The sequence below is a fragment of the Vitis vinifera genome, chromosome 11 (assembly GCF_030704535.1).
Source record: "Vitis vinifera cultivar Pinot Noir 40024 chromosome 11, ASM3070453v1".
NCBI lineage: Eukaryota > Viridiplantae > Streptophyta > Magnoliopsida > Vitales > Vitaceae > Vitis > Vitis vinifera.
The window spans coordinates 12,498,347-12,570,435 of record NC_081815.1 but is presented as its reverse complement, the minus strand read 5'-3'; the positions used below and the strand labels follow the sequence as shown (position 1 = coordinate 12,570,435).

The 72,089-nt window shown below is 34.0% G+C and overlaps 4 protein-coding genes across 10 annotated transcripts in view; 1 reads left to right on the top strand and 3 right to left on the bottom strand.

Annotated features, from left to right (window-relative positions):
* Positions 1-21,186: 21,186 nt before the first annotated feature.
* LOC100260485 (prefoldin subunit 1) lies at positions 21,187-33,039 on the bottom strand. Of its 3 annotated transcripts, XM_059740737.1 has the most exons (7): positions 32,752-32,951; positions 32,582-32,640; positions 32,408-32,461; positions 22,820-22,925; positions 22,562-22,610; positions 22,340-22,424; positions 21,187-21,494 (listed from the first exon to the last, which is right to left on the bottom strand). In XM_059740737.1, the coding sequence occupies exons 2-7, from the start codon at positions 32,588-32,590 to the stop codon at positions 21,381-21,383; spliced, it is 417 nt and encodes a 138-aa protein (XP_059596720.1). In that variant the 5' UTR covers positions 32,591-32,640; positions 32,752-32,951; the 3' UTR covers positions 21,187-21,380. The 3 variants fall into 3 exon arrangements, with proteins under 3 accessions (XP_059596720.1, XP_059596719.1, XP_002264879.2); XM_059740736.1 differs by lacking the exon at positions 32,582-32,640 and having other exon boundaries at positions 32,752-33,039; XM_002264843.5 differs by lacking the exon at positions 32,582-32,640 and having other exon boundaries at positions 22,562-22,568; positions 32,752-33,039.
* A 5,987-nt stretch (positions 33,040-39,026) lies between these two features.
* LOC100255419 (probable serine/threonine-protein kinase PBL17) lies at positions 39,027-46,451 on the top strand. Its single transcript, XM_010658411.3, has 6 exons — positions 39,027-39,402; positions 40,249-40,604; positions 41,496-41,631; positions 44,743-44,879; positions 45,089-45,212; positions 45,695-46,451. Exons 1-6 carry the CDS (start codon positions 39,348-39,350, stop codon positions 46,255-46,257), a joined length of 1,371 nt encoding a protein of 456 aa, XP_010656713.1. The 5' UTR covers positions 39,027-39,347; the 3' UTR covers positions 46,258-46,451.
* A 120-nt stretch (positions 46,452-46,571) lies between these two features.
* Positions 46,572-56,090, bottom strand: LOC100253606 (TORTIFOLIA1-like protein 2). 3 transcript variants are annotated; one of them, XM_010658408.3, is made up of 8 exons: positions 55,734-56,090; positions 54,308-55,143; positions 52,916-53,110; positions 52,722-52,824; positions 50,975-51,627; positions 49,610-50,320; positions 47,830-47,995; positions 46,572-46,811 (listed from the first exon to the last, which is right to left on the bottom strand). In XM_010658408.3, exons 2-8 carry the CDS (start codon positions 54,956-54,958, stop codon positions 46,795-46,797), a joined length of 2,496 nt encoding a protein of 831 aa, XP_010656710.1. In that variant the 5' UTR covers positions 54,959-55,143; positions 55,734-56,090; the 3' UTR covers positions 46,572-46,794. The 3 variants fall into 3 exon arrangements, with proteins under 3 accessions (XP_010656710.1, XP_010656711.1, XP_010656712.1); XM_010658409.3 differs by having other exon boundaries at positions 55,753-56,090; XM_010658410.3 differs by lacking the exon at positions 55,734-56,090 and adding an exon at positions 55,573-55,701.
* Positions 56,091-61,904: 5,814 nt separating this feature from the next.
* LOC100250036 (26S proteasome regulatory subunit RPN13) overlaps positions 61,905-72,089 on the bottom strand; it is a 26,677-nt gene continuing 16,492 nt past the window's right edge. For all 3 annotated transcript variants that reach the window (XM_002265436.5, XM_059740585.1, XM_019223113.2), the window contains exons 8-14: positions 68,183-68,264; positions 67,841-67,959; positions 67,665-67,688; positions 62,811-62,905; positions 62,616-62,693; positions 62,457-62,511; positions 61,905-62,294 (exon numbers count right to left, since the gene is read on the bottom strand). In XM_002265436.5, coding sequence (XP_002265472.1) covers positions 62,158-62,294; positions 62,457-62,511; positions 62,616-62,693; positions 62,811-62,905; positions 67,665-67,688; positions 67,841-67,959; positions 68,183-68,264 — 590 coding nt within the window. In that variant the 3' untranslated portion in view covers positions 61,905-62,157. The remainder of the gene's footprint in view (positions 62,295-62,456; positions 62,512-62,615; positions 62,694-62,810; positions 62,906-67,664; positions 67,689-67,840; positions 67,960-68,182; positions 68,265-72,089) is intronic.

Sequence of the window (72,089 nt, the reverse complement as noted above, 5' to 3'; positions counted from 1 at the left end):
CACATTTTCTATGTGCGCCCCCCTACTTAATGAGAAGACTTATTTTTTATTATGAAAAAATGATTTTCGAAAAAGTTGGAGTCATACTTATTTTTGTTTATTTTTAAAGGGATAACAAAAGAATAGATAAAACCCTAGAGTGACTCATTTTTTTAAGGAAAAACATCTATAAAAATCGAGTCTAAGTCTAGGAGGTTACTTATTGGGAAGGTATCATAGGATAACACACCTCCAAACCTTTAAAAAGTTTCTACTAAAAAGCGGAAAAAATTAAGACAATTGACTAATAGACTATGAATACCAAGAGAAAATAACAAGAATATGCAACATAGTAATGACAATGAAAAGTAAAAGATAAAAAATACTCATAGCATAGCATGCATATCAAAGAAAACAAATAAATCAAGGTAATAAGAGAGTGAACCTCAAAAATGCCTCAAAATTGGGCAACACACTTACATAGAAAGAAAGAGTCAATTCACAAGCAAAATAAGCAACATCCAATATATGCAACATAAATCCAATCAAAATCAAGAGTTAAAGATAGCTAAACTTACATCAAAGTTGACTAATATACATTAATCATGCAAAGAGATAAGAATAGGACAACTAACATATAGTTACAAAATAAATTTAAATAAAATATCTAAAGGGTGATCATGCTATAAGGAAAAGCTTGTTTAATGTATATAATAAGTGTACAATACAAACCAAGAAACAAAGAAGGTTAAAAGCATGCCAAAAGGGATTGAATTAAAATATTATTCAAAAGGTACAAAAAAACATGGTAACCAACAAATATTTATCAAATAAATGAAAATAAAATGGTAAAAGTGTAAAAACATATCAATGGTTGAGGGATAAAGTGTATTTAGACCATCTTTATATACTAAATTAGTGGTGAATAGAATTTGACCTACTTCAAAGTATTGAGTCTTAAATTATGTTCTTCACAAGTAAAGAGGTGTTTGATAAAAAAATTAATTTTTAAAAAATGAAAACAAAAGGTGGAACTCACTTTTTTTTTTTTTAACTGTGTTTAATAATGTAAAATTTTAATAATTTAAAATTAAAAATCTATTAAAAATCACTTATTTCATTTAGTAATAAATACTTAGCTAATCACTTATAATAAAACATGGTTAGTAAATTATAAATTTTTATAATTTTTTTGTTCCCTTCTTATCATTTTTGTTGAATTATTTTTATTATTAAATTTTACTTCTTTTAAATTAAAATAATTATATATATGATGAAATTAAAATTTAAAAATATCTATTTTTATTGATTTTCACTTCTGATGAATTTATTTTGAAATAGAATCTTTTATTTTTATTTATTTTTAATTTTTAATATAATAAAATGAGAGTTTTAAATAGTCTCTATTAATTTAATTTATAAGAATTACTTTTCATATTATTTATGTTTGTATTATCATTATATATAATAAACTCTATTTTTAATTAAAGTACAATTAAAATTCTAAATATTTTTTTAAAATTTATTTATAAGAATTAAATTTAATGGTTCCAATTTTTTCAATTAGTATAGATATAGTGAGAGAAAAAAACAACAAAAAAAAAAAAATCAATATTAAAAGGTGGATAATAAAAATACCCTTTCATTAAAATGATTTCATTTGTTAGTGGAGTTTCAGGGAACACAAGAAAAAGAAATACATTATACATTGTAGTCTCCGTTCCTTTGGACTCCGATCACTGGGACGCCATCTCATGCAGTGAGTATCGATGTTCAATCCTTTAGTTCTGAGTGGGGGCTTGACCCACTAAGGAGGGCATATTCTTCTATATCTCTCTTGTCAGATCGCCCGTGATGGGATTCCCCGTGTCCGCGTCGTCGAAGAGATGGTCTTTGGATCCTAATTTCTTGTTGTAGGAACCACTCTTCTGAGTCCCAAGATTCGCCGAAGGATGACATTTTGCCTACCTACCGCATGGGTATCATAGAATTCTCCAATCAAGAAATCAAGAAGCGTTCTTCGCCTAATCTTCATTTTTCCTTACTTTGTTTAGTTGGATTGAAATGTGCAAAGCACAAAATTCTGGGTTTGTTTTCTTTTAATAGCCTCAATTTTCATGCCATCGAAGCAAGTGGGGTAAGTTTTTGGTTTGTAGTTTATATTCAGTTTTCTAATCAATGGTGTTTTTTTTTTCTTTTTTCAGTCGACAATTCAGAAAACCCTTAAAGATTCTAGGTTATAAGAAACGGGAAGAAAAATTAACTCAAATTTCTATTTTATTTGTGTATGAGTATCATTTGATCTCTCTGATAGAGACGTTCTCTATGTTGAAGATCAAGATGCATGCATTTGATAGCGTGTATTCGGTGATCAAAAGAGAGTGGTTCTTAACAAAAATGTGCTTGAAGATCCTTCTCTCTACCATAATGCTATCTTTTTCTGATAATGTCCTTGAAGTAACATCTTTGAAATCGACCCCTATGCCTTTGATGCCGATGATGCTTTTGCTGAACGCTGACCCCCTTCATGCGTACCTGGTCGTAGGAGAAATCTTTGTAGGTCGGAGGCCTACGCCTTAGTTTCCGAAGGGCTATGTCACAAGTTTTGGGGCTCAAATGGCATGCATGGGTCAATCCATTAGATATCTGGGTACAAAAATTTTATTCTCTTACTTATCCTATCTTTTTGAATTCTCTTCCTTCTTTTATTTATATAATCTGTTTGACAACTGAGAAACTCAAAGAAGAAAAAAGAAAAAGGATTTTCCACACCCTTTTTATTTTTTCTGGCTAGTCTGATCCAATAAAATGGTAAAAATCACCCTAACTGCATAGTTTAAGTTTATCTGGCCCATTTAGTTCATTGATTGGCTCACTTTCTTGCATGGTTGCATGGTTACATGAACTGCATAGTTTGTATAGTTTGCATATGTCTGATCTATTTATTTATTTATTTATTCACACATTTCTTTATCCTCTCTTGGAAATTTTGCATGGAATTATCTTATTTTAATTATTATTTACTAGTTTTTTTATTTTTTTATTATTTATTTATCTATCCACCATTCTTATTATTTCTAATTTTATGTTTTCATTATTTATTTATTTTTTTTAGAGTTGAAGGAGAAAATAAATTGGCAGAGATTTTTTTTTATATGGAAAAGGAAAGTAGCAGATGGATTGAGGGGCTGGAATTCTTTCTTTATGGAAGAAAAAGGTGGCAGAATTTTGGGGGGGAAAGGAAAGTAGCAGATCTTTTTATATAAAGGCACAAGGGACGGTGGGGAGTAAAGAGGATTCTTTTGGGATCGTTTTTTTGTGAGAGGAATGAGAACGAGGTGGTTCACTGGGTTTTAAGGATTTTGGAGAGGAACCATTGCTGGAAGTCAAGGGATTGGAGTCGAAACTGCCAGGTACATTTTTTGTTATTTTCTATATTCTTACTTACATTCAATTCTCCATTATTCTCTGGCCATTTATGGGCATTCAATCTTTGTCATTTGGTGTGGACGCTAAGGGCCATAATTTGTTCTGTTGAGATTGGTTGCTTGTTTATTTGCTCTGTTTTGGACTTTCATTCTTTTTAATGCCATGGATTTCATCTGCAAATGATTTGGATTTGGGTCTGTCCTTGAATCTGATGATAGAAATCCTGCCCTATTTAGGTCAAAATCTGATTTGAATCGTTCCCTTGTTTTAACCCATGGATTAACACTTGAAATGAGGCTATTCATGTTCACCTTCTGCTTGTTCCCCCTGGATTTTTTTTTTAAATGTTTTTGTCTATGCTTTCTATTCCTTCTCTCACATGGTGTTGGAGTCCTTGTCTATGTGTTTGAGCATGTATTGGAGAATGACAGAGGTTTTGATATGAGAGATAAGCATGTCTAGTTCTAAAAGCTTTTGTGTTAGTGGACTAATGCTCGAATACTGGATGGTTAACTCTGAGATATTATAGCGGGTTGATGAGGAAGGTTGGTTGTTTCTTAAAATGTTTTTCTCTCAGTCAAAGATTTTCTGTTTGGGTGGTGAGCCATTTTCGGTTAAAGATGTGGCCCCATGAAACACCTTGGTTTACTACACTCAAAATGGTCCAGCATTTGTTAATGCTGACAAAGGAATATAAATATAAGAAAATTTTCTTAATTGCTAATGTGGGTGAAAATTTTATTGGACCTGACTTTACAAGGGAGCAGATTTGACAAGGCTTAATGAGAATATGAACCTTTTGATCCCTAAAGGCAACAATAAATTGGGAACCTGCATGCTAGGCAATGGTCAAGACATGATTTGATGTTCAGGAGGATTGTGAAGAACAGAAACTTCCATCTGGCCAGAATCAGATGTGCTCATGCCTTTCTCTCAAAACTTGCAGACTGCACAATAGGATTCACCTTCTTGCATTCAATGTTCAATCTGATGGTGTCTATGATGAGCGGTAGTGCAGCAGTTTCTCTGTTTAAAGAACTGGAGAAGTGCAGAAATTTTAGCAAAGATGATGCATGTAGAAGATTACAAGATTTTGGGTTTAGTTGGAGCAAATGGTAGTTCAATGATCACTAGTGGAAGTTCAAGGTACAGTGACGATCATGTTTACAAAAGAGGCTCATTGGGGTTTTGTTGAAAGAGGCTTGGGTCTGTTACTCAAATTTCTACAGATCCCAAAACTCTCATGCTATGACCGTCGTGATCAAAATTGTCCTTAATGACTTTACTTGTTTTTTCCGTCTTGTATGAATCAGGCCTTCCTGATGTTTTGAAGTTCTAATTTTGCCCAGTTTTCCGAAGTAATGTCTGTTTCTCGACATAATACCCTGGTCTACAAAAGGCTTTACTCAGCATCACCCAGCCCCACTGGTCATTAGTGCTCTATAGAACCAAACATACTCCACTTACAACCAATCTGTGGTAGAAGTAGAGTAAGAGGAAGGAAGATGTTGGCTTGTTTCCTGGACTGTTAAGGAAGTTTTACAAAGTTGGCAATGTGTTTTTATTGGTTATAGTGGCAAAATAGTTAGGAGCTTGATTCCTATGCTTGTTTAGGAGTGTTTGGATGGTGCAAAATGTTACCATTGTTGAAGAGATTGAGAAGTTGATTTTTGGAGCAAAGAACTCTTTTTTTAAGCCTCGTTTTTATGGTATAATGGGGAAGTAGGAAATGTGCTCTCATTTGTTGTTTTTGTAGATAGGCTTTGAGTGGTAGATTAGAATGTTAGGTAGTTTTTTCTTGCTTTTGTTGCATCTTGTATAAATTGTGTTTACTTGGTTTATGCCCTTTAGACTAAGTTTTTTTTTTTATTAATTTATCTTGTTTTTCCTATTAAAGGCATCATCAACAAAAACAATAATAATAAAAGAACATTTGAAAAGAATTGAGTGGATTCCGAAATTGATTGTGAGAAAAACATGTCGAGCATGGATTGTGTTATTAGGCTTTTAAACAACTGCTAAAATGCACTATCTTAATTTGAGCTCTGATGAACCACACCGGAGTTACTTCGTAGATGAATTTGAGGCCCGAGTCCTAGAACCAAAAAAGCCAACTGCACCTTGGAATCTATTTTGACATCAAATTTGGGCATTTCAATTTCAGATTCTAACAAGATGGATGCAACCCTTGTTTCTATGGATGCAAATCTTGATTCTATGGATGCAACTCTAGGTTCTATAGATGCAATTCATGATGCTCATGCTTTTATGGATGGCAATATGGTCTTTAAAGCATCAGGTGTTGTGGCTTCAAGTATAGGTGATAGTTGCACAAGCTAGCTCCAAAGGGATTAACTGTCCAAGTATTAAATGTTCTCATCGGCCTTAGAAGCAGGTCTCCTAGTTTTCGGTCTGGGGTCCAAGTGTAGAAAATAAGATCATCTCATCAATAGTCTGGTTTTGTACTAGATCATATGGCAAGATTCATGTCAATGCCATGAAATCATGAAACCCCACCTGCAAAGATTTCAACATTGTGGCATTGAAAACGGGTTTAATGAAATTCCTTGACTTGTAGGTTTTAACAGAGTAAATGATAGTGATCCTTACCTGGAAACTGTTGGAGTAGTTGGTAGTCACTTGATTTCTTTGTTTGTTTGAAAGCTTGATTTAACGTTGTCCATTGCTCATTTCATTAGTTTCGTATCAGAATAATTTAATTTCCTTTTAATGACATTGTGTCTTAAGAGGTAATTTTCTTATTCTCGTTTTTACATTTGATTTGCTCCTTTCCCTACCTTCTATAAGCGTAAGGGTGGAATTTTCAAGTTTGCCGAGGATAAGACTCTCGCAAGATCGTCCTTTACACTAAAAATGACCATGACCAAAGATCCAAAGTCTATAAAAAAAGTACTCCAATCACATGTCTGGCAATCTTGGGTTGTAATCTCCTCACAACCATCCGTATTTGCTCTCTCTTAGTAGGTCGGTCAATAACCAGAACAAACTTCTCCCTCCAACAGGAGATGAAAGAAGAAACTGACTCATCAAACCCCTGTCTCAATGCGTCTAACTCCCTCCTCAATACACTACAACAGTATTAAAAGTGAATTGTAGTATAAACTCCTAAGCTAAGTCCTCCCAAGTCTTGTGGTGAGAGGAATCTAATGATGCATACCAATGTTGGGTTACGCCACTCAAAGATAATGGGAATAGAACAATCAATTGGCTCTCATCCAATCCATAGGCCCTCATAATGGTGCCATAGAGTCTGATATGAATGCGAGGATAGCCGATGCCAATATATTTATCTATCTCCGACATCCTGAACTCGACTGGTAAACTAGCCACTGGTATCCCATCAGAATCATCCCAAGCAACTAAACTATCTAACATCTTGATATGCCTGATCTGCTGCTTGAGACGATCCATGAGAGCATGTACATCCTTAGAGACTATGGTATGTGCTATAGAGGGTGGAGCAACCTCAGACTGACCATGTAGCATGAAAGGCGAGGCCTATGGCACTAATGGTCCGGAAGATGGGGATGGGTGTATACCCTGCTGATTGTTGAGCTTCTGACTGAGACTATCTATGACCTCTTGAACAGAAGCCACAGTGGTTGTGAACTGATCAACTGTGATGGCTTATTAGAGCCAAAATATGTGCTTTAATGGCACATATTCGATATGATTTGTGCACCAAAGGACATTCAGATCACCCAACTTGACCTAAATCAATGCTAAGGCCCTAGCCATGAGTTTAATTTGTACTTTGGAGACTTATCTCAGGTTCAAGGGAAGAAAATGGTGCAAGTTGAATCACTTTAGATTTTGAAAGATCAAGAAAGGGCTAAATGAGGAAATAAGTGACTCAAGACTCATGGACCATAAGGAAAGGCAAGACAAGGATATCATGAGTTTGGAATATGATAAATGACCATTATGGAGTAAGAAAGAAGGCAAGAAAACATGGGAAATGAGGCATGAAGCAAGATTCAGCTACATGGAAATTTAGAACTCAAAAATTTGATGGCATTATATACTCTGACTTTGAGGACAAATTTAGAGCACTTTCTGGATTCCATTGTATACATAATATATATAATTTTGAATCTTGGGAAGTTAGGAGTCCAACGCTTCAAACGGTGTGCAAATCGGAGCTAAAATGAAGAAGTTATGGCCATTGGAAGACAATTGCACCAAGTTGGAGGGTCATTTCGAAATGATTTCGAAATTCAACTTATGATTACGAAATTCAACTTATGAATTCGAAATCCACTTCGAAATGACACCAATTTCGAATTCACCCACTGCCACTTTGATGTTCCACTTCCTCTACCTCAGGAATTGCAACTATTCAATTTATGAATTCGAAATCCACTTCAAAATGACACCAAATTTGAATTCACCCACTACCATTTTGATGTTTCGCCTCCTCTACCTCGGGAATTGCATCTAGAGCACTTCATCTACCCTAAGTGGACCCCACACAACTAGAAATCACCATTTAATTATTTTTTAATCATTTTTAGGAAATTATTTTGTAATAAGTGGCCAATGAGAGTATGCCACATGTTAGGTAATTGATGATATTATATAAACTCTCTTAATTCTAGGTTTTAGGGATCTTGGATTTTTTTTCCAGAGAGTTTGACATTGAAGGTGGAAGAAGACGAGAACTATGGTTTGTTTTCTTTTTCTTTTTTATTAAATATATTGTTTTTAGTTTCTTTTGATTCAAATTATGGATTTTTACCCTATTATGGATTGTGAATGTGACATCACCCCCATGAGAGGCTAAGAGCCAACTTGGGGCTTGAAGCATGAAAACCTAAGGGCTAGGAAACCTATAGGGACAATGGGTAAATTATTATAACAATGAGATTAATTATTGGTTGGGTGACAATTTATCATTTTTTTATCCTATCCTTGTGAGTTAGCTTAGGGAATTATACGGTAGGTTATTACCTTATACTAGTGATTCTTGGTCATTCTTGATCATTAGTTATCCTCATCTTCCCTATTGTTATTTGCCCCTAAACAAAGCTATAAGGAGTAGGAAGGGTTAAAAAGCCAAATCTTAAATTGGTAATCAATCTCATTCATTTTATGGTTTTAGGAATCTGTTTTAAAAATGAAAAATTAGGTTTCAGATCAATTTTGAGTTATAGAACTTAACTTAATCGCGAGCAACCAAGGATCCCAAAACCCTAAGATCATATTACTTAAAAGACCCTTGTTTTCTCTAATTTCTATACCCTAGGTTGGATTGTGGAAAACCCCAAACTTGAATCAATTGAATTTAAAATCAATATTCATTTTTTTTATTAATTTAATTTCTTTTACTTAGTTTCACATTATTCACATATTGTTTTTCACTTTAGGATTTAAACAAAAGCAATTCATTTATTCTAGTATTGAGAATTTTGATAAGCCAGTCCTTAAGGACGATACTTGGAATACTACAAAAGTCGTAGTAACTCTTTCTCAGTTTTTCTTAACCAGAGTTGCTACGTAAAAAAGGCTAAGTATTTTGGTACAATAAATAAGTTCGGTCTACGGCCTACGGATCCATATCAGTCTAATCAATGATGCAAAATAGCCTATCGCCAACTCTGACTCAAGATGGCAAACTCAAACTGAGACAAAAAGCAAATCCTATAAAGCATGGGGAAACAAGATAAGGCACGACGTGAGAAAAGCATAGAAGATATGCTAGACTAAACTAGAAGAAACAAGTTAACACAATGCAGAAGAGTGGTCCAATTGAAACTCAAGCTCCCACTAATCTCTAAGCACTCTCTACTTGAGATCAAAAGGAGTACTAGATCAGAACTGTAACTAAAGAGGCTCTAAAGGCCCTCAACTACACCCACGTGTAGGAGAGGAAATCCTTATCAAATGATCTAAGTCTCAACCTACAAGGTCAAGGTGGCTCTAAAAAGAATAGGGGTGGACTTTAAAGGATCCCTAGCAAAAGCGATCATACCCTCCGATGGTATGTAACCCTCTGCACGCCTCCGAAGAGACGGGACGCTTCCATGCAAGGTGGTCATCACCTCCACACATACACTACCTCGACATCCTAGGGGGTTTTCTACGGTGAAAGCTCTCACAACTCTCAACACTCAGTAGTTAACTAAAGTGCACAGTGAGTGGTGTGGGTGCATTCGAAAATCCTATGAAGCTAAAGTAGAAAAAGAAATACATTGGTCACACAACTATCCATGAAACCTAGCTCTGGGCTACATAGGTCTTCAAAGATCAGACTCCAATAAGCATCAATGTGTCCACCTCCTTCAGAATGCTCCCAAACATCAATATAGCCTATCGCTAGACCCTACTCCTAACCGTTAGCTCGGTCAAAGGAATAAGTACACACAAGGCCTCACACTTGCAAATGTAAGAACTGAAATAAAGGAAATGACTGAAACCAAAGGGTTGGAGGTAAGGGGATAGAAGTGCGACCCACATAGACAAACAATACATGCATCACACAGAAGAAGAACAATCATGCAAAGAACAGGTATATCACTCATATTTACACACAAGTTAGGTAGAGATAAGATAAACAAGATAGGTATATAGCAGAATGGACAATATGTTGAGACAAACAAAATACTATACAACAAATAGAATCAATCATGTCAAGATGAATGAGATATACAAAAATGAGAATATACATGTCTAGGAAAGCAAGATAATCATACAACAAGAAGTAGGTAAGAGAATCAATCAATGTAATCAACATGTCAACATCTTTAATAAACAATAATAACCAAACATGCATCACAGATAAATATATCAAAGCTCTCAACGTGTAATCAACACCCAATCATACAAAGACATGTAGAGAGGGTTATCCACTGATCGACCAATCAAATGTCACATTTCCCTCAACTTGAGTTCAAGTTTGACTCTCTAAACATTCCCCAATGGAGTTGCCATTTTGTGGACCCCGCATTTTGCTCGATGTGTTCCCACTCGATGGCGTGACTTGCTTTTTTATTTTATTTGGTGAAATTTTGATTTTTTTTAAAAAGACTTGGATTCGTCACTTATTTTTGTTTTATTTTTTTTAAAGGGAAAACAAAATAAGAAAGAAAACCTTGTGTGACTATTTATTTGGAAAAGACATGTCTGCAAAAACCGAATCTGGATTTGGGGGTCAAGTTACCTATTGGGAAGATACGGTTGTGAGTCGTAGCACCCCTCTACGCCTGTATATATACGGTCTCTACTAAACGAATTAAGGAAATTGTGACAATTAATTAATTAATCATGGACACCAAGATTTAAGGAATGAAACAATATATAGAAAGATGATGACAAAATAAAATTACAAGAATGAACAAAAAAAATGATAATAGAATTATGCAAATTGATTTATTGAACTAATTAGAGAAAAAGATATTTGAAAGAATTAGTCTTCAAGAAATTTCAAATGCTTTTATTAAAAACAATTTTGAATCAGTGATTTCGATTTATTTATTTACAAAAAGGAAGTTTCAATTTATTTTCAATTAATGAATTGATTCAATTTCATTTGTATTTAATTTTCAAAAAAAAAATTATTTACAATTATTGTATCAAAAGAATTTATTACAAAATTTCAATTTGGTAACAAAAATTATTTTTAGTTGCTTTTACCATAAATGAATGAATTTTTACGATTTTATTTAAAAAAGTATTTTGATTTATTTTCATTTAAGAAAAGTAACTTATATAAATTATTAAATATATATATATAACTTTATTTGCAAAAGAATTTTTAATTAAAAAAAAAAGACTTTTATAGCTTTATTTACAAAAATGTTAAAATCCAATCCAATCTTCTTAATAATAAAAAACTATTTAATAGAAAAAAAGAATTTTTACAAAATTATTTAGAAAAATGTCTTAATCCCTTTTTTATTTATCAAAAAAAATTATTTATTATTTGGTTTTATTAAAAAAAATTGATTGAAGAAAAGATTTTATCTTTATTTGATTTAAAGGAAAGTTTTTCAATTTTATTAGAACTAAAAATCAATAATAGTAATAATAAATAAATAAAAATAAATAAATGAATAAATAAAAATTTGATTCTATTTGTCTTTAAATATTTGGATTTTATAAATAAATAAATTAGAATTTATCGATTTTATTTAAAGAAAACAAATTTTCATGTTTTATTCACCGAAAGGTGTTTTAAACCTATTTTTTTTTTTTTTTTGAAAAAAATATTCTTTACAATTTTGATTTAGTTATTATTATTTAAAAAGAAAAAAGAAAAATTTTCCTTAACTTTACTAAATAGGGAATTTTATTTACAAAAAGAATGTTTACCTTTCAAAGAGGATTTTTACAAGTTTATCTAAAAAAAAAAATTATTTATCTTTTATTTAAAAAGAAAAAAACCATTTTTACAATTTTATTTACAAAAGAATTCTATTCCGATTATGTTTACTTACAAAAGATATCTTGATCATTTAAATAAATAATTAATTAAAAAAATTCCTAATTTTGTGAAAAATTAAAAAATAAATAAATAAAATAAAGTTTTTGAAAGTAATGATTTCAATTCTTTGTATCATTGTATTAAAAAAAAGGGGGGGTTTGAATTTTATTATTAAAAGAATAATTGAAGTTTGTATATAAAAAGAGTGATTTAAATTTCCTAAAATACAAGATTTCAATTTCGTTAAAAGAAAAAAATAATAGTAAAAGAAGATATTTGTTGAAAGTAAAAAATGCCACTTGTCAAGGAATAGGATTTCAATTTTGAAAAGACAGAAAAAAAAAAAAAAAAAGTTTATTTGATAAGAGTTGCTTCAATTTTATAAATAAATAAAAAGTATTTTATTTTTTTATTAGGAAAATGACTTTAAATTTATTATTAGAAAAATGATATCATATTTTAACCAAATCTCCAGCATTATTATAAAATATTAAAAATGTAATAATAATCTCAAATATAATATAAAAAAATTACGTTAACAGATTTTTATAACAATATAAAAAATAAAATTAAATAAATAAACGAATACAATACCATGCCCACTAATAATAAAATCCATGCTTACCAAATAAACACACAAAAAATAAATCAAAAGAAAAGTAAGATATTTACAGGGATATGTGCACAAATTGATGAATATACATAGTAAAAAAAATCAATATTTGCATTCATGATAAACAAAATAAAAAAATAATAATAAATAATAAAAAAACTGTATTATACAAAAATAAATAAATAAATAGGAGGATATGAATAAACATACAACTTTACAGTGCAGTGCAATCCCATTAGCATTGGCTCTCCATAACTTCCCAAACAAAGCTCAAAAAATACAAACCAAAATCTCTCAACCTCACTACACATAGAAACTCAAAAAAATACCAAGAGATCGAGAGAATTCAGAGCCATCTTCCCCTCTTCTTTTAAAGCTGTCAGTGATCCTTTTATCCCAAATTAGGTTCCACCAACTTTCTGTTCATACCCATACCTTGCTTCAACCACCCCAACAACTCTCATTTTGCTCTTCCCACTCTTAACACAGTGCCAAAACATAAAGATCATGCCATCTAGTTCATGTAGATCTTTAGGGTCTTGCCCCTTATCCATCACTAGCAAGCTTCCACTACTACATTTGCTTTATAGATCATGCCACTAGATACTCTTGGATCTACCTACTTCATGCTAAATTAGAAGCACTACCTTGCTTTATTAAGTTTAAAACAATGGTGGAACTGCAACTTGGGACATCTATCAAACGCTTAGAAACTAATGGTGGTGGTGAATTCAAAGCGTTCCACACCTTCCTTCAATCATGTGGCATTCTCCATCATGCCTCATGTCTTCATATTCATGAACAAAATGGTCTTTCTAAACGTAAGCATCATCATATTATAGAAGTTGGATTCACTCTTCTAGTTCAACCACGTCTTCCTCTCAGTTTTTGGGATCATGCTTTCCTCACTGTTGTCCATACTATTAATCGTTTACCCACTCCTATACTTCATTCCAAATCCTCATTCGAAACCTTCTTCCATAAAATAAAAAAAAAACCATCTTATTCTCATCTTTAAGTATTTAGATCCAGATGTTATCCCATATTCGTCCTTATAACACTCATAAGTTTGCATTTCATTCCACTCCTTCCAATTTTTTTAGGTTACCTTGAAAATCAAAATGGCTTTAAGTGTCTTGCCTTGAATGGAAGAATTTACATCACCCCACATGTATCCTTTGATGAATCTTGTTTACCATCTCTTCTTTTAACAACCTCTTCTCTCCCATCCATTCTCTCTTCCTTCAGCCCACTATCTCATATTCCTTTTCTTGTTTTTAATTCCAATCCTTCATCTTCCTTCTCCCATTTAACTTCTGACAATCCCTCAATTCAACGATCTATGCCTCAACCTTCCTCTCACAACACACATCCCATGCTCACCCGTTCTAAGCATGACATTTTCAAACCAAAAACATTGATGACCACATGTTTATCTTCTACTTCTCTATTAGAACCTCATTTTGTTTTTGAACTCTTGTCTATCCTAGAATGGTGTGTTGCTATGGTGCTAGAATTCCAAGCCTTTTGCTCTAATAACACTTGGTCCTTAGTTCCACCACCATTAAATAATCAAGTTGTAGGATGTAAATGGGTCTTCCAATTCAAACACAACTCTGATGGTTCTGTGAACAAGTATAAGACTAGGCTAGTGGCCAAAGGATTCTACCAAGTTCTGGGTTTTGATTTTCATGATACCTATAGTCCTGTCATCAAACCTACTACCATTTGGGTGGTGCTAGCTCTTACCATCTCTAATCACTAAACCATGAGACAACTTGATTTTAATAATGCATGTCTCAATGATATTCTCAAGGAAAATGTATATATGGCCCAACCTCCTAAGTTTATTGACACTACTCATCCTAACTAGGTGTATAAGCTTCATCATTCTTTGTATGGCCTCACGTAAGCCCTTATGGCCTAGTTTGAACATCTCCACCTGCTACTGCATCAACTTGGTTTTCATTCTTCCAAAGCAAATAACTCTCTCTTCCTTAAGTTTAAGGATGGTTACTCTCTCTATATCCTTATCTATGTGGATGATATTCTCATCACAAGAAGCTCTCTCACTCACGTGAATCAATTTGTCTATCAACTACAAGCTTCCTTTGCCTTGAAAGACCTCGGCAACCCATCCTATTTCCTTAGACTTGAACTAAATACCACTCCCCAAGGTGTTCTCTTATCACAACAAAAATACATCATTGAAATCCTTCACAAAGCTTGTATGGATGAAACTAATCCAACACCTACTCCCATGGTCAAAGGCATCTCTCTCTCTCAGCATATGTCGGAGCTCCCTTTGATGATCCTCGCCTTTATCATTGCATTATTAGAAACCTTTAATATGCCACCATTACCCATCCAAAGATCACATTTGCTTTCAACCGGGTTTCTCAATTCATGCAACACCCCGTGTAATTCCATTGGAAAGCCGTGAAGCACATCCTTTGTTACCCATGAGGCACCAGTGATCATGGAATCCTATTCAACTCATATTCATCTCTTAAATTAGTAGCATTCTTTGATGCAGATTGGGTCTCCAATCCTGATGATCACAAATCAACTAGTGGTTACTGCCTCTTCTTAGGGACCAACCTTATCACTTGGAGTGCTAAGAAGTAAGCCATAGTGTATACCCTCCATTTTGTCCTCTTAGCACATGTGACACTAGGTATCTTTTTGTGTTTTGCTCTTGACTCGTAGTCAACCCTTGGTGGACTATTGACATTCATACAGTTTACTCCTTCTAAGCCACTTTTTGGAACCTTTTGTTGAGGGTTTATCCAAACCCTCACTATGACTTTGGCAGCCCCGAGTTACATTTAAGTTTTTCTTTTTTTCCTTTTAGGATAGCTCATTTAGGTACACTTTTAAGACATTTAGACCACCTAAGGTCACTTGACATATTTCTGATCACCCTACATCACTTAGGCACTTTTCTAAACTTTCTAGGTCACTTAGCACATTTTTTATCACTTAGGCCCATTTAGGTACACCTGATCCATTTAGGCTCATTTGGACTTTCACTGTGACCTTGGCCACCTTTCGAGCTTAGGTTAGGTTTCACTTAGTTGTGTTCCCACTTAGCTCACTTAGACACCTCAATTTCCACCTAGTTCACCTTGGCACTTTCCACTTAGGTCACTTAGGCATTTTTCACGTAGGTCACTTAGATGTTTTTTTGGGCTTAATTCCCTTAGGTTTGATTTCTTGATTGCTTGATTTTTTAAGATTAGGTGAGTATTTGGCTTGATTTTGATTTTTGATTGCTTGAGATGAATTTTTGATATTTAATTGTGTCAGTTTGATATTTTGTTTTTCATTTTTTATTATGTTTTTGTTTAATATTTAGATTATTGATTATATGCATTTGATATTTATTTATTTTCTTGTTTTATTTATTTATTCATCTACTTATTTATTTTCAGAAAATTACATGAGATTGGTGACTTTATTTTTAATTTGCAATGAAATATTTTCTTTTTTTAAATTTGCATGATTTATATTTATTTTATTTTATTATGTTACAAGTTTCTAACTCATATTTCTTGGATTTTTATATGAGATTTTTCAACAAGAAGATCTACACACACATGGGTGTCACATGGAAAGAAAACAAAGGAAAGGTGGATTGACAAGCAAAATATATATATATATATATATATATATATATATATATATATATATATTTGGCAAAGAATGAGGGATCAACATGATTGCTTACATAGAAGGAAAGGATTTTACATTAGGTAGAGAGGATACGTTCTAAAGATAACACCCATACCATTTTGGAAGGAAACAAGAAGGTTGCCAAGGAAAGAAGATGAAAGGAGGGTAACCACACCATGGGAACTTGAGTGGCATAATGGGAAATCGGGTTGCATGGGAAAGAGAAATTTCTGACTAGAAAGAAGTGAGGAGGGAGAGGATGGTTGAATGGGGAAGAGGCTTTTTAAGAGGAGAGGAAGACGAGAGGTCTTCAGCGGAGGTTGCAAGAAAAAATGTGAAAAAGAAAAACAATGAGAGAAGAGCTGAGAGGAAAGCAGGGAAAAGAAAGAGCTAGGTGAAGAAAGAGGAAAAACGAGGAAAATGAGTTGGGAAGGGAAGAACACGGGTATGATTTCTATAAACTACTAGGTTCTTTCATTTTCATGAGTTCCATCAGGCTTTCTATGTATGCTGGGATTCCATTTTGATGTCTAAATGCGAGTTTTGGGCACTATTTCATATTCTTATAGAATCCGAATTTGTTTGAATGTGTTTAATCTTTGATTTCGCACCTATTTCCTTGGCTCTGTTTCGGGATTTCGTATGATATGCTTATAATCATGTTTTGATTTCTATTTAAAATCCATTTGCTTTCATTCAAGTACACCTCAAGCTGTTGATAACTCATGAAACATGGCTTTGCTATGTATATCTTCAAATTTCCCACTAATGCTCTATTTTTTTTAGTAACTTTTCTTCTTTGTATTCCTCTGTTCCTATGTATCAAATTGTGGAATGTTTTGGCTAAAGTATCACCATTTGAGGGTATAATCCCAGATGGTGCAAGCACACTTTGAGCTTAGATTCTAAAGGTGCATAATGGTTGTGATGTATTCGACTGTATTGCCACCTATGTCTGTCAGCAACAGCGGGGGATTGGTGTTCTAAGTGGGAGTGGATTGGAGATGAAAGTGAGCCTCAGACAACCGGCGCCCATTGGGGCGTTTCTGACGCTGTATGGAAGGTTGGAGATATTTTCGTTATCTGGATCTTTCTTGTTGCCGCTTGCGCCGCTTAGTGAAACTGGTTTAACCATTCTCTTGGTCGAAAGCATGGCCAAGTTGTCGAGGAATGTGATGGTGCAATATGATTTTGAAACATCAGGTGTGCTAGATGTTTCTTTGTTTTAGATCAATCCCAATTATGGGTTGGTTGACACCCCCAACCAAAGCTCTCTTCTTCCACATCCCAGCAGCATGGTTCAGCCATACTCTGGAGCTGTCACAACTGCTCCGTTGACGCCAATCGAGACTACTGCCCCATCGGCAGATGCGACGGCTCCCCTTTCTACCACGGCATGGGCAGCACACCTTCGGCCACCCTCACCGAGACCACCCTAGGTTTGAGGTAGGTTTTTTATGATGTGAACCTCGCTGATGATGGCAACCCGGCCATTCTTCAACGCACCATGCAATACCCACATTCTTTTTGTTTTTTTATTCTTTTAATGTTAAATTTTATTTATTTATTTATTTATCTATTTTATTTATTCTTTTTTTATTTCTCAAATAACTCTTTAAAATTCCTTTTTTTATAAAAAAAAAATTAATTTTTTTAAGATACCATTTCCAAATAATTTCCAAAATTCCAAAAATTTCAAATTAAATTTTTAAAATACTATTCTCAAATAGTTTTCCAAATTTTCCAAAATTCTAAAAATTTCAATTTAATTTTTTTAAAATATCATTTCCAAATAATTTCCAAAACTCCAAAAAAAAAAGTCAAAAAAAAATTTTTTTTTAAATACCATTCTCAAATAATTTCCAAAATGCCAAAATTTCAAATTTATTTTTCTCAAGTAATTTTCTAAATAGTTTTCCAAAATTCCAATTTTTAAAATACCATCTTCCCAAAATTCCTTTTTTTTTTTTAAATACTATCTTCAAATAAATTTTCCAAAATTCCAGTTTTTAAAATACCATCTTCAAATAAATTTTCCAAAATTCCTTTTTTTAAAAAAAAAATATACTATCTTCAAATAAATTTTTCAAATTTCCAAAATTCCAATTTTTAAAATACCATCTTCAAATAAATTTTCCAAAATTGGAAATTTAATTTTTTAAAATACTATCTTCAAATAAATTTTCCAAAATTCCAAATTTAATTTTTTAAAATACCATCTTCAAATAAATTTTCCAAAATTCCGAAATTCCAAACTTAATTTTTTAAAATACCATTTTCAAATAAATTTTCCAAAATTCCAAAATTCCAAACTTATTTTTTAAAATACCATTCTCAAATAAATTTTCAAGAATTCCAATTTCCAAATTTAATTCTTTTTAAATGCCATCTTCAAATAATTTTAAAATCCCAAATTTCAAATTTAACTTTCAAAACTTCCATTTTCAATTTTTTTTTTAAATGAATAAATTTTCATAATTCCAAAATAATGGAATTTATGAGAATTAATTCATAAAAAAATAAATTGGGCTTTAGTGGGGGCCCAATATTCATAACATTTCTTTCAAAAATAATTCAAGTGAATTGCATGATTGATTTTGTTTGATTTTGATTTGGTTTTGTGTGAAATTTTTTACATTTGTCATTGTATACTAACCTTGTTTTCATAACAACGCTTTATTACCTGCTACCAAGGTATGCTCTCACCCTCACTTTGTTTATTGTTTCGTTATCATGACTTGTTTTTTAAACTATGATCATTTTGATATCCATTAATCTCCTAATTAATTGTCATATCTGCTTCACCTTATTTAGTAGAGACCCATTTTTAGGGGCTTAGAGGGGTGCTACGGTCTTCACCATACCTTCCCAATAAGTAACCTGATCCTCGAACCCAGGTTTAGTTTTTCACAGACCGTTTTTTCCAAATAAGGAGTCACACTTAGGGTTTTCTTTCTTATTTTATTTTCTCTTAAAAAAAAAATAAAACAAAAATAAGTGGCGACTCCAAGTCTTTTCTAAAAATTATATATTTTCACCAAATAAATTAAAAGTGAGTCGCGTCATCGGGTGGGAATGCATCGAGCTAAAAATGCAAGGTCCACACATAGTCTCCCATTCTTCTACAGAGGTAGAATACCAATGTCTTGCAACTACAACAGCAAAATTGACTTGGGTTCAATAATTTCTTCAAGAGTTACATGTTATTCCTCCACACCATCCAATGTTCTGGTGTGATAACCAAGTTTTTCCAAGCATGATCATTCTCACTGAGATGAAAGCCTTTTTCGACTTCCCCGCTTCCCATTGTATCATTCCAACTTGTCCAGTCATTGTTCTTTAAACCAATAATCAAACCAAATTTTAACTAGTTTTTTTATACAAAATAAATATGCATCTAGAAAAATCTGGTATTAAGGGAGATTATTCATGAATGTAAATTTAGCACATGAACTCAATAAAAAAACTTCACCGATCTTTGAAATTTGAAATTAAGGCTTGCCTCCAGCCCGACTAGACTACCTGAAGCTTTCGCTTTTTCCAAAAGCATAATAAGTATTCTGATGTTGATGAAATTTGTGTAGTATTTGTCTCATTTTTTCTGTTTTTAAAAATAGAAAAAGATAATAATTTTCTATAATTCGTATTGATAATAAATGATATTCTTAAGTTTGGATCATAAATGTCCCCAATAATTTTTCTTATTAAAAACATACACAAATAATTTTAAAATCTATAATTTGAAAAAAAAAAACATTTTAAAAAATAAGAATTTTTCTATCTTAAATTTATTTAATCAAACAAAACTATGAAAAGAAATATGATAAATTAAATAGAATTACAAAATTGAAATTCATCTAACCAATTTGGATTTAGTCGCTAAATCAAAAATTCTATACGTCATCAATTTTGATTTTTGTTCGAAATCTAGTTGGAAATCCAAAACAAATTTTCATATTTTAAATAATTTCCATGTCTTTTCATCATTATTTCTCACTTATCATACATCCATGTAAAATTATTGAACATATTTCTTTTATTCACAATCATAAATTTCCAAATAAAATGGATGAGATATTATGATAAAATAATAATCTCATTCCATTTCATTCCCAAACATGTAAAGGCTTCAAAAGGAATAATCTCATTCCCTTTCCCATTTCATTCCCAACATGTAAAGGCTTCAAAAGGAATAATCAAATTAATGACTCAGATTCCCTATCCTATTTATTTTTCTTTTTTTTCTTTTTTCTTTTTTTTTTGTTCAATTGCCTTCCATTCCCTTTCCTAAAAAGTAGAGTGAACAGACATGAGTGTTAAGTTCACTCCTCTTCTTTCTAAAAAAATAAAAATAAAAAATAAAAAAAAGACCCATCAAACTTTCTCCAGCCCTTGTGAGAAATCTTTGGCCACCAATGATATGAGGCCTTCTGGAAAAATCGAATTGGTGTTAAACAGCTTAGTCCCTACAATTGATGAACACAAACTAAACACCCAGCTACTTATCAGAAATCAAGTAGTTGGTGGGACCGACTCATGTGAGAGCATCATTTATTTGAATAATATTTTCACATTTTAGAATGATCAGCCATAGAAAAGGAAAGATACATTTAAGCAGAAGGAAATAATGGGGAACAAAGGATCCAGAATCAATCAGTAATGCCACTGCTCACTCCTGCCATATCTTGATGGTGGGGTCTTTTCCAACCCCGCCAGGAGGAGGCTCATGAGCAACAAATGCATTTCATATTAACATGTAACCCATCCATTGCTCTCTAACCATATCCTAGGGTTGGAGTTGGCTCCTCCAAGCTAAGCAGGTCATGGTCTGCAACCTAGCCAAGTTTGGTGTCACTATCAGGACGTCCACAGTCGTTCACATGAATAGATTGTAAAATGCTCTCTTTTTTCCAAAAAAGAAAAAGAAAACAAAATCATGTAAAAAAAGCCAATAACAGAACACAATGACCTCCTGTGGTCCTATAATCCCAACAGGATATATGGGGTACATTCATGGCTCCTTCACCCCACTGCAGTGGTCACAAAATTTTGCAACAATAGCTTCCCAGCTCATATCATTCATAGCATGTCAACTACCACAAATGAAATGCAATGTTTCAGACAAAAATTATGATCATGATCAAAGGAGTAGGCAAGCTGATTATACAAGCAATATCACAAACATCCAGCTTTTGATTTGCACGTAAGACAATGAAGATATGAGGAATTTTCAGAAAAGGTTTACATTACAGTCATCGACATGATTTGACGAGCAAGACCTGGATCTTGCTGCAGCAGCTCCCTCAGGTTGTTCTCTACCTCTGCCATCTGCTTCTCTAAGTATTCCTTGGAAGTCTGTCCAACGTGCAACAAATCTTAGTTTCAATCAAATTTTCACCAGAGATACAAGTTTGTGGTTGTAGACTGTAGCTTGTGAGATCCAAACTCAAGCCCCAAAAGGTGTTCAATTAGAGTAACAAACTCGAGTAAGGTAGGGTTGCTTGCATGATTGTTGTATGTTACAAACTGTTAAGAGCTTGAGGCTTGAGGCTTAAGCCAAGCCCCGGACAACCAAACTTGTAGTGATTGGAGAAAAGCCTGAACAAATGCCTGATAAACAACAAGACGGGTAGAAGCCTGGGTTGAGGCCAAACTAAGTTAGAAAAGAAGGGGTTAGCTAGGCCTTTCTACAACCCTAATTGGAAATTTCATGGCGGTAACAATCTGCATTAGCAGAAAACAAACCCAATATTCGGCACATTCCTGGGAAGGAAAAGGGGACAAAAGCTGTTGAAATCTCCTCCTAAGCAATTAGGCAAATCCTCTCCTAAGTTTTTTAATTTTGCAATCTCCTCCATTAATTCGGTAAACCTTTTCTAAAGACACTCCTTAAGTAATACAATTTTGTGGAAAAAGCTGCTTCTAATTCATCAATAACCATGGTTAACAATTCAAAAACCTGTTAAGACTACTGCAACTTAAAACCGATTTGGCTCTTGTAATCTTCAATATTTCCAGTTCCATCACTATCCATTTTGGTCATAAGTAAAAGTGTTCTCCAAGCTCACGCACACTTTAAACAAATTTGAAGAAAACTAAAAAGGAATCAATAAATAAAAGGCAGGATTAATCTCATAACTTCTGCCTTCATGTGATCATGTGAAACACTACATAGAGAGCAAGAAAGCAGAAAAGCAGACCTGTAAACCAGCAATTGCAGCTTCACTATCCTTGAGCTTCTGTTCCTGTTCACTCATTAAGGCCGATTTTGGCTCTAAGACAAACCTGCTCACATTAGAAATAAAGTGAAAAGGAAGGGGGAAGAAATAAACAAGCAAGTTCATCAGCATATCATATATCATTGGGAGTCCACAAACTAAGATTCATTAACTGCAAGGAAAGAAAGATTATCCAGAACTCACGTTCTCCCTGCAAAACAAAAGAAGACATCATCTAAATGGGTAAAATGGCCTGTGTGGATTAAAATCAATAAAATGATGTGTCATTAATACCCTACCAAGACTATTCATGAATATATTGGGCAACTGATAAAATAAAACCATGAAGATGGATATTCATTTTCTTAGATAAAACAGATATATTAAACTAAACACACACTAATATGTGACAATAACATGAAAATTCTCTGTCAATATGAGATTATGGTTTCATTTACATACCTATAGACTTGTATGTGTTTGTATCATCAGACAATTGGCGCAGTTCTTCCAAGGTTAAGAAAGCACGCTTCTTTTCTCCTTCTTTGTTCCGCATCTGGTTCTGCACCTGAAATCCAGGGGATTCCCTATTTTATTTCCGAATACTGATAAATCTTAAAATATACTCCTTCACTGTTAGAAATAAATTTAGTGATCAAACCAACAAGCAAGGTAACCAGACTCTAGAGCCCTAAACCAAAATCTTAAAGAAACACGATAAAATGGTTCTACATTTTTCCTCCTCTTTATTGACAAACTACATGGTTCTGGGTAAGGACAGGTCCAGGATGTGTCTAATAGTCAAATACATCTAATAAAAAAATTTAGGGCATAAGGAATAGCTAATTGTAGAAGTTTCCAATGAATCATCCTTAGGCAAAATGAGGTATCTATGAAATAGAATGTCCAATGTGAACTCCACTAATTTTTAAATAGAAAAAATTGGAAGCATTGCCCAAATATCCCAAGAAAGCTCAGAAAACAGAGAGAAAACACAGATATTTTGGAAAAGTTCAAACAAATAAAATTCCAAGCTTCGTTTATATTTGTAATAACTGTTTACAACAAAGTTAACAACTTAACTAATCTGTAGCTAATCAAAATCCTGTTAAACTAACTAAATAATTCTTTAACTATTAGTTAGTCTTCCACCTGACCTGAAGATGAACTGTCCTGGGAGAACAGTCAGCTTGCTGAGTTCTATAAACCAAAAAGAAGGAAGATGCTTTGTCAAAATATCCGCAAGCTGATCTAAAAAAGGAACATATTGTATCACCAAATCCTTACAAAGAACCATACTCTAAATAAAATGAAAATCCATCTCAACATGTTTCATTTTACTATGAAACACTGGGTTAGAAGCAAGTTGAGTACCACCAATATTATCACACCAGAACACTGGTATGGAAGGCCAAACAAGATGCAACCCACAAAAAGAAGACTGAAACCATGAAAGTTCAGCAGCAACATTAGCCAATGCTCAATATTCTGACTTCATACTACTTGAGATACAACACGTTGTTTAGATGAAGACCAAGAGACCAAACTATCTCCAAAAAAGACACAGAATCCTCCTATGCTACGTCGATCATCAGGCTAAGATTCCTAATCTGCATTTGTAAATGCAAACAGATGAAGAAATGAAGAAGCCCACAGAGTAAGACCATGAGTCATCAAGCCACAGAGATAGCGTAAAATTCTTTAGACATAGTGACAAAGCTCTATAGTCAGGTTCTACATAAATTGACAAGCCTTGTTGACAGCAAAAGCAAGCTTTGTTTGATTGATTGTAACATATTGAAGAGCACCCACTCTACCTCTATATAGAGTCGGATCATCCAAGAAAGCACCATCAAACTTGGACTGCAATTTACCAATAACACCGAGAGTAGCTACAGGTTTAGCATCAAGCATATCTGTCTTGAGTAAAAGATCCCGAATATACTAGATTTGACTCAAATGAAGTTGTCGAGATTGAAAACAAACCTCAACACCAAGTAACAAGACCAAGATCTTGTAAAGCAAGTTGAGAATTAAAGAGAGGCCCTTTGGAAGCAAGTCATCAGTCAAAAGTATGGTGAAGACGATGGGGGGGTGGCATTCCCACGAGGTAAGTGAGAGGTTTGGTGTGGGGTTGTGGAAAGCTATTAGGAAGGAGTGGAATTTTTTGAGTGGCAAGTTGGCCTTCCAAGTGGGCAATGGGCAGAGAGTGAGATTTTGGATGGACAAGTAGTGTGGAGACGAGCCACTTTGTGAGTCCTTCCCTTCCTTATTTACCCTTTCTTCGTCTAAGGAAGCTTGGGTGGCAAATGTTTGGAACCTTGAAGGTGAAAGGGGTGGATGGACCCCTCTTTTCTCTAAGGCCTTTAATGATTGGGAGTTAGATTTGTTGGAGCGTTTTCTACAAAATATTCAAGCAATTAGGGTTCACATGGATGTAGATGATAAGAGTGATTTGGACAGCTTCGAGGTGTGGGACCTTTTCGGTCAAATCTCTCTATTCTATCTTGGAGCCCGAAGATTCTCCTTTGTTCCCTAGTGGTAGTATTTGCAGATCAAGCGTGCCTCCTAAGGTGGCTTTCTTTACTTGGAAGGCTTTTTGGGGGAAGTCTTAGCTCTAGACCAACTCCAAAGGAGGGGTTTCTTTTTGGCAAATAGGTGTTTCCTTTGCCTCTCTAAAGCAGAGACGGTTGATTACCTTCTTCACTGTGCAAAGACTTGAGTTCTTTGGAATCTTCTTTTCTCCCTCTTTGGTGTGTCTTGGATTCTTTCTTGTTCAGTGGAGGAAACTCTTCTTAGGTGGCATGGGTCGTTTGCGGGTAAAGTTCGTAAAAAGGCTTGGCAAGTGGCCCCTTTATGTATATTTTGGACAGTGTGGAAGGAAAAGAATTTGTTAGCATTTGACAATGAAAAGCTATTGATCTAAAGATTGAAAAATTCTTTTGCATGTGATCTGTAAATATGAACATTATTTCTCTTGTAAGCTTCATTGATTGGTTAGACTCTAAGTAAGGGCAGGTGATGTTTTTTTATTTCTTCCCCCCCCCTCTGGTTTGAGTCTTTATGCTTCTTTTGTATAATTCATGTATACTGTGAGGGCACTGTTTTTTGTGTCTCCTCTACACATAAATATACGAATTTTCTTTACCTATCAAAAATAAAAAATAAAAAATAAAAAAATAAAATTAAGAGATTGAATCAAACTAGTAATATGTGAGATGTAATCACCAATTACCAATATGTCATCAACATAAATTAAGATGATAAGCATGGAAGTAGCAGATTTGGAAATGAACAAAGAAGTATCAATTTTGGAACACTAAACCCCACTGCAGTAAGACATTACTCAGTTTAGTAAACCAGGAAAGCAAGACTTGCTTAAGAGCATAAAGTGCCTTACTTAGCTTGCACACAGGTGGCTGAGGCATAACTTGCTCCATTAAACACCATTCAAGAAAGCATTATGAATGTCTAATTGTTGAACCTCCCAATATCGCGACCAAGCAAGTGTCAAAACAACTCAACTGGTGATTGCCTTAACAATAGGCTAAAAGTCTCAAAATAATCCAAACCATGTGTTTGATTAAATCCTTAGTAACATGACGAGGCTTATAACACTCAATAGGCCCATTCGACTTGAACTTCAATTTAAACACCCACTTACAACCAATAAGATTAGCAACATATGGTGGAGGAACAAGCTACTGGTATTATTGTTTTGGAAGTTCTACTAGCCTATAGTGGGTGGAGAAGTGATGCAGGTTTTTAAGGAATTCTATTTGCAGAATATTGTGCTTTGAAGTCATAACGCAACCATTTTAGCTCTTATCCCGAAGAAAGGAGGGGCAAGTGATGTGTAGGATTTCAGGCCTATTAGTCTTGTAGGAAGCCTTTATAAAATTCTTGCAAAAGTCCGAGCTAAAAGGCTGAAAAGTCTGATTGGCAAAGTGGTATTGAACAGCCAGAACGTCTTTGTGGGTGGAAGACAGATTCTGGATACAGCCTTGGTAGCTAATGAGGCGATCAACTAGAGGAAACGAAGTTCAAATGTGAGTTTAGTTTGTAAATTGAACATTGAAAAAGCTTACAATCATGTAAATTAGAACTTCCTTCTTTCAGTTTTGGAGAAGATGGGTTTCAAGCCCAAGTGGCGTCAGTGGATTTTTTTCTACGTTTCTATTATAAGAATGGTAGTCTTAATCAATGGTACTCTTACTGATTTCTTCTCGACACATAAAGGCCTGAGGCAGGGGGACCCATTGTCACCTCATTTGTTTGTGCTGATTATGGAAGCTTACAGTGGTTTAATTGCTAAGGCTGAAGAGGGAGGCTTCATTACAGGTTTCAAAGTAGTGGGGAGAGATGGAGAAGGGGTTCATGTCTCTCACTTGTTGTTTGCAGATGACATTCTTCTTTTTTGTGAGGATAATGAGGATTAGTTGAAGTTTTGGAAGAGGATTGTTACTTGCTTCGAATTGGTATCAAGTCTGAAAATAAACTTGCAGAAAAGTGAAATTATTCCAATGGGGGGCACGGAGGACGTGGAAAGAGCAGTTGCTCTATTTGGATATAAAGTAGGGAAACTCCCTACTTTTTATCTAGGCTTACCTCTTGCAGTCCCTCATAAGTCGTATGGAGTTTGAGACGTAATAGAGGAGAGATTCAAGAGGAAATTGGCTACTTGGAAGAAACAATACTTGTCCAAAGGAGGAAGACTCACCCTTATTAAGTGCACTCTTTCGAACCTCCCGATCTACTTTATGTCGTTTTTTTTAATTCCAAGGAAAGTAAGAATCACATTAGAAATAAAAAAAAAAATGGAGTTTTTGCGGGGTGATATGGAGGAAAGGAGGAAGATACACTTGGTAAGTTGGTTGGTTATTTGTAAAGATAAGAACCATGGAGGGCTCGGGTTGAGGCACTTAGAGGGGCTCAATCAAGCTTTGTTAGGCAAATGGTTGTGGAAATTTTCCCTTAAGAGGGAGAGCTTTTGGAGGAGAGTCATTAGAGGAAAATTTGGAGAGGTGGAGGGGGTTTGGACCACTAGAGAGGAGAGGGATTCTTTTTGGGTTGAGCCTTTGGAAAGACATTAGAAAAAAGTGTGAAGAGTTCATTCTTAGAACTAGTATCCGTATTGGAAATGGTAGACACACGAGTTTTTTGTGGGATAATTGGTTGGGGATTCTAAATTGAAGGATGTTTTTTCTTCTCTATTCAGGATTGCAGCCCACAAATTTGCTACAGTGGCAAACCTTTGGGGGAGGCAAGGGGATGGAGGCGGTTGTTGGGAGGTGCATTTTAGAAGATCTTTCCAAGATTAAGAATTGGAGGCAACTCATTTTTTAGAACATATTTTTGTGCTAAAGGTTCAAGAAGGGGAGGATTCATTAGCTTGGAAGAATGATGGAAGGGGAAAGTTTAGTGTTGAATCATATTATAAGTCGTTAAGGGCTGAAAGCAATTTTTTATTCCCTGCCAATGAGATCTGGGGTTTGTATGCTCCTCTTAGAAGTTGTTTTTTTTGCTTGGGAAGCAATTTGGGGAAAAATCTTAACAGTAGACATGTTAATGAAGAGGGAATGGTCCATGGCAATAGGTGCAGCCTTTGTAAAGACAATGAGGAGTCGGCTAACCACATTTTGATTCATTGTGACAAGACAAAAATGCTTTGAACTGTGTTGTTAACTTCTTTCGGACCGGTATGGGTGTTCCCGAATTCAATGAAAAAACTTCTTTTAGAATGGAAAGTTAAGGGGTTGAGGAAGAAGAAAAGAGCAGTGTGGAGATTGACTCCGATTTGTCTTTTTTGGTGTACTTGGGAAAAACAAAATTGAAGGACTTTCCAGGAAGAAGAGATGTTTGACCAAAGTCTGAGGAAGCTCTTTACCTGTTCACTATTAGAGTGGTCTCAACAGGTCAAGGGTTAGACAATCCCTCTTTTTTTGAATTTTTTGGTGTCCTTAATGGAGATTGGCCTCCCTATTGTAGGTCTTGTTTCTCCTTTGCACAATCTGGTTGGGTTTTGTTTGTATACTGTCTGTATACATAGGGTGTGCCCCCTATTTTTAGGCATTTATTAATTTAATCTGCCTTTGCCTATCAAAAAAAAAAAAAAATTTAGATCTTTTAAAGCTTCCTTATGAGTAGTTGGTTCAACTGAAATAGAATAGTCTGTAGCAATAAGCACTTTTGAGTTATAAATTCTGGCTTTTGAATGAATCACCATAGGATGGCAATTAGTTATGGTTGGAGTTGGAACAGCCAAATCAGTGGCAGGACTAGGTTGGTTTGCAAAAACAGATGATACAGAAGCAGGCAAAGAAGAAAAAGACACCAGAGTAAGAAAAGGAAGCAACTCAATAAAGGGAAGAGGCAAGACAACAGGAGTAACAACAGAGACATCATGAGAAGAGGAAGAATGATGCAAAGTAGAAGAAATAGAAGAATGAGGAAATATACCTTCATCAAAGACAACATGACGAGACATGTATAAATGACCAATTGAACAATATAGGCAAAGATAGCCTTTGTGCTAAGTGCAATACCCCAGAAAAAGCATTTAATAAAACTGTAATTTGTCATGATTATATTGTTAAACGTAAGGAAAACAAAGGCACCCACAAGTTCCCTTCCCTAGTATAATCAAGATTTTTAGAACATAGAACCTGGAAAGGGGATTGAAGTTGATTAATACAGTATACTGCAGCACAAGAAGCTAACAACCAATATTTAAGAGGTAAGGAAGCATGAGCAAGCATAGTGAAGCCCATTTCCACAACATGATAACGTTTTCTTTCAACTCATCCATTTTGTTGAGGCATATAAGGACAAGACTTACAAATTTGAACACCACAAGAATTGAGAAAACAAACAAAAGAATGAAATTCACCACCTTATCAGTGTGAAAAAATTTAATGGTAGAGGAAAACTGATTTTCAGCCATTGTTTTGAATTTTCAAAAGGCATTTAAGGCTTGTCTTTAGTATGTAGAGGATAACCAAGAAAATCTAGAATAGTCATCAATGAAAAGAACAACATAACAAGAACCATATGTAGACAACATAGGGGCAGGTCCCCACAAATCAGCATGAATTAATTCAAGAGGTTGAATAGCATGAAAACATAACAAAGAAAAAGGAAGGAGATGACTCTTGGCAAATTGACAGGAAGCACAAACATAATTTTTATCATAGAAAATGGAAACATTACAAAGTTTGAGAACATGATTTACAATAGTTGAATTAGCATGTCCTAAATAAGCATGCCATACATCCAAAAGATTAGAAATGATAGAAAAACTAATAGGTTTCAAGTTTAAAACAGAACAATCATTTGACTTAGAACTAGAAGCAGATAGCAAATCTGAATTAGTAGTAAAAGATGCAACACAACCAGTAACAAGAGAGATAAAATGCTTCTAAGACATAGCTTGAAACTTGTAGAGATCATGCTCAAGCTTGAGGACCTTCTTTAAGGACAAGTCCTTAACAGGAAAGAAACCAGAATAAAACTCAACAAAAATTTTATTGTCAGCACAGAATTTTGACACATTAACTAAATTAGAGGAAAAATCAAGGACATGAAAGACATTACGAAGAGAAAAGACTGAGGAAGACAAAGGAAGTGAAATAGAACTTATACAAAAGAGAAAGTGGTTTATTGTTCCCAACTGTCACTTTGTCATTGTAAAGAAAAGGACTTGAAGATTGAGATCTGTATTTGTATTCGGAGTAAGATGATGGGTGGCACCCGAATCAAGTAACCAACCTTCATTAGTCATCATAGGAGTGGCCAGCATAGCAGTCATGGGATTGGTTTGTGAACCTTAAAAATTGATATCAAACCATTGATAGCAAGACATAGCAATATGACCAAAGTTACTGCAAATCTAAGTGTGGCTTCGGAAATGCAGTATTGCATCCCCTCTAAAACTAACCATGGCCTCCATTGAAACCACTGTGGCCATGATTGAATACAAGCAACTGCAGCTAATTATTTGGATAAAATTGATTCTACTGTGATGAGTTCAAATTCTTGAAAACTTTCTTGTTATTCTTGAATTGAAAATTAGCAACATTAGTAGATAGAGACATACTTTAATCATTTCATCAATTGTTTGTTGTTGTTCAAGACAACTCTCATGTACCGTTAAAATACTAACAACACCATCAAAAGTCACAAAATTTGTATTTGAAGTAACTAAGACCACAAAGAAGTTGTAATCAGATCCTAGGCCACCACAAAGATATAGAATTTGGTCCTTTTCTGAAATTGACTCAGAAATCACAGTGAATCAGTATAACCTTTCACTTTAAGAATATACTCTATCATTGACAAGGCACCTTTCTTCACAGTTTGAAGTTGCAATCACAATTGCATAATGCATGCCTTTGATGCTCCATCAAACACACGTTGAAGAGCTCCCCAAGTTGAAGCAGAAGAAGTATAACCAATAATTTGTCTAATAATTTTAGGATTCAAAGACAAAAAGATCCAACTAAGAATCAAGCAATCTTTGTGTCTCCATTGAACAAATTTTGGATTCACACGAACAACGCATCAAGAAATTTAGGAGGACACACATAGGTTCCGTCAAGAAAATCTTCAATTCCACATAATCACATTTTCCATTTGTACTTTTGAAATGAAGAAATTTCCTTTATCAAGCTTCACCAGGAAAGCATGGTTCAAACCTTGACTGAGCGGAAAAAATGGAGGATTTGAAACAATTAAGGTTAGATTGGGACCAGCAGCATGCTCAGCGAAAGGACTTGAAGTTGCAAAAACCAACAAAGAAGCCATTGAAGAAAAAGAAAGAAAGAAAGATCAGGTAGAACAATGGAGAAGAAACAAAGAGAAATTAGGAGAGGAATAATGGCTCTAATACCATGAAAGTTAAGGAAAAAAAGATATTTTGGGAAAACTCAAAAGAATAAAATTTTGAGCTCCATAAAACTGATATTACAATAGTTAGTTACGACATAGTTAACAATGTAGCCAATTTGTAACTAATCAAAAAACTGTTAAATTAACTGACTAATTCTCTAACTATTAGTCATTCATCTCATATACATACCCAAGAGTGTAGAATGCCCAACAATAATATCATAGGATTGTGAAGCTTGACAACATATTGCATGTCTAGATGATGCAGACTTAGACATAAGTAACCTTCACACTTGTTGCACCTTCTCCAAGATGGACAGAGTTGGTTTTGGTTTACAATTCAGGCAACATGCAATCTCCTTGGAGGTCTCAAATGTTTTGCTCATTTTGGAAGGGGGAAAATCAGAATGATGTAGGTTTATAAAACATAGCACACCAAAATATGAATGGATATCAGTGTGCTGTACATATCATAGGAATGCAAATTAAAATACTTCAGAAGACAATTTTACCCACTGTTTTACAAATAAAATTCATAAATTTACCTATATTTCCTTTGCCTTTAAAAAATACAAGGTCATTTTAATCTTTGATTTTGTGCATTCCTTCTTTAATTAATCTATCATGTTTTCAATACTAATCTAATAAAGAACTAGCTTTAATACCTAGCTCACACAAGGGCTCAAAATAAGGGATTGGCTTAGAGAGAGCGCAAGCTCAAACCTAATGAGAAACAAGATGAAAAGTCTCAAAATAGAAAATTAAATTAAGGTCGGATTCCCACTGCCCAATACAGTCCCCGGATGGACAGAACAGAACCCAAAAAATTCTTTTCTCTATTCACTCGGCACCATTCAAAGTTAGATCCAGCCTCTTCAAGCTAGTACGACCTATCTCTCATACATATACAACCAAACCACAAGATACAAGATGTATCCATTGAGTGCCAGTAGACTATATCCTCTGTCATTCTCTCTCTTATATTTTAATCTTGAAATGACAGTCATAATTTATTTTCCTATTTGCTTCACATTAAAGCGTTCAATAATATCCATCGAAGTTAACAGTCACTGAAAGACACTCGACTCTTTCCAAAAACGAATAATGTGAGTTTTGGTAAATTAATTGAAATAGTAACTCTATAACGAAATCCAAAGCACTCACCTGCTTCAATTTTCCAGTAGTTTCGATCATGTGACCTTGAATCTCCATAAATGCCTATGAATTTCCAAACCCCATCAACACAAAACAAACAGAAGTACATCAGATTTAACTCTCAGCTATTGTCTTAGCAATAAAACAAAAGCAAGAAACTCGCCCACATGAACCGATACTCACTTCAAACATCTAAATCTTAATTTGATCAATGACTAATTCGACAATTTCCCTCTTTTTGTCTGCTTAGGAAGCAGAAGAGAATTTTGAAGAAAAAAAAAAAAAAAACTTTGTCATTTCTTTAGTTTTCCCAAAAGGAGCATTTTGAAACAAAAGGGGAGAATTTTTCTTACAGTTCTGTTAGCTTCATCGGCCATTTTCCTGCGAAACCTTAATAGCAAATTCAAGAGCCTGAAACCCTAACCGAAAGAATCGACCCATTTTATGTGTTCTAAAAAAATGGGCCGGGTTGGGGTAACGGGTTTGCTATTCTGTTTGCTCGTGCGTGGTACTCTAGATGAAGCGCGTTGACCAACCGAGCAGTGGTCAAACACAAAAAAAAATTCCGATACAAACGGCTCAAAGAACAATTATTTTACGGAGCTCATAAAATTTTAAAAAATTAAAAAGATAAGTGGAAAATAGTGAGGAAAAAAAAAGGCAGTGGTTGAAGAAAACAACAAAGAAGTGAAGCGACGCGGTTAAACGGGGTTGCCGCAATGCCGTAACTGCCCTTATGCATGTCCTCATTTACCAAAATACCCTCCTCCTTAGCCATGTTTTGAGAATTGGCCTTGGTATCAAATGGACTTAAGGTGATCGATGAATATGTATATTAATTCATAGAAGGCATGATTTGTTTTCAAAGGGGTTCTAGATAAACTCATCATTTCGTCAAACATACATTTTTTTTATCAAAGAAAAAGGAGGAAAATAAAAAAAAATAAAAAAAGGATAGGTGATGTGATTAGACCCACCTTCACTTCAAGCTTGGCCAATCCATTTTAAACTTAATCCTAATTATTTCTACTCCTTTTCTTCCATTTTTTTAATCCTCTCTAATATCATTTTATTTTGTTTCAAAGTCTAAGTTTCTCCATGATGACTATTTTCGAAAATAGTCGTTTATTAAAAAAAAAAAAAAAACAGGGAAACTCGTTTGATAATTTAAAAAATATATATATATTTTTAATAATTCTAGGTTTAAAAAAAATTGAAGCATTTAGATATAAAAATATTTTAAAACATAATTAAGAACATGAAAATAGACTAAAAATATTTCGAATTTTTAATTAAACTTTTATTTTACAAAAGATCATTTCAAATTTGCTTTTAATTTTTTTTTTAGAATTAATTTTAAAAATGATTTTTTAAAACTATTATAAAAAAATAAAAATAAAAATCATCAAACATGTTTAAGCATTTTTTTTCTTTTCTTTTTTTTTTATTTCATTCTACTCTTTTGAATTTAAAATAATAAAATGGGATTAAGTTTTGGATGGAAAAAAATGAGAAATAAAAGAAAGTGAGAGAAATAAGAAAAAATAATTATGGCCTATTTGGTACTTGTTTTCAAAATGGTTATGATAAATAGTTTTCAAAAACTAATTTTTATATATAGTTGTAGACCATGTATTTTGCTCCATGCGTTTCCACTCGATGGCGAAATTAGCTTCTTTTATTTATTTGGTGAAAATTTGATTTTTTTTTTTTTTAAAGACTTGGAGTCGCCACTTATTTTTGTTTTATTTTTTAAAGGGAAAATAAAATAAGAAAGAAAAACTCTAAGTGTGACTCTTGAAGGAAAAACAGTCTGTGAAAAATAGAGTATAGGTTCGGGTTCAAGTTACTCATTGAGAATGTATGGTAAAGACCATAGTGCCCCTCTAAGCCCTTAAAAATGGATCTTTACTAAATAAGGTGAAGCAAGTGTAGCAATTGATAAGGAAATCAATGGATACCAATGAAATGATCAAGTAATAAAACGAATCACGCGTAAGAGTAAGCAAAGTGGGAGTGGGAGCGTACCTTGACAGCAAGTAATAGCGCGCTATCATGGAAACAGGGTTAGCTCAAGTATAAAATCATCACATGCATATCAAAGAGCAAAACTAAGATCAAACAACATTCATTTCGTATAACAATTGACAATTAGAATAGAAAACTCATATGTAGGGCCCCTACCAAAGCCCAATTTATCTTGCATAGATCAGTTTCACAAATTCCATTATTTTAAAATTATGAAAAATTCATTCTTACTGAAATTTTAATAAAAGTGCTTGCCTGAAAGGAAAGATAGCAAATCTATTAAAAACGGGATTTTTAGTGACTTAAAACCCTAATGGATGAAGAGTTGCAGAATTGAAAAAAATATTTGACAATGGGTAGTGGAATTAAAACTATTCGGAAGAAAACTAGAGTTTTGAAATTTTTTTGAAGATTGAAGTCTTGAAAATTATTTGAAAATTGAAGTTTTGAAAATTAAATTTAAGAATTGAAATTTTGGAAATTAAATTTGAAAATGAATTTTTTTTTTTAAATAAAATTTGGAAATCGAAATTTTGAAGAATTATTTAAAGATGGAATTTTAAAAAATAAAATAAATAAATAAATAGAATGATAATAATAATGAAAATAATAATGATTACATAAATAAATGTGAAAATTGGAATTTTGGAAATTGGGAATTAAAATTGGAAATCGAAATTTTGATTTAAAGATGGAATTTTAATAAATAAATAAATAAATAGAATAATAATAATAATAAAAATAATAATGATTACATAAATAAATAAATAAATGTGAAAATTGAAATTTTGGAAATTGTGAATTAAATTTTGAAATCGGAATTTTGAAGAATTATTTAAAGATGGAATTTAAAAAAATAATTAAATAGAATAATAATAATAATAATAATAATAATAATAATAATAATAATAATAACAACGAAAATAACAATGATTAAATAAGTAAATGTGAAAATTGAAATTTTGGAAATTGAGAATTAAATTTGGAAATCGGAATTTTGAAGAATTATTTAAAAATTGAATTTTTTTAAAATAAATTAATAGAATAATAATAATAATAATAACAAAAAATAATAATGATTATATAAATAAATGTGAAAATTGGAATTTTGGAAATTGAGAATTAAAGTTGGAAATCGGAATTTTGAAAAATTATTTAAAGATAGAATTTTAAAAAATAAATAAATAGAACAATAATAATAATAATAATGAAAATAACAATGATTAAATAAGTAAATGTGAAAATTAGAATTTTGGAAATTAAGAATTAAATTTGGAAATCGAAATTTTGAAGAATTATTTAAAGATGAAATTTTTTAATAAATAAATAAATAAAATAATAAAAATAATGATTACATAAATAAATGTGAAAATTGGAATTTTTGAAATTGGGAATTAAATTTAGAAATCGGAATTTTGAAGAATTATTTAAAGATGGAATTTAAAAAATAAATAAATAAATAGAATGATAATAATAACCAAAATAATAATGATTACATAAATAAATGTGAAAATTGGAATTTTGGAAATTAGGAATTAAATTTGGAGATCAGAATTTTGATTTAAATATATAATTTTAATAAATAAATAAATAGAATAATAATAATAATAACAAAAATAATAATGATTACATAAATAAATGTGAAAATTGGAATTTTGGAAATTGAGAATTAAATTTGGAAATCGGAATTTTGAAGAATTATTTAAAGATGGAATTTTAAAAAATAAATAAATAGAATAATAATAATAATAATAATAATAACGAAAATAACAATGATTAAATAAGTAAATATGAAAATTGGAATTTTGGAAATTGAGAATTAAATTTGAAAATCGGAATTTTGAAGAATTATTTAAAGATGGAATTTTTTAAAAATAAATAAATAGAATAATAATAATAATAATGATTACATCATTAAATGTCAAAATTGAAATTTTGAAAATTGGGAACTAAATTTGAAAATGGAATTTTGAAGAATTATTTAAAAATTAAAGTTTTGAAAAATGGGATTTTGAAAATGAAAATTAAACATATTCATTCAAAATTTGCTTGGGACTACCATCTATCTACATATTGCAAATAATCATGCCAAGTATTGAGGCCTCACGTCCCTGGTGATCCATGTAGTTGCCAAATGGGTGGACGCACGATCTCAACCAATATAGATTCTTGATTCAATCGTATTACCTACAAAAGGCGTCCGGACAGGGTGTTCGAACGCACCCTCCGATGGTTTTGTCAGCCATGGTTAGAGAGATAGAGATAAATCAGTTGACCTTTTATCAGGTATTGCAAGCTTACCTTCCTCTTTGTGTGAAGGTTCATATATATAGTATCAGAAGCTTTGTTTCTCTCTTTAATGGTAGGGAGATATTTTGTGTTGTCATGATGACACTAGGTGGTGGCAGGGCCATCATCACCCTACGGGCGGCTGATAGAGATCGTGATAGTTGCTGCGACTGTCAGAAATCGTGGGAAGTGATCGCAGGAAGTGACTTGTCGTCACTTCATTCTTGTCCTTTCACCATGCAGGTGGCGGAACGTGGGCCATGGCAGGCTGTTGTGATAACGTGTAAAACCTGCTTACTTCAGTCAATGATCCGGACAAACATACCCGGATAGTGTATGTCGGTTGTCCGGATGTGCTGTAGCAGTCGTCCGGATGTTCTGTTTGTGAGTGTCGTGTGCCTCTCCTTGAGGGAGTCTGGATAGGAGAAGCTCGCCACGTGTACTCTTGGGGAAATCCGGATGAGGCTGATCCGGATGAGAATGTGTGCCACGTGTCATTAGGAGATGTGTGCCACGTGTGGGGAGGGGTCCCTACACCAAGCATCCAAGTTTGAGCAAGTATCAACTCCCAGATAAAGATATTTATTTTAAAAATGCCCAAATAAAGGTAATTACTAAGATAGTATCAAATCTTCCACATAAACAATGATAAAAAATAATGAGAATAATTATAATAATTTACAGAAAGGTTTATACAAAGAGAACAGGGATCAATTCCTATCACGACTAAATTCATGTTTTTTTTTTTCATTCACTTAGTTCAAACTCCTAATGCAATCCTTATGCTCCCAAACCATTGCCCCCACAAAATTTGTAGCTTCCGAATTTGTTGCCTAGAAGTATGAATTTAATACTTTCCAACAATAATAGAATCATAATGATCGAATTACATCAACAACTAAACATCAAATGCAAACAGATCATCAAATCTCACACAAGTAGCCATAATAAGCTTAGTTGAGTGGAGGATTCTAGCTTTTCGAGTCCAAAATGACCTTCGCCAAGATCCGAAATTTCAAACAATCAAATGCAAAACCCCATTTCCTTTCTAAAGTTTTCCTCCATTTTCTCAACAACCAGACTGAACAAAGGGGAACAAAGAAAATTAAAGGAACCTAGTTTGGCTGCTAGGAAACGAAAAAGAAGTCGGAATTACAAGTGGGTTTTGAGGTGAAGAACAAGGATACGAAACCCAAGTTAGATTCCAAACAAAGCTTCAAAATTTATGGTGTTCTTACCTGAAAAAGAAAAAAAAAGGAAGCTAAACAAACCTTGATGATTTTGGGGTCAATTTCTTCTTCTTCTTCTTCTTCTTCTTCTCACCCTCTCTTTTTTTTCATTCCTTCTAAAATCCCTCAACTGCCACAAAAACTTAGCACCCACTCTCCATATATATTTTTTTTTCAGAAAAAAAATCCTCTCAATAGCTGCCCGTTTTTCTCCCTCCCCTCTTCATAGCTGGTATCCCCTAAAATTCTTTCTTCTTTTATCCCTCTCTTAGCTCCTCTTGCGAGCTTCTACCGGCTCCATTGTTCTTGGTTCAACGAAGACGTCATCCTCAACCACCACCATGGCAAGATGGTGATGTTCGTCATGCATCTCAACAACTCATTCTTGGCAGAAAGAGGCCCCCCACTTCAAATGGAAATCTTCAACTCTCGTAGCCGATGAGGGTCTAGTGTTTTATTTTTAATCAACTTACATGTTTGTATTGTTATTTTTTAAAATAATCATCAAAAAATAAATAAAAATGACTAAAAAAACGTTATCTTAAAATATCTTATTTTTTATTCTTAAAAATAAAAAATAAAAAACAGTTTTTTTTTATTATCAAATGTGTTTTTCTATTTTTTTTAAAAGTATAAATTATTCTTCAAAACAATTGTAAAACGAAACTTTAAAATTTCAATTTTGGGTGTACTAACCGAACGTTAAGAAAAAGGTCATGATAATTTATTTAGTAAAAACATAAGAAATATATTCTTCATTTTTTTTTAATAAATGTAAAAGTTTTTATAAACTTTATTAGATTAAAAATTATTAATAATTTTGAACTTGAATGTTATAATATTTTTGGAAAAATTGAGCATTCAAGCCAAAGATTCTAAAATAGAAAGTTGATTCTTTGTTAGATAAACTATGTATAACACTATTTATGAAAATGTAATAAATTTTATAAGATATGTTTGATTGAAAGTTTATTTGAAATTAGGAAATTATTCTTGTTGTTATAACAATGAAGCATAATTTTATAATGCCCGAAGGGTTCTTATGTAATAAATGATGAAGTTTAAGGGTATTATGGTAAATTGAGATGCGGACCAACTGAAGGCGCTCTGGCTCATGGTTTGGCGTTTTCGGAGGCGGCTATCCCAAAACTTAAATCCCCACAAGCCCCTCTGCTCTCCTTCCCATTCTCTCTCTCTCTCACTGGTATTTTCTCGGGAAAATTCCACATTTTCCGGGATTATCCGGACAATTCCCCCTCTACCCATTACAGGCCCAGATCGGATCCGGCTCCAATATACCAAACTGTGTGAACATTAGCATTTCTACGATTAGCAAGGGAAGCCCATAATGGGAGGATGAAATTTCGATTCGGGTTTCGAATTCGAATTTGGGCTCAACTTTAATGGGGATTTGTTTTAGTTCTCAAGAACACCGTTCGTCTATTAATTATAATCCAGGTATTTAAATTTCTTTCTTTTTGTGGAAAGATTTGTTTATTTTTGTTGAACCTTTCCATTGTCTTTAATATTCTAATTTGTTGACACCATTGTCTTTAATATTCTCATTTGTTGACAATGAAGTGGCTCGTGTTTGATCTCGACGGTCATAAATTGATTAAGAAAAATTAAACTTAATAGATTATATTTCTTCCTACAACTAGTATCTTAAATTTGACTGAATCAAAAGGAAATTCACGTGTTTATTGTGCCAAATTTTTTTGCTTGAATTGAATTATTGGATGAAGTTTCTTGAGGATAGGTTTCCTTGCATGAAGTTTGAATCCTGCTGTTTTACTGGCTACTTGCTTGCTTTATTTGCCTATGGATTTTGGTCTTGAGTTTTTGGATTCCATGGCCCTCAAATTCGTGGAAAAAAAATGAAATTCCATGATACAAGATTGGGTTTTCAAGTGCCAGAATTGAAAATCAAAAATCAAAATAAAACCCAACTCCATGCAGCCAAACTTGTCCTAAACACTTCTTGGAGGTGTTAGTTCCATTGATATGGTGGTAGCATAGAACTAATAAATTGGTGGGATGGGGTTTATGGTCAGGTGGGATTTGGTTGATTTGTTTTTCAGTGATGTGTTGTGTATGCATGAGAGTAACTAACTAACTACCTAACTAACTTGAAACAAGCTCTAGCTAAATAAATTGGTTAAACAATATATATATATATTCAATGATGTGTTGTGTATGCATGAGAGTAACTAACTAACTAACTAACTTGAAACAAGCTCTAGCTAAATAAATTGGTTAAACAATATATATATTTTATTTTTCATTTTTGGCTCAATATTTCAGTTGAAGTAGGCCATGTTCCTGCTACATCACCCACCAAAGAAAACAAAGAGGCAGCTACTTCTCCAAGAAAACCAGCGTCAGATGGCAGGGAAACTGCAACCAGCATTCATGTGGTTCCCAAAAATGTAAAGGATCTGCGCCAGAATCCTGGATATTGGAATGTTGATGTCTTCACATATGAAGAGATGAGATTGGCCACAAAGCTTTTCCGACCAGATCAGATACTTGGGGAGGGTGGATTTGGAATTGTCTATAAAGGAGTGATAGATGAGAATGTAAAGCCAGGTTACAAGACAACACAAGTGGCCATTAAGGAGCTTAATCCAGAAGGTTTTCAAGGCGATAGAGAATGGCTGGTATTTTCAGGACTTATCCTTCTTATCTCTGTGTACACATTTTCTTCCTATATGCCAATTTATAGCCATCCTGCCTATAGATATGATAAGGGAGGCTTTTATTTATTTCCTCTGTTGTGGTTATAAAATGATATCTTTTTACTGAAAAGATAGTGAAATAGAGAGATATTCCAGTGATAAATGGGAAGAGTAGTGGATGCATGACACGGTTGACATAATTGGTGTGCAAGCAATGGCCTTTCAAAACTAGCCATTCATTGAAAGGGCAAATTACATGTTTCCAACTATTATGGAAATCAACCCTTAATGAATTCTCAACAGACAATTGATTTCATCCTTGCAACTGTTCATCTTGCCCTAGAAATAGAGTGAAGCCTGTTTTTTGGATGATGTTTCTCTGTTGTCATATCAAGCAATGTTAAATTGTTTCTGAAAGAAGGTGTTACCTCCTGCTTCTTGTTTGAAGTTGAATGGTGACATTTTGAGTGGATTAGGAAAAATTGTCATCTAAGAGTGGCTTTTGAAATCCACTAGAATTACCTTTAGTAGCCTATCTGAGCTGTCATATTTGAAGGATCAAAACGGATACTCTAAATATTATGCAGTTATAAATGAACAGATTTTTCTTGACCTCCAAATGTCCACAGTCAGCTTAAAATGGTTGGTGCCTCGTTTCATACATTGGGCAATTCTGCAGATAAATTACTTGATATTGCAAAAGAGAAACAGAATATTGGAACTTGGAAAAAAAAAATTCTGATCTACATTCTTATTATAAGAGTTTAAGTAGAAGCATTTTTTCTTAAAAAGTGATAGTGAAGCTTATTTTTTTTGTGGATCCTAATGCTTAAAGTGCTTGTTTCACAACATTGTTGTGGATTTCTTTTGCAGGCGGAAGTCAACTACTTAGGGCAGCTCAGTCACCCAAATCTCGTGAAGCTCATTGGATTCTGCTGTGAAGATGACCATAGGCTGTTGGTCTATGAATATATGGCATGCGGAAGCCTGGAAAAACACCTATTTCGCAGTAAGTAGCTAATGGCATTTAAAAGCTGAGTGTTGATTATAAATGAGGTTTCATGACTCATGATAATCAAATCCAACAAGCCTTACACATTGACACATCAATTTTGTATTAATGTTTATAAGTAGTCTAATTACATAGAGAATATAGGATCAAACTGGTTGATGATGAGAGTTTCCAGCCCCCCACCTTTTTTTTTTTTTTTTTTGAGAAAATAGCTCCCTGCATGAAATAGCCCATAGGAGCACAAGAAACCCACGCTATAAATGACTGAAAGGTGAAAGCAATCCTCAAACATGGCACTGTGTAAAATGATTTAATCAGTTCTAACATCCAAAGCATCCTTCCCATCAGTCCTGATAATATATTCATAGATATAAGACATGAAACTTTCCACTAGCACGACATCTTAAATTGTGAGAACTTTTGATGAATTACTAGTTCCCATGGTCATTTCCTCCCTTCACACAAGTAATTGGCAGCCAGAACTTCTTGATCAGAATCAGATTGCAAGACAAGAAATCCAAGAAGCAATTCTTAAGAGCATTCTCTCCATATCGTGCCAGAATATGTTTGTATGACCATTCTCTATAGAAATACCACTTTGATCAACAAAGAGAATGTCTCAGTCTTCCTAATAACTTTCTAGATTCCCTGTTCTTGAGGCCTTGCTAAAGCATCAAGTGATTGGGGTGCAGATAGGGAAGGTTCTAAGTTTATTCCATGTATAAAACAGTACTAGTAAAAATAAAAAGAATCTACTACCCCACACCCTTCTTGATTTCCCTAAACTTATCCACCATGCTTTCCTCTACAATTTATCTCAATCATTCACAAATCTCTCAAGCCACTTGCCTTGTAAGGCTTTATCAAGAGTAACTCTTCTCTGCCATTTCATGCACACACGTTCCTGTGGGACCCACCTGAAATGGATGGTGGTTGACTGGATTGAAAGTTGTAACAATCGGAGGAGGTTCTTTCCCTGCCATCTTAAGCTGCATGAAAGCTTTTCCTCTGGAATGACTGACCCATTTTCAAGATAGGATTAAGCTAAGGAATGCTTCTTGTAACATGATATAAACTGCAGAACACTTTTGAACGATGAGGATTAGTGTGAAAAGCTAGGGAGTGTATGTATGTATTTACGTATTTATGTATGTATATATATATATATCACATATTCTATGCTTGTATGTATTTATGTATATATATCGCATATTCAAAGTCCTCCTAAACTAAGTCATTTCTGGTTGAACCTTTAAAAAAATATTAAATCAAAATGAGAAGTGGCTAAATTGTAAGCTCTCTTTGTGCTGTGACATGTGGTTGTACTACAACCACACTACCACAGTTGATCTAACCTAAATTGGCTATAAATTGCTCAATTAGTTAAACCATGACAAGTTACTATTTCACAAAAATGTCATTATGAGAGAACAAATTTTGCTCAAAAATAAGTGAAAATGATATATATTTTTAATCGTTTACAATATTTAGAGAATAGAAGAATAATTAAAAGTTCAATGATAAATGGTAAAAGATTTCCAAACTTTTGTAGGGTGAAAACTCTAGCAAGGGGTTGTCTATGAACATTTTTATCATTTGATGTAGACATAAATTTATTTTTATGATGTAGATTTTACACACATATGTAATAACATTAAATAGTGTTCCAATGCATAATCTTTCATATCAAATACTATAGGTTTTTGCATTATAACATTGGTGCTTGGGTTAAAATATAAATGGTTGTCTATGTTTTCTAGCATATTTTGAAGTCATTAAAATAAACTAAAATAAAACTGAAAGAGGGCAAGTGTAATCTGATCTATTCTTTGCCAAGGTCCTGGCTAGAGGTCTCAAGTCATGTCTACCACTTTGCCTGCTTTAAGATTTTTACAAAAAGTCAAAGGGAAGCCTGACTCATCCAGGTTTCTCTGTGACTTCACCAGTTTGTATATGCAACAAAAAATCCGAGGCAGTCAAATTGGTCTTTGTGGGTTCAACCTTTATACAATCTAATAGGTTATTTAGACTGATTAAGAGCCTATTCACCTGGTTCACTGGTCTGGTTAGGGTCTTTTTTTTGTTATTTATTTTTATTGGAAACAAGAAATATATTAGAAAAGGAAAAAGTACAAGAGGAGGATGGGAGGTCCTCCCCTCTTAATACAAAAAACCACACAAAAGACTTAACACCTCTTCTATACATGGAGGACTATACATATAGACTGCCACAAATCTCCTCAAGACTCAAAATCTCTCATTGTTATCCCTCTTTTGAATTACAAACTGAATACCAGTTGAGTTGCATAACATTGAGTGGAACACCCCTAAAGGTGACTAAGCAAGAGGCCCACAAGGATGAATAAAAGTGAATTAGATCCTACAAGATCTCTTTTGTTCTCCACTTTTCCTCAAAGATCCTAGCGTTTCTCTCTTGTGACACAATCCAAAGTATAGTGAGGCAAGTGATTCGCCACAAAGGTGTATGAACGAGTTTAAAGAAAAAGTAGGAAAAAAAAACCCCCTCCAAGATATATCTTAAAATTATCTTATACTCTGTTTTTTTTCTTTCAAATTGGAAACCAGAATATTGAACTTGTAAACCACAATAAAGGATGAGAAATCTTTCCAAGATTTATTATGAGGAGAAAAGACTAATAAAAAAGAAAAAGCATGTCTATACCTCCAAAAGAAAGCGAAACAAATTGAACATTGTCTTCTAAAGGAAACTATGTATAATCCAAGAGCACTACACATCTCAAGGGGGTTAACAAGTCCCCAAGAAACCAAGTGTCTAGCCCCTCACTTGACCGAAAGATCTGTTTCTTGGCCAACATGTGAAGATTCCCTCACCCAAAAAATAAATAAAAATAAAAAACCACCATAACATCTCACATTGCTTGCAACATCAATAGTTTTGTTAGATCTGCTCATCATACTTCCATGGACCTCTTTCTCTCTTGGATACACACACAAATGACAATAGTGGAGTCACCGTCAACCAATAAATCTTAAAATGTCAAAGCTTTGGCTCTCAACAAATATTGTTAATTATTTGTTCAATGAAATATTTTTCATGTCCTATTTGTTGTATTTATCTGCTGGTAGGGGTGTGTGCTACACTGACTTGGTCAACAAGAATGAAGATTGCTTTAGATGCAGCAAAAGGTCTTGCTTTTCTTCATGGTGCAGAAAGGTCTATCATATACCGAGATTTCAAGACATCAAATATCTTGCTAGATGCGGTTAGTCATCAGTTCTTTGTCATGGTTTTAAATAAGAGTTCTAAAGCACATTGAGTGGAAGATAAAAAGCACATATGGAATGAGCTTAAAATATTGTGGAAAATAATAGTAAGTTTATTTTGAAAAGACAAAAGAACCATTCAAGTGAAATGATTGATTGATTGATTTTGTGACTTACAGTTTCTAAGAGTTGAAGTTATAACCTGCAGAATTTTAGAGCAAAACTTTCAGACTTTGGGCTTGCAAAGGATGGACCTATGGGAGACCAGACCCATGTGTCAACACGTGTGATGGGCACATATGGATATGCAGCTCCTGAGTATGTAATGACTGGTGAGTCTTTGAATTGCCAAAAATTGCACTTAATTGCCTTGTAAGGGTTTCTTTTCCCCACAAAAACACTAAATCTTTTCCATTAAATAAAAGTATTTTAAGAAGGATGAGACGGCAAAATACAAAATCTGATCAAAACAACAGAAGAGAGCACATATCTAATGTGAACATCTGCTATAAACTATATAATTGGTTACTTTTTGAATGGTATGTTTAAAACATACTGGTATGACCTTCACATAGTTATTTGTTGATGTGAACAACTGTTGCAAAGCACGTAGCTTTCATCCCATGCCTATCAAAAAAAGGGAAAAATATAGCTCATTTATTATATCAACAATTTGGTATATTTTTTTTAGCTTGATACCCCTTTAGAAGGTAACAATAACTTGTTTATTATTGACAGCATCAACAACTGCATTGCAGACCAGTATTTGAACCATGATAGGTTATGACCTAAACAATTTCCTTGGTGTGGCCAGGGCATTTAACGGCTCGAAGTGATGTTTATGGTTTTGGAGTGGTGCTGCTTGAGCTGCTCATTGGAAGGAGGGCCATGGACAAGAGCAGGCCCAGTCGAGAGCACAACCTAGTTGAATGGGCACGCCCACTCTTGAACCATAATAAGAAGCTACTGAGGATCTTAGATCCAAGAATGGAGGGGCAATACTCAACCAAAATGGCACTGAAGGTTGCCAATTTGGCATATCAATGCCTCAGTCAAAACCCAAAAGGAAGGCCTGTTATGAGCCAGGTAGTTGAAATACTTGAAACTATTGCCACACAATCAGAAAATCAGGAAGAGGCCATGCTTCAAAGTGGAGGCAGCAGCTGTGTAACCCTTTATGAAGTTCCAAAGGACACCCATAGCAACCCAGATAAGAAGCAAAAGCCAACTAATATGGATGGTGAAAAAGGTGAGACTCATCAAAAGAGAAAACCATCAAATGGAAGGAGCAAGAGTGAGCCTCCCAATGAAGGTGGTCTCTGCAGTCCATTTGTAGATTCTGAATCCGATGAGAAACCAGTTTCCCCCAGAAGTTGAAGTGAGGAACCCATCTGGAAGTTGAGCCTGTACAAGAGATGTATCAACATTTCTATCTGATTGGTATTTTTAAGTATTCTTTCTTATTACCATTTTCCTTGAGGATCTTGCGATGTTTAAGGAGCCATAAGTTGTCCTGTATCCACCTGAACAATGATTTGTTTTCTTTAATGAGCAATTGTGGTATTGCAGTAGCTGTGTGGCATTTTACCCAGCATGTTTGTATGGTTCCTTTTTCTATTTGTAATCTGCAAATGCTTAGGCATTACAAAGTTAGAAACCAAAGCTTTCAACTGATAATCAGCACACAAGAAGAAAGGGAATATCATTGTTACTGACATTACTTTGAAAAGTAAAGAGTTTTTAACACTTGTTCACCGCAACTTATATGTAGAACCATTCTCAAGATGATGAACATGAAGCCCATGACATGTTTAACTACAATCCCCCTTCATATCATCATTGTAAGAGCAATGAGTTCCTATAAGCAATCTGCAAATCCTCACGTGTTGTGACCACCATGTTCATTTCATCTGATCATCTAGAGCATTTTCCTGCAAGAACACAAAATTCATGGTTTTTGTGATATTCCCTTGAAAGTAGGTTAAAAGGACAAAAGGGTTTATCTAATTGGAGGACTTTGTTTGGCCTACTAAAGAACCATTCCTGGTTTGTCTTATCAATTTCAGCTACATGCAGGCGTCATTAAATCAGTCTTCCAAATCAAAGAAATAAAAATAAATAAATAACAATGATCGCATATGAGTGGAGGGCATTTCAGCCATTACAGAATGGAATATAAATGAAACCATAAATTGCATTACATTCCTAATGACATTTTAATCGTCATATGATACCAATTCTTTAAACCATTCTTGGGGTGTTAGCACTTCATACCTTGCTCTTCATAACTGCACTATTTTCTCATTGGCACTTCCTCACATTTAATCTAATATTTCGATTGGAACAAATTATAAACTTTGATAGAGATAAAAGAAATGTGGAAGAACAACTGTCATAGAAAAATTTCCTAATTAAACAGCCATTGTTTTTCTTAACCAGCTAGAGGGCGTTTATTAATCCTAAATTAATAAGACCAGATTAATGACAACTAACAAAAACAAGGTGCCAAAATCCTAAATTAAGGTTCCTTTAAAGATCAAGTGGCTGTCCCCCTATCACTATTAGCATAAACAATGTGGTCTATTTTGAGGAGGTAAGTATCTCATTTTGTTGACAGGATGAAAAGGTCATGCTCATTATCAAAGGTTTTCCAACTCTCCAAGTCTGAAATTTCATGAACATGTATCCTACATTGTTAAAGGTCCAATAGCAGAATATTTTATGCAATCATAATATTAAAAAGCTTTGAGATAACAGCAAACAAATATAATTTCATGTTCCCAACACAAAATCAGTGCAAGCAAATGTAACTGCAATCAGATTCTTTAAATAATTGAGAATTTCTTCACTTTAAGTAAGAATTAATCAGCATCTAAACAAAATCTAAAACCTTGGATTCATTTACCATGTTTGTGAACCTAAGACTCCAATATGTAGAAGTTATCTTACCCCAAAGTTGGTGCAGTTTCATAGCTAGCTGTGTGACAGATCTTCTCTCAGCAGGATTAGGAAATTCCATGTTAACAGCCTCCTCAACTGCAGACAGGAATTCTCGCCTTGCTTTTGCAGAGAGAACAAGGTAATTTGGCCCATGGATAGTACTTAGGTCCACCACCTAAAATGTGTAACAACAGCACACAAAATGAGAGTTTTGCTCCAGCTTACTCCATACATAATACAAAAAAATGGTCAGATAAAAGAAGAAACAATTTCATTCAGTTCGAAGAGATAAGAAAATTCAAACCATTTCAAATATTTTGAAAGATAAATAGCAAAGAGAATTAAATCACTTCCATTCAACTCTATGACAAAAGGAATATCAGAAGAAACTGGATGGTTGTACAGTATGGTCTCATGCAAATTCATTGGCCTGCACCTGAAAATTTAAGTTAAGTCTGACCAGCTGCTTGGTTAAAGTGTCACAACCAATTTTCTAGGTTGAACTACTAAAAATCATTACAATCTGAGTTAATAATCCTTTTTTTAAATTTAGTCTAAGCAGGAAAATTGTCAATCAGCCTAAGTTAGTCAACCAAAGTCTGTATGCTACAATGCAATTTTATTGTACAAATTCATCATTGAAATTGAATGACTCCATATTCTTTCACATACATTAAATGCCCAAATTGATAATCACAAATGGGATCATATAAGAAAATGGGAGCCTCACCACAACTAATAGTCTTGGTTCAGTTTCAGGATCTAGTTGAATTACTTCCAGCTTTTTACTAACATTTCACAGTGATGGTTGCCATTTCCTTTAATGGTATGACTCCTAATGATGTCATTTTCTTTATGAAGTATAAACAGACAAGAAAGGGGGAAAAGGGTAAAGTAGCTAAATGCCTAACCACCAAGTTCAAGCCCCAACCCCTAGGGCAACGGTGTGTTAATAATGATGATTGATTTGTGCAGAACTGTTCACAGAATATAAACACAACAATTCCGTTTTGATGTGCTTCCAAACATATCCTTAATAATGACAATCTCCTTTTGTCATGCTATAAAAAAATTGAAGCTCTTCTGTAATAAGGGATCAATTTTAGTATCTTACCATACAAGTAAACATGATGGTAATCTAATAGAATAATTATTCATGTTATTGTTCACAACACAAAATTTAGAGAGAGAGTTGTGTAATTTATGTATTGTGACATTAACATTATGATTAAAAAGAGAAGACCAAGAACACTTAGCTAGGTGCATGGGTGAACACCAAGAAGGCCCTTATATCACACTGGCTATGTGTCCAATCGTGTGGGTGTCCACGTGCACCAGACGCTTAAGAGGCAAGAAATATTACAACGCAGCTATGCACCAACTCACTCCAAAATCTGGCAAACAGTTGTTATATTCAACGAAATACCTCCAGACACATGCAGATAATCCATAATAATGGAGAGAAGAGAAGCTGGGACATAGAAGAAAATTAAAAAGAGAAGACCAAGAACACTTAGCTAGATGCATGGGTAAACACCAAGAAGGCCCTTATCTCATACTGGCTATGTGTCCAATTGTGTAGGTGTCCATGTGCACCAGACACTTAGGAGGCAAGAAATATGACAATGCAGCTATGCACCAACTCACTCCAAAATCTAGCAAATAGTTGTTATATTCAACTAAATACCTCAAGACACATGCAGATAATCCATAATAATGGAGAGAAGAGAAGCTGGGACGTAGAAAACAATTTGAAATCTTAAAAAATAGTAAGAGTGAAGTAACTTGCCTGTTGCAACCAAGGGATTACAGAGTTCATAAATCTTTGTTCGAGGAAGTAAGATGCCAAAATACACAGAATATCATTGACAGTTTTGTGTGATAAACATTCCAGAACAGGGCCAGTTCTATCAAGAAGCTCAACCAGAACAAGTTCATCACCAGAACAGAGAGCTTCCACATATGCAGACTCTATGTCCCCTTCACATAGGAAACCTTTCACACAATGCCACAGGCTATTTTTGCATTCTGAACCATTTTGCTTGGTGTTACCAATAGAAGCTGGCAAGAAGACAGCATCGGTTTTTCTTGTTTGAATGCATGCCATGTTCTGTGTTCCTTTCACAGAGTTATTCTGGATGCCCTTCCGAACAGAATTTCTGTTTATCTTTGCTGTAGTATCTGTCCATATCTCCATATCTTGTTTGGCAGAATTGATTGATCTGCTCCTGGAAAATGTTCTTTCTTCCCAAATCTCTGTATTTTTCATAGATGTTAATGTAGCTTGTTTATTAGGCAAATCTATAGATGGTCTGGGAGTGCACGTAGAGAGCCTAGGAGAAGCAACATTTTGGCCCTTCCTCAAAAGCTTGGTGCCTGCCAGATCAGAATATTTCACCCCATGGACAAGGTCTTGTGCTAATCTGTCTACAACATGTTCTAGACCTAGCACTTTTGATTGTATCATAGACAAGCTATCCATCGTTCTGGTTGTAAACACCTGAACATTAGTTTATTGCCAAAAAAGAAAAAAGATATTAAAGAGCATTCCATGGCTTTAAGATGCTTAAGAAAAAAGTTTTTGCATATCACTTTTCGCAATCTTATGACATATAATTATTTCACAATTTAAAATAAGGAATCCAAAAGCTAGACCCAGATAATGAGATATGGATTACTGGATGCACTTGTGCAGATGGTTTTCATGCTCATGACTCAGCTAATTAGGCCACATGCAAGATATTTTTACACCAAAAAAATATGAATTAAGGAAAATCACATTATATACAGGAAACATCCAAAGATACAAAATGCTTTTGAATAGCAGAAACCAACTCGTACAAGGACTTGGAAACTCTGGAATTGAACTTTTTTTCTCAAAAAATTAACTGATGTGCCAGATCTTGGGTCTTGACAGAAAATGAATACGCACAAACAATTCAGGATTTCCTAATTCTAATCAGCAAATTGTTTGGATAGTGTTCAAATTTGGTCCCTTGGGTTGTCTATAGAAAGAAATAAAGCATATTCCGTTGAGTTTGAAAGAACAGTTTGTGAGACTATCTACATTATGTACCTGACAGTTGAGTTCAGGAGCAATTCCCATTCTGAAATTATGGACATATAAGAATGTCAAAAAGACCTAAAAAATTACCTGTAAAAGATCCATCAAGCTTGACTGCTTGTTTTCAATCTCCAAAAGCTGCTTTCGAATGGAAACCATTTCATTGGCTGTTTGCAAACAACATCCACGCACTGGTTGCGAACTCAGCTCAGTGACTGTAGAATCAAGACTCCTACGATCCTGCACCTTTGCCAAGAATATTTGTTCTTCACTGCTAATCTCTTCAGCTTTAAACCGCTGATTTGTTCCCATCAGGTTTCTACCACCCTCAAAGTCATCAGAAACTGTGACAAATTTTGTCTCAAAATTATCGACAACATTGGATGCAGAAGAACACTCTTGTTTGTCATTTATGGTCCCATATTCATACCCTATATCTTGCATACTTTTAACATCAGCACTTGTTCTTTCTAATGTCTTAGTAACAGAACTGCCCTCAGACTCCTCATTATGAACATCAGTTAAAGAAACATTATGGGCCTTTGAAACAGCAATTTCAATATTCCAATCATTTGCTTTGGAATGCTGTGGGTTTTCCACATAATTTTGACATGTTTTTCTGACAGACAGAGGAATCCTTCTCATCTTGATTGTGTCAGTAGCAACTTTCTTTAGCATGGCATCTTTCCATCCAGAGTCGCTGGCACTAGTGAGATCACTGTAGTCACCTCCGCAGAAGTTTTCTGTAGGAAGTACATATATGATTAATAGATAAAGAGGTACAATATAGATATCAATGAGTATGGAGTAAACAGAACAATGGGAGCATGATAGAAAAATCTATGTCAACCTCATCATTCTACAAGACCTTTCCAACTTAATAAAACAAATTAACTTAAAAGATTTGAGGTCATAATGTAAGTATCTGCACCAAAAAAGAAAACCTTTAATTTCCCAACTATTTAGCTCAGAAACATGGCATGGCAGATATTGTTAAGAGCAGTGAAGTAGCTCAGAGCTACCATATACAGAAGCAAACCACATCATAGTAGGTTAAGAATAGTAGCTTGTCCTTTCATAATTTTTATTATCAATTAAAACAAGTGATTAAATTGTTATGAATAGCACCATCATGAAAAAGCAAACAACAGATGACATAACAGTAGCATGCTGATGCTCAAATCAATATATCCGAATGTATGAACATGTGAGTTGACATATCCATATAACATATATAGCAATAGCAACAAAATTGTCATTCTGAGGAGAAAGCATATGCTTAAATAATTTATGTTAAAGGTAGATTAGACAAAAAAAATAAATCCCTAAAATGGCAGATTTTGAGCATATGACCCCCTTCAATCTTGTTTTGAAAAAAAAAAAAAAAAAAAGCATAATTCATGAAATTGTAGCTCCATGCTCCATCCAATTTGGCCAACTGGAACTATAAAATCAATTTAAATTTAGGATATATTACATATGTTATTCCAAACTGGAAAATCATAGTCAAGTTTTTGTACCATCTTATTCATCTTGACTCACTCTAATTAACTTCAACTGCTCCTGTAATGTACCAAGTACTCAAGATTCATCATGGAATAAAATGACCTAATAAAACTGTATCAGATTTCTGGTTGTTTTCAGATAAAATAGTGAAATCCACAGCCTTGAAAAGCAATATAGTTCAAAGGTGCAAATCAAACCACATAGTTATGTTTGAAGGATGCACATAGATTCTGAAAGAAAACCATAATTTAGCAACACACAAGGTGAAATGAGTAATAAGTAGACAAATAGGTAAAGCCAATCTGAACAGTAATGGAGCTAGCCAACAAACCTTTGATAGAAGATCCAGCTTCTGAAGGTTCAGGAGTATCAGGCCCTGGAAGACTTCTCCAGTACTGTAGGGCATGCAGTACCGTGTCCCTAACTGGTTTCACCTATATAAAATACAAGGAGCATCTAAAGGATCCTGCAACGATCCTCAAGGGAAAAAAATCCTTCAGATATTCATCATTGAGTAACACTAACCTTGTCAAAACGACATGATTCAAGAGAACAAATGCAGGAAGCCTTGAAAGATCCCAAGAATGATCCACCACTTGAAACAATTTCCCCTAGTGCTACAGAAGCAGCTTTGCGTGTTGTCCAGTCACTGTTTTTTAAAGCCTCTTGGATGCTTGTAATTGCAGCAGATAAAACATTTTGTGTTGGAGCACCTCCTGCCTGAAACATTAAGGAAAAAAAAACTGAAAGAGGGCATAAATATAGAAGATGAAGAATTCAATTAAGCACAAGAAAAGAAATAAAAATAGTCAAAAAATAAATAACAAAATCGCATATAAAATGGTGACAAAAATTGAACCACAATGCATGAAACATCAAAATTGTTACCAGCTTATTCCAATTAGGGTTCTTGTTAAGAACAAAAATCATTGTCAAAATCCAGAAGAAGATTGTACACTTCCCTCATGCTTTTTATTTGTTGCATAACTAAAGCAATTGGCAAAACTCTTTTATGATGCATCAGATAGGTGTACAACTAATGCAGAATTGTCATTGGCATCTCATTTGCTAAGGAGTTCAGGATGTCAACATTTGCAGTCAAAAGCAATTTAGGATTGAGAGCTTAGGAGATCTGGCTCCTGTGACCAGGGCTTCAAATTGTTTATAAACTGTCCTAGTTTTTGAGCTAATTCTTGTCTCTGCTTTGTTTTATTTTACATGTACAACACTATGCACATTTCCTGAGAACCAGATGTGCCTCTCATCCATTTTAGTGGCAGGGCATAAATAAGAATGGGCCACATGGAGCATGTTGTTCTGTTGGCCAATTTGATATACATGGTTGACCTATTTTCCAATAACTTGAGCATTTGGCTCTAGTGGTAATATGACATGATATTAGCTCTAGTTCTTAGAGAATTTAAAATCAGGCCTATTTAACAATATTTGTCTAGCTCACATCAAATATTAGTTGGATATAGATTAATGGTACATAAATTATAAAACAATGGCCTAAAACACCCTTGCATATTAAAAGAACTAGTAAGGTATAAGTATGTTCTCCAACTGAATCAAAATAAGCATAACCCACATGCACTACGGCATTGAGAAATTATGCAAGATGTCCTTGTCACATATTACGACAATTAAATCCCCTAGAAACTCAGTGGCAAGACATTATGTAAATTGAATCTAATAAGGGTACACTTATCAACTAAATCTGAAAGATTCATTCTCCATTTGGATAACAATAATCATCAATAGCAAGATAAAAGTGAAAAAGAAATCTTATTTGGGCTGCATTTCAAAAATGAGAATCCCATTAACTTCAAACTGACATCTAGCAGGTGATTAGAGATATAGCAACATAAAAAAAGTCAAAAAGTAAACTGAGTATGTGCACAGCTACAATCTTACCTGAATAATACTTCTGTTTAACTCAATGACGGCTGGTTTTGCCATAAAATGTGGGTTTTTAAGCAGCTTAATTATTCGAGTCAACATCCGCTGCAGGATTGAAATTGGAGGATCATTGGTATTGTCAATGATCCTAGCCAAACACAATGCTGAACCTGACTGCACCTGCTTGTTTTGTTCGCCCAGGGCCTCAAAAAGAGGCTTCACTAACGTCACAAAGACTGCATCACTTTCACCCTCACCATTGCTTAATTTTGAAGCCAACATGCCTACTGTTTCCACACAAGCATCCCTCACAACGGAGTCTGAGTCCTTGAGCCGCTTAACAATACTAGCCATCATTTTCCCAAGATGTGGCCCAATAATACCCCCATGGAAGCTTGCAACCATACCCATCATTCGGATACATTCTTTTCGGACTGCACTCTTCAGCTCAGAATCAGTATCCAATATGCAAGACAGAAATGGGGCAACACCCTCAGGAGTTAAACACTCAACCATTTTTTCAAGCTCATCAACCCCGATTTGGTAAGTATCCCTGTCTGCAAGCTTATTTAAAGCTAGTACCACCCGATGTTTAAGCTCAAAAATAACCTGCTGGGTGTTTACCCTAGTCGTGCCTTTGGCTTTTAAATGTGTATGTGTCTTCATCTTAGCACGTATCTTGACACTGACTACAAACAAAAACTAAACCAAAGATGGTGAACTCCTCATTGCCAAGGGCTTAAAAAGTAACAGAAGGGCACTTAAAGGTCTGGTATTTGATATCACCAGCAACGCTATAGCTCACATGAATGAAATGCCAGACTTCTGTATTTTGCATCATTAGAAGAGCCCTACAATAGGACAGCAACAAGTCAGACTAAATGAAGCCTGAGTTAAGATAGATATAAATGTAGAAATTTTTTTGAAAAGCTTCAAACTTTATGATTTGGGACCCATTTTTTTCACACTTACTGGAAACGAAAACAACGAAAACTAAAAGATTCACCATTTTTCCTTTGGTTTCCTTTCTACGGATCAATTTCTCAGTGACGAAACAGAATGATTAAACTAGAAACTGAAGCAAAGAAGCAGCAAATACGAGGTCCTAAATTAAGTGGGAACAAGAAGAGCATTTCATTTCAACATTCAAAAACTGCATTCCATTTTCAAATTTTTCTAAAGCAACTCCTTTCCTCAGACATCTACAACCGGCATTCTACATTTCCATTTCTACAAAACCATCACACTAACAGGAGAAAAACAAGGACATAAAAACGAACCTTAATTTCAAACTCCCCAAACCTAAACAACACAAAAATAAGACACCCCATATTTTCCTTTGTTTTCTTAGCAACCAAACAGAGTGTAAATCAACATACACACGTACACTCCCACTCCAACAAAAAAAGAAAAGAAAAGAATAATAAACAATAATAGATACCTTCCAAAAATCATCTTACATTGTGGAAGAACAACACCTCTTTGTAGGTTGTACGAAACATTTTGAGAGCAACGTGAAAGCATAAAAAGCAGATCAGAAATTGATATTTGATAATTTTATTATTTTATTTTCAAAATGAATAAAGAACGAATCTCAAAAACTCCAAAAAAGAAAAAAAAAACAATTGAGGACAACTTTAAAGAAATCGTAGCCGTCAGTTGCCGGTTTTGTCGTCTCTGTTTTTCGCGCTTTGTTCTGTGTTTTCGAATTCAGAGGAGCGCCTTTCGAGTGGGTCCCACCCTCAACGCTTTGGCGTGCTCTGGGCCATTGGATTGGGCCCACGATCTGGATCTGCTCTCACTCTCTGACACTTCCCAACTTCAAATTCCGAATTTTTGGGTCAGAATTCAGATCGGTATTTCTTATATGTTTTAAACCCAATACATATAAGTTTTTTTCAAACTTTTGTCTTTAAAATAAATATATATATATAAAATGTATTACTTATTTACATTATATTTTTTAAAACTATTTTTAATAAATTTAAATTTTGAAGTAAACTCATTCATAATTTACCGGTTCTATAGTTTGTCATGTCTTAAAAAAAGATAAAACATGAAAAACGTGTTTGACAATAAAAAAAAAGTATTTTTAGGAGAATGTCTTATCAAACAAATAAAATTTCAACAGTATAAATGATTTTTTAGATTTTTAAAATCATTTTCTAAATTTTATCAAATATTTAAAAAAAATTAAAATATTTTTTAAATTAAAATCGCTAGCTGGAATCATTGCCAATGAATAATGAGCAAATTTTAATACCTTAATTATTTTAAATAAATTTTATATTATATTTTTAAGAATTAATCTATTAAAATGATGAAATAATTATCATATTTATGAATTTAATATTTTTTATGTTTTTGCTTGAAAAATAACATATTTTTAACATAAATACCCTTAACTATTTGAATTAATTATATGTAAATTTTAAAAGAAATTATTATTTTTACAAGAAAAGATTAAGGATATTTTTGTCAAAATGTGGCAAGAAAAGAACGAAATGTTAGATTTCCAAAATTGGGTTTCCAATAGCTCTTTTAACCAAATAACCCTCTTAGTGAGAGTTACTGCTATTTATTCACTTTTTTAATATAAACTTCTAAACATTTTTGTATGTCACATAAGAGTTGTTATTATAATTTTATTTAAAAAAATAATATATATATATATATATATATATGGTTATTTTATGAAAAGGTTAAAAGTTTATTGAAATTATAGCTTTAATTTAGATGTCACAATTTAAAAATATTAATTTTAAGTTGTAGTTTTAAAATTTGTTAATCCATCTTTAGAAGAAATAAAATTATCTAACCTCGTTTTATTATCTGATAGTGCAACCCCATGATTGATTTCATCTGTGAAATAATACTACAACATTTTTTTATGATAATTAATATTTTGATGATACATTTGATTGAAAATTTACTTGACTTTATTTTCTAAGTATTGAAGTCGTCAAAATTAACTTAATTTTTTTTTTAAAATTATTAAAGTAATGTATTTAATCTCATCAATTTTAATTGATATGTACCATCATTAATCTTAAACAATAAATTCATTTGATAGGATATTCATATTAAAAGTATTATAAATACATAAAATAATTATAAAATATTTATTATTAAAAAAATGAGTTATGAATGTGGAGTTATTGATGTAAAAGATGTTAGACATAATATTTTAGAAGAACAAAATTAGTTTTAGGTTGGTTTTAGAGTGGTTGAAAAATAAAATTAATTAGTAATTCTCCTACATAAAGGAAAGTAGAGATTGAAGAAATAAGAAGGATTTGTTATATTTCTCTTAGAAAATACGTCTCCTATGTTCTACTTTGTTTTTGCTTTCATCCAAACTCCTTACTCAATCACCCATTACCATTCTCCAACTCTTTCAACTATAATCTACCAATAAAACTAGATGAAGAAAATTATTTGATATGGAAATCTCAAATTTCTTAGGTTCATTGATGGAATGAGTAAATATGTCCTCTAGAATTCATTAATGAAGGTCCAAGATCCTTTGATTCTTGCATAATCATTAACTAAGGATATGTGTTATGACATCGACAAGATCAGCTCTTGTTGAGTTGGTTAGTATCATCAATTTTTGAAGGGTTGTTCCATGTCCTCTAAAGTATGGCTTACATTGGAAAAACTCTGTATCTTGGTCAAAGGCAAGAGTATTACAATTATGTATCCAACTCTTCATTGACAATGGCTGAATATTTTGTGAAGATAAAAAGAGTTGTTAAGGCAACTAGTCTCCAATGATGACTTGATAATGTATTGTCTTGCCGGGCTTGGATTTGACTAGTAAGTCTTACTTCCAAACTCGATTCATTTTCTTTTCAAGAAATACATGTTATACTACTCAATCAAGACATATGCTTAGAACAACTACATTAAGAAAACTCACTTGAATTTCAACAAACTATTGCCAACATTGTTTCACATACTTCTTTCAAGAATCAAGAGGTGGTCATACCACCATTCCTCAAAATATTAGAGGAGTTTTCAGGGGTGGTCATAATCGAGGAGGTTGAGGTAGTAGATACAACTACTCAAAACCAAACTAGGCTATACTGCTTTCACATCCTACTATCGATTTGATCACAATTATCAATCTCAAAACTCTTAGGTTGCTACCTTAATTGCTTCACTAGAAATGGTGCTTGATCATGCCTGGTACATTGATAGCAAGCTTCTACTAAATATCTTGGAAATTACAAGTTGATTGTGGGCAATGGCCAAGGTTTGCCCATTCAACATATCGATCATTCTTTTTTATCTACTTCAGATAAAACTATTCTTCTAAAAAATATATCACATGTTCCAAGCATTACAAAATATCTTTTAAGTGTCTCAAAAATTGCTTTGTGACAATGATGTGTTCTTTGAATTTCATGCCGCTCAATGCTTCGTCACGGGGAAAATTATGTCCAAGGGAGAATCAAGAATGAACTATATCAACTTCAAGGATCTAACTCTACTACTGCAAAAAAAGCTGAAGACAACATTTCATATGGAATGAAGAGTACTACTCATAAAAAGGAAAATGAACTCCCCTTTGGATTAGTTGAATTCATATTTCAGCAATCTACTACATAATAGACCTAAGATGTTTTTCAAACCTCAATATTCCTCAGATAATTGTATTGCATTGAATGTTCAATCTAAAGACTTAAGTACTTGGCATAATAAACTTGGGCATCCTTCTCGTTGTGTACTTCATCAAATACTCAAGAGATACAATAAATCACAGTTAGTAAGAAAGCTACTAGTACATTTTGCTTTGCTAAATTCCCTTTTCATTCATCACCTACAAAGACTAGCAAACCTTTAAAACTTATTCATTGATATGTGTGGGGACCGTAAGCTCTTCTCTCCACTGAAGGTTATAGATATTATGTTAGTTTCATTGATGATTTCACCCAGTATACATGGATTTTTCCACTAAAAGACAAATTGTACTACTTTCTACATTTCTAAAGTTCAAGAAGTTTGTTAAGAATCTCCTTAAAGAAAATATCAAAGCCTTGCAAATAGATATGTGTGGTGAATATAAACCACTAACACAATTTCTCAATGATAATGGTATATTAATGTTGCAACAAATGTGTCCCTATACGCATCAACAAAATGGACATGCAGAACGAAAACACAGACACATTGTTGGCCCAAGCCTTCATGCCTCTTAGTTTTTGGTGGGATGTTTTTAGCACTATAGTTTACTTTAGCAATAAGTTACCTACATTGATACTGAATAATCAAGCTCCCCTAAGAAAATTATTTCATTAAGAGCCTGATTACTCTTTCCTCCACTGCTTTGGATGTACTTGTTTTCCACACATCAGACCATATAATAAGAACAAGTTTGATTTCCATTTACTCAAATGTGTGTTCATGAGTTATAGTAGTCTACACAAAGGATACAAGTGCCTAAGTCACTCATGAAAAATTTATATAGCATGCAATGTGGCATTTGATGAACAAACATTCCCTTTTTCCATGGGATTTTCAATTATCCTGATTCTTGGCCCTTATTAAAAAAAAAAAAAAAACTAATAGTACAACTCAAACTTCAAGACTTCTTGTGGTATTACCTTAGCTCGAAAAACCAAGACCATTTTGTTGTTAAAAAAGGTAGCTTGAATATTGAAAAAGATTATACACCTAGTGCTTCAAAAAATCAGTCTACGCCTTGCACTCCCAATGGAAACTAAAGAGAACCAATGCAGTCTTCTACAACTAGTGCTTCCAAAAATCAGTCTGCATCTCAACCAATTCCTCCTAGTGATTTGCATACAAATTTGCCTATTCCTACCTTGAATACACATCCAATGACAACAAGGTCAAAGGTAGGAATATTTAAACCAAAGATATTCACAATTGAAAGCACAACAAAACAACTTACGAGTGAACCCAATAGTGTTACGGAAGCATCGAAATCTAACAAGTGGAAAAAGGCTATGAAAGTAGAGATTTAGGCATTATGTCATAATCAAACCTAGTCCTTAATACCTTGTTTTCCATACTATTATTTTGTTGGCCACAAATGGGTGTAATTTTACCCAGATGGCTCAATTCAACATCACTAGGCATGATTTGTAGCAAAGGGATTTCATCAAATAACGGGAGTTGAATTTTCAAAAACATTCAACCTTGTCACAAAGCCAACTATTGTACACATCATCTTAATTATAACAGTTACAATGGGTTGGAAGATTCAACAACTTGATGTTAATAATGCATTTTTAAATGGAAAGCTTCAAGAAACTGTTTTCATGTCTCAACTTGAAGGATTTGTAGATCTTGATAAGCCTGAATAAGTATGCAAACTACATAAAACATTATATGGACTCAAACAAGCACAACATGCTTGGTTTGAAGAATTACGAAGTACTCTCTTCAAATGAGGTTTCAAATACTCAAAAGATGACACATCCTTGTTTGTATATAGTGAAGGATGTAACTCTATTTTTCTGTGTATGTGGATGATATTCTCATTACTAAGAAAAACCCCAGCTTAACTTCTCATTTTCACTCAAGGACTTAGGAGTCACATTTTTTTCTTGGAATTGAAGCATTTCAAGATTTCACAGGACTTTATCCAACTCAGTCCAAATGTATCCTTGATTTGTTAAAATGAACTAACATAGAACAAGCCAAAAGTTGCCCTACACTAGCAAGTATATGACTACAACTATCTAGTTTGAAAGGACATAAATTGAACAATGAGAAATTGTATCACAACACTGTTGGAGCATTACAATATCTCATGATCACTAAGCCAAAAATATCTTACATTGTAAACAAGTTGAGTTAGTTTCTACGTTGTCCAACTGATATGCATTAGAAAGCTTGTAAACGGGTGACAAGTGGTTGTTGAGAAATTGATGTGAATTTTAAAATATTATAATTATTTTTAAAATGTAATCTCCAAGGATAAATTCCATCTCTATAATTATTTTTTTCCTTAGTGTTATCAAGAAACTAACAAAACCATTAGAGACATGTTGGTGCATACCGACCATACAAATGTTTAATAAGTGTTGTTTGGATTTGTTTTTAAAATGGTAAAAAAAAAAAAAAATTAATTATTACTAAAACAAAATCATGTATTAGTCTAGGCAAATCCATTAAAAATAAAAGATAAAAAAATCTAAATGTTTCATGATCTCACTCACCTGGTCAGGAAAAAGCTACCCTACCTTATTTATTTATGAAACCACTTAATTGAATTAAATATAGATTCGGTTATTCAACCAATTTCATTCTATATCCTTAATTCCAGATATATAAATAGATTTTCAATCCAAATTAAGTCATGATTCTCACTAACAAATAAGTAGTTGGGATTTGGAATAAATAAATTGTTAAGGGTCATTTTTGAAATTAAAGGTTATTTTTATAATAAAATAATAAAGACATTTTTATCAAAAATAAGACAAAAAAAGGACAAAAAGTTAAATTTAAAAAATTGGATTGTTACCTACCCTCTCAATCAAATAGCCCAAAGTTCAGAATGTATGCCGCTTACATGGACCAAAATACCAAAATGGCAATGCAACCCATGAAATTCTCATTTGTTTGTGACATCACCCAATCCATTAACCTCTTTTATGCTGTTTTTATTATAGGGCAGCAGTCAACATTGGATTTTCCACAAAAATTAGCTGCCTGTTGAGGGTAGAGCAATGACATATATTTATATAGTGACATCCTATGTAAAAATCAATCTTAAAAGAGTGCTAATGTTTTGCATTTTGTGACCTGTAATCTTACAACCCAACACCTTTTTGACCGTTAGAACCAACACATTTTCCCCTCTTTTTTTGCACCAACAATGACGGTTACTGTTACTGGGCCTCATCCATTGGCTCGTTGTCATTACAAGAAGTTTGAGATCTTGAATCCTTATCATCTTGTCCCGATTGTGATGCTTTGCAAACTGTATCTTCAAGTGCCTCTAGAAATGAGAGAACAGTGAACTTGTCTGCATGGAAAAAGGGAAAAATTATTTCTTTTAAAACAAAAAAATCTAGCCACCAAGTCTATAAACTAATGAAACAATAACTAAATAAAAGAAGAAATCTTTCACAGCGAGGTTAAATTCATTGCCAGGATTTAAGTTTTTAAAGCTATACGAACTACTTACATTTACTTGGATCAATTCCAAACTGAGACAAATCTATCTGCCCTGTTCGAAGTACCTATTTATTAACAAAGGGGAAACACTAAATCTCATAAGATCCAAAACAATCTAATTAACGGTAATGGAAGAAAATGGGAGAGAGGGGGGGATCAAATCACTCACATAAGTAAATGAATCTACTTGTTGGCGAAAAGGTGGGCTCTGCAGCAACTCCAATAAATCCTCTGGATTCCATTGACCCTGCCCCACACACAGAAGAAAAGAAAGGACAGGGAAAGGAAGAGAAAATTATCTCCAACAGTGACATAAGACTAAAGGATTTGAAACAAAAAACAATGAAAAAGCAAATTGCAATACCTCAGGTAAGTAAGAGGCTAAACGTTGTTCCATTGGTAATGTCTCAATCAATGGCAGTATCAAATCAGGCTTTAAAATATCTGCTAATCCCAAACCTAGAACAATAAAACAGAATCAGATAATTTTGTTTAACACATTATAAATGCATAGCTAGAATCAGATAATTTCATTGAATGTGCTATGGAAAATCCAGAAGTGATCTGATAAAAAAAAAAGTCAGAAATAAAGTAACCAACATACCACATAAGTCCTTGTGTTCTTTGACAGGACCCTACTAAACTAAATGGCTGTACATATGATCTACATCCAAGTTTTTATGGGCTCTTTGGCAGATCAAAATTGGTTTCCAGGAAATAATTGCTGGTCATATTTTCAGGGGTACTCTGAAAACCAGAGGATACAGGGAAATTTTGGCCAATATGCCATTTTGGAAAAGCCCACTAACATATTGCTAACAAGATCACACAGAGAGAAGATGAGGATTATACATGAATTTTACATCCAAACTCTTATGGATTCTTTGGCAGATCTAAATTGGTTTCCAGAAAATAATTGATCTGATTATCTTTTAATAAGGTCACAAAGAAAGAGAAGAAGATAAAACTAGAATAAGAAGAGAATATGAAGCACCCAAGCTTTTATGGACTCTTTTGACTGCTCCAAATCAATATGAACTCTTTTACTACAAGGTTTCCCAACTATTTTGCATATCCAAATCAATTTCCAGGAAAAGACCACCAACATCTAATTTGAGAATTTTTTAAATGGGGGAAAAATTATGAAACTGATCAATAGAATTTTTTTTCTTTGATCATAAACAAACATATTCATTGCATTGAATGATAAATAGAAGGACATAGAAGCGTTCAAGATGTACGATAGTTGATCAAAAAGTAGAAAAATAATACCCTTCCACAAAAAGAACTATAAATCTGCATAGACTAAAGGCAGAAAAGCACTCTAAACTCTGGAAAAAAAAAAACAAATACTCCATGCACTCAAGGAGGAAAAAAATTCTCCAAAAGAAGAAACTAAGTGAGTTGCTCCTTGCTTAGCTAATAGGTTTGCATCTTTGATTAACTAAGGGACCAAAGAGAAGAAGCATCCCACCTCACAACCAATTATATATAATTTTCCAACATCAAACTTCCATGAACCTCTCCTATTAGACATCAAGAAATAACAAGAACGATGAGATGTTGGATCAAAAGTTCTAATGTTTATTCCCAAGGATCCTCTTAGCATGAGTGGGGGGGTGTACATAAAGGAAGGCTCAATGCCTTTGATTGATTTTGTTGATTGGTTAGGATCTTGTTGAGTGTTAGAAAGAGAGAGAGAGTCGATTTTGGTGTTCTCTCTTGCGTGGCTTTGCCTTTTTGTGCCCGTAATATGTCCTGTGTACTCTAATGTACTCCCTTTTACCATATATATATATATCTTGTTTTGGTTATCAGAAAAACAAAAAGTTGGATAGATACAAAGCTTTGTCCTACACCAAGCCCTCCAATAATGCTAGTATTTTCATGCTAATGGCTGAACTCACTCCAGCATGTTTAATGTAAGCCTTCTGTTTTGTACCCAAATGATCTTTAATTGTACCTCCTAGCCTAAAGAACACCGATTAAAATTTTAACTCTATTGAACCTACTGGAGAAGGTAACCAATCAAGCATAATCTACACATGTATGAGTAACAAACATTTTTCCAATCTAACAATATTAGGTTCAAGGCAACCTACAAAAGCATAAACAGTGACGAAAGAGAATCGGTAAACCACATCCCAATTAGCCTCCACCAGTCTCCATCTTTCCTCAAAGATTTTAGCATTTCTCTCAAGTCTCAAAAACCATATCAAAGACAAGATAGCCATTAACCAAAGAACTCCACGGTTGAGCAAACTATCAAAGCCCCTAAAAGAAATTAACATATCTACTATGACCATAGGAGCACCAATCAATCTTGGCAAGACTAAACAATTTGTGCCAACATCTTAGTACTAAAGGGCAATGAAAAAAAAAAGATGATCAACCAACTAATTCAACACTCTACAAGCACATAACATGCAAACCCAGTTTGAGAGCTTTGTAAAGTCTTCACACCTGTAGCATATCACTGATATTAACCTTCTTATTAACCACAAACCATGTAAAAACCTCAACCATAGATGGAGCTTTTGAATTCTAAATGCACTTGGCACAACAAAAATGAGTCAAGGTTGGAGAAACTGTAAGAACTCTAAAAGAATGAGTCCTGAAGGTATCAGTGACCAAACTGTCGCATCTAGGAAGGTAGGTGAACTTACACATGTAATAAGGAGGAAAGGTCCTTAACTCCTCATTTTCTAAATTGAAAAGGTTTCGATGGATATTGAAATTCCATGATTAAGGGGTAGAGGAACTAGAACAGAAGAAATAGAAAAATCTTTAGTTATCTGAACCCTAAATAAATTTGGAAACTGAAGCTTAAAAAGGTCAATCACCTAACTATGCATCCTTCCAAAGACAAACTTTTGTACCATCGGGAGTAGAGGAAAAAAGTAGAATTAGAGAAATCAAATAAAACGTGAGTAATATCCTTCCAAGGGCAATGATGTGACCACCTAACCCCAATGTTAGAATCCCAACCATTAGAATGTGTCCCGAAAACACTTAAGATGACCTTATGCTATAAAGTATAAAAATTCTTAGGAAAACTCCACAACAATTTTTCCCTAGAAGGACTCTATTCCTTGAGGAGATCATACCTAACCCCAAAACTCCATCTCTTTTCTGTTTACACATATTCACCCACAAAGTGGTTTCTCCTACCCTCCCCAAATCCTACAATCTATCAATCCTAAAGGCAACTTTTACCCAAAAGGGAAATATTTGAATATAAAAGATAAATAAGATCGCCCAAGGGCATTCCACTTCCCAAGGACAATTAAGTTGTAATGACCCACACCCAACCATATAGATATTGTCTGTTTTGGACCTGAAGGGGTCCTCACGACTTTAAAACGCGTCTACATTGGATATGGGAGAAAGTTCTTGGTGCTATACGAGTATAGACTCCTCTTAACCCTATCGATGCGTTTTAAAGCCGTAAGAGCTCATTTAGGCCTAGAGTGGACAATATTTATATAGTTCAGTGCGGGTTGTTACAAATAGTATTGAAGTTGATCTTCAACCTTGGTGTGAGTGTTTGTTTGGCCCCGTATGAGGTGTTTGTTTGTTTTGTCTCGTTGGGGATGTTTGTCTGTTTGACCCCGTAATTCTGTGGGACACAACAAGGATGTTGTGTTTTCAAGGGGATTTGTTTGTGACATCCCACATTGGATAGGGGGGAAGTTTCTGGTTGTAACAACCCACACCCAACTGTATAGATATTGTCCGCTTTGAACCTAGAGTGGACAATATCAACAAGGTTAGGTGCATGTTGTTACAAATTGTATCAAAGCCAATCTCGAACTCCGATATGGGGGTTTGTTTGAACTCTTCGGGTGTTTGTTTCTTTGGGTCCACAATCCCATGGGACACGATGAGGATGTTGTGTTTACATGGGTGTGGGTTGTTTGTGATGTCCTACATAGGATAGGAGAGAAAGTTCCTAACGTTATATATGTATGGGTTCATCTTAACCTTGTAGATGCGTTTTAAAGTCGTGAGGATCCTTTTAGGTCTGAAACGGACAATATCAATATGGTTGGGTGTGAGTCGCTACATAAGCTTTCTTCCAACCATCCAACAAGAAATTCTATATAACATTGAGTCCCAAACCCCACCCCAATCGCCACCTCCCAAATAGAGACCTAAGTCAAGGACATTAGAGACTACATTATATAAAAATTTGATCATCCTTTTATATGCCTCAATTAAGGGGGATTGAGCTTGAGGTCCCTCTCTTCCTAGGTGTGTTGAGGGCATAATGCCTTCTAAGTATTGTCCCACACTTTTTAGGTCTCATGACACATCTTTATGTTAATATAAGCTTGCAGCCTTATCAATTATTTGCTTCATGACATTTCTTCACTGCTTCATAACATGAATCACTAGGTGGGATAATGCTCTCTTCACACATGGAGCATATAAGTTGAAAATGTGCCTTCACTGGATTTATGATATGATGCCTAAAGTTGGAGATGAACATTAAATGATACGTTCCTAAGCAGTCTGATATACCAGAACAAGAGGCCACTGATATTGATGAGGCATATAAAGCCCTATGCAGGATGCTCAAAGACTGAAGTTCCTACCCACCATGATTGAGCCACCTAACAAAAAGCCTCAATCCTTACACCCTAAACCCCTAACAATAAATCACAAACAATATTGCCCTAAACACAGGAACTATCCCAGTCCCATTTTCAATAATTAGGAAAAAAAGCCCAAAAAATGTAGTCCCAATCAAATTGAATTTTCAATTTGGACTGAAAAGGCAATACCTACATTGGCATTTTAGTAGCATTTCTAGTTTCTCTAAAAAGATACCCAGAATGCTACTCCAAGTAGTGATGGCCTATAACTTAAAAAAGGCACTCCTCTCAGTAATGCTTTTAGATTTTGTAAAGAATTCCAAAAATGATACTAGGAGATACTTTAAAATTGAGAACAGTACTCCCCACTAGCATTTTGTACCACATCCAAAAAATTCGTAAAGGGTGATGTGGTGCCTGCCATGTCATCCCTTCTCTCCAAGGTACCACAGATGTAGTAGATAGGACTTTTAATTAGAGCATCCTGCATATGGCTTATTATGCACATTAATAGCAAAATGGGTCACAACTCCCAGACAGCCCTTGGAATATACAGTCCAAAAACATTGCATGTAAGGTGAATGTGTCAACAACTGTACTGAAACGAGTGAAATCATTACCTTCATCTGGATCTCCAGCACCATCTGCAACATGAACAATCACATAACAGAAGAGTCAAAACTCAGAAATTCAGTTATTATTATTCTTTTTTTTTTTTTTGATAGGTACTCAGAAATTCAGTTATGAACATAATGTAAAAACTATTTCTTCTGAGAACAGAATCGAGAATTGATACCTGCAGGTTCAATGTTACTTAAAATTCTTTGCAGATCCGCCAATTTTACTGGTCCAGATAAAGAGGTTACATCACTTGTCACTTCTGCACCAAGGCTGGGGCCAACTAAATTTCCAGCTCTGGAAATCAAAGAATAAAGATCACATTAGAGTAACCTCCAGTGAACATCCAATGATATTTTAAAAGAATGAAATAATTTCATTCTCAACATATGAACATAGCAGTATGCCTGAGTCCAAACATAAAGATTACAGATATTAAATATAATACAAGCATACATCAACATGCAGAAACTTTGATCAGACAACCTAATGCATTTCATCAGTGAGTCTAGAGGTCTACCTTGATGAAATATCATCCTCAACCATGTCTTCAGAAATTTGTACTGGGCCTGACACATCCTGCTCTTCTTCACCGAGGAATTCTACTTGACAGAAAATAAACAGAGTTTCAAATTTGATGGAAAAATGTATGACCATTTAGCTTTTGGCTGTGCATCCAAAGAGGATAGAATCCATTGAGATATTTTGCAGTTAAAACCAAACCACAAAGTCTAGTAATAGAAAATAACACACCACAAATCAGGCTAAGCTTTGACCAGATTTTGCAGAGCACACTAGCAAGAAAGACAAGATTTTTATTTCTTTTTTATTCAGAGAAGTTAGGTTTATTTTGGATATTGAAATTATTGTACTGGGAGTATTTCACTTAATTTAATTAGCAATGAATGAGACGTTAATATTTCAGTAATTATGTAGCAAGAAAGTTAGTTTCAGCTAATCAAAATAGCTATTTTGTCACACACAAAATCAGTGTCTTGGTTTTGTTTTCTCCTTTTCTCTTTTCCTGTGAAGTGTGATGCTAAGTCCCACTTAGTCAGCCTTCTCTGTGTGATTTGTCTAGGTAAAGCAATGAAAGATCAACAGCCAGAATTTTGCAGCAGCAAATGTCCCAATTTGTATTAACTCAAGTTGATACAAGATGCAAAATTGCTTACTGCACACCTTGCCTATCACAAGACAAGTCCCCTGTTGTATGCATATCAGGTTATTACATCAGCATATATATGCATCCCAGGTACAGCCCTATACCATTAATTGTCCATTTAAATTAGACAACCAGACTCTAACAATTGTCCTTGTCAGTTAAGGGAAGTTGGGCAGTTACTTAAACCACCTGAACTGCCCAACCATTAAACCACCATCCTTATGCCTCTTGTGTCTTGCATCCAAATGATTTCTGATGGTGTGTTGCCTACACATTTCTGGGTCTGCCTTCAGCCAACCAGCATATTGGTTCCCAACAGTTACCTTGCATGTGGCTACTTTCCACCTGTATATGCACTACCAAAGATAACCTTCCCCAGTGTACCATCAACATGGTCTTAGTGTGCCACCAACATTGTTCTGCATGCCTTAGCAGTGGATGTCATGCCCAACCCCATGACTGATGCACCATGGAACTGTGCCCATGACCTTTGTCCGGCTGTCCACTGCACTGTGCCCATGGTGCAAGCCTTTTGCAATGTTGCCACAACATTGTCTGATTTTTGAGGGCCATCTTGCCAGCCACCGACAAATCTCAACCAAATCAAGCCTCAACATGGGCTGTGCGCATGGCCTATGATAACTGATGCACGTGGCATGGTGGGTATATGCATGCTCACCAAGTGTTAAACAACTAAGGGTGTTTTGAAGGCTTAGGGTACCGCCATACATGGTTTTAACAGGTGCACCTAGCTGAAATGCAGTGCGACACAAAGCTCCTGTGCATCACCTCACTCCAGGTGCAGCCAGTTAAAGGTGGTGCTGCCTAGGCATGAAAGGCATGCACCTTTGGCCAAGTGCAAGGCTCTTGAAGAGGCCAACTTCTGCATTTTTTTCCTCCCAGAACAGTATAAATGACATTGTTTTGACCCCAGTTCTTTTTTCTTTTCTTTTTTTTTTAAACAAAAATCCCCAAACATTGCGTTTTGTTGGTTAACAAAAAAAAAAAATCAGATTAGGGCTGGAACTCGACTGAGAGAGTCAAAGGCCAAAGAGGAGGAGAATAAGAAGAGGAGACGTGCCTTTCTCAGTTTCTTTGACAGCCCCTTGGTATTTTTCTCTATTTCTTGTTCCTTTTCTTTTCTAACCCCTTCTATTTGGTTCTCATTTGATTTTTATTTTTTATTTTTATAGAAATAAATATTGGTATGACGACTCTAATTGATAGAAAAAAGAATACTATGGTATAATATCTGCTCCCATCCTAGCAGTTTACTGCTCAACTAACAGTAACTTGAACCATTGGATGCTAGCCAAACCGGCAAATATTACATTCCCTGTTTCTACATTTTGTTGAGCCCTTTTTCACTCTTCAATGTTTAGATTTCAGAGCAACAAACAAAATAGTGAGGGGCCGTTGGATTTAAGTAGTGAAACTTATTTAGTTACTTTTTTATGCTATACTATGTAATATTCCTATAATCCTATCTTATGTAATATTAGATATACAACTTACTTTTCAATTTTTTTTTCTTAATTGTAATTCTTTTATTCTAGTATAAATAATTTGTTTCCAAGGACAAATACTCAACGTCAAGTTCAAGTGCAAGTGGAAGGATAAATCCCAGATGGAAATATGTCTATTTGCCAAATGAAAAAGACTTGAAACTCTTATATGCATTTTTTTGTGACAAATTAACAGAAGGCATACATACACACAAACATCTTATCAATGGATATAAATGCTAAAAAGTGTACAAAACGTCCAGAACATGTTAGAGAAGAAATAGAAGATTATATGAGTGCAAAAAAGAATAAAAAAGAACAAAATAACATGGAGAACCAAAATGTGAATGAAGATTTGTTTGGTTTTCAAGATGAAGATTTTGATGAGATTAAGAATAGAATGGCTTTCGTGTGTACTGTGCTATGCCTTCCCTTCAGCGCTTTTGACATATATTCTCTATTGCTTATTAAAAAAAAACATAGTAGAATAGGTGTCACTAATATTTCTAGTGGAGGTAGTAACTAAAGGGGAAGTAGTGGTAGGACAATGCAATTTTCATTAAAAAGATCCAGAGAAAAAGGTTCCATGGATTATTTTCTTCACTCTTAATATAGAGGTGGTTGTTCAAAATTGGAAGAGCAGAAAGAAGCAAGAGAAAGAGCTTGTATGCTTATCACAAGGTGGATGTGTAAGGCCCATAGCCTGGTATTCCATTTAATGCAATCACTCATCTGGGTTTTCAACTACTAATTGAGGCTATTGATCAATACGATGTGGGTATGAAGGGACTAAATCTTCATGAGGTAAGAGTTAATAACCTCTAGAAAAAATTGACTCTTACAAAGGATTTGATGAACAATCGTATGGTGGAATGGAAAAAAATGGATGTTCAATTATGTTGGATGGATGTTGGTGAACTTTTTGGCTAATTGTTCAAAGGGAACAATGTTTATGAAATCTATTGATGCTTCTTTGATGATTAAGACAAGAAAAAATGTTTGAATTACTTGACAAATGGATGGAACAATTTAGTGAAGAAAATATGATTCAAGTTATAACAGATGATGACTCAAGTTATATGATGACAGGTAAGAAATACTACTTGAATTTTTTATCTTATTTTTTCAAATCTAAATTATTTATCTTAGAACTTATATGAATTCAAGCCATCTCTTTTTTATTCTCTCGACCGCATTCTAAATACCTCAAATCCACATTTTTTTTACTCAACCTTCTCTTCCAATATCTTACGCTCACATTTTTTTGGGTCTTCCAAAGCAATTAGAAGAGATTAAAAAGAAATTGAAAATAAAATTGTTTTCTTAAACTTGTAATATTTTGTGTTTGTTTAACTCGAGAAAAATGAACTCCTTACACTTAATTAATTCCTTCACTCAAGTTATGAAATTCATTCTTTCTTTTATAAAAGACTCTAGTGGAGAAGAACACATGCATCTCTCTTTTTATAGAGAATAATCACTGTTATAGGGAATAATGTTTGATATTGAAAATAAGCATGAACTCATTGGATTACAATTGTAAATTAATTATGCTTGATTTGAGTCTATCCCTCAAATTAAAAAAATAAATAAAAAGAAAGAAATTAGCTAATTTTATCTTTATGACATTTCAATTCTTAAACCATTGTAAAAATGGCCTAGCTCAAGTGGTAAAGGGTTGGGTGGGTTTATGGGAGGTTCTAGATTCAAGTCCCAATAGGGACAAAAAAGAAAAATTACCTATAAAAAAATGCAAT

Bases quoted from the DNA above. Each gene is read 5' to 3' on its own strand.
- LOC100255419 (XM_010658411.3), top strand. From the start codon at position 39,348: ATGGGGATTTGTTTTAGTTCTCAAGAACACCGTTCGTCTATTAATTAT. The intron at 44,880-45,088 runs GTTAGTCATCAG...TATAACCTGCAG, and splicing joins CAAATATCTTGCTAGATGCG to AATTTTAGAGCAAAACTTTC. The intron at 45,213-45,694 runs GTGAGTCTTTGA...TGGTGTGGCCAG, and splicing joins TCCTGAGTATGTAATGACTG to GGCATTTAACGGCTCGAAGT.
- LOC100253606 (XM_010658408.3), bottom strand. From the start codon at position 54,958: ATGAAGACACATACACATTTAAAAGCCAAAGGCACGACTAGGGTAAAC. The intron at 51,628-52,721 runs GTTTGTTGGCTA...TACTTCCTACAG, and splicing joins AGCTGGATCTTCTATCAAAG to AAAACTTCTGCGGAGGTGAC. The intron at 47,996-49,609 runs GCAAGTTACTTC...TACACATTTTAG, and splicing joins TAATCCCTTGGTTGCAACAG to GTGGTGGACCTAAGTACTAT.
- LOC100260485 (XM_059740736.1), bottom strand. From the start codon at position 32,775: ATGGCCGATGAAGCTAACAGAACT. The intron at 22,926-32,407 runs GTGAGTGCTTTG...CCTGGATTTCAG, and splicing joins CTACTGGAAAATTGAAGCAG to GTGCAGAACCAGATGCGGAA. The intron at 21,495-22,339 runs GTCTGCTTTTCT...CACGTTGGACAG, and splicing joins CTGCAATTGCTGGTTTACAG to ACTTCCAAGGAATACTTAGA.